General features: G+C 33.8%; 7 protein-coding genes across 13 annotated transcripts; 6 read left to right on the top strand and 1 right to left on the bottom strand.

Moving 5' to 3' along the window:
• Nucleotides 1-15,252: 15,252 nt before the first annotated feature.
• LOC130956427 (ultraviolet-B receptor UVR8-like) lies at nucleotides 15,253-20,941 on the top strand. Of its 2 annotated transcripts, none has more exons than XM_057883465.1 (10): nucleotides 15,253-15,549; nucleotides 15,628-15,738; nucleotides 15,996-16,056; nucleotides 16,382-16,500; nucleotides 16,852-16,937; nucleotides 17,084-17,285; nucleotides 18,383-18,436; nucleotides 18,942-19,055; nucleotides 20,283-20,360; nucleotides 20,551-20,941. In XM_057883465.1, exons 1-10 carry the CDS (start codon nucleotides 15,376-15,378, stop codon nucleotides 20,752-20,754), a joined length of 1,203 nt encoding a protein of 400 aa, XP_057739448.1. In that variant the 5' UTR covers nucleotides 15,253-15,375; the 3' UTR covers nucleotides 20,755-20,941. The 2 variants fall into 2 exon arrangements, with proteins under 2 accessions (XP_057739448.1, XP_057739449.1); XM_057883466.1 differs by having other exon boundaries at nucleotides 15,254-15,549; nucleotides 20,304-20,360.
• Nucleotides 20,942-23,219: 2,278 nt separating this feature from the next.
• On the top strand, nucleotides 23,220-27,383 carry LOC130958209 (RHOMBOID-like protein 9, chloroplastic). Of its 3 annotated transcripts, none has more exons than XM_057885185.1 (7): nucleotides 23,220-23,369; nucleotides 23,898-24,399; nucleotides 24,540-24,726; nucleotides 24,819-24,984; nucleotides 25,375-25,545; nucleotides 26,027-26,181; nucleotides 26,807-27,381. In XM_057885185.1, the coding sequence occupies exons 2-7, from the start codon at nucleotides 23,904-23,906 to the stop codon at nucleotides 27,054-27,056; spliced, it is 1,425 nt and encodes a 474-aa protein (XP_057741168.1). In that variant the 5' UTR covers nucleotides 23,220-23,369; nucleotides 23,898-23,903; the 3' UTR covers nucleotides 27,057-27,381. The 3 variants fall into 3 exon arrangements, with proteins under 3 accessions (XP_057741168.1, XP_057741169.1, XP_057741167.1); XM_057885186.1 differs by having other exon boundaries at nucleotides 23,340-23,362; nucleotides 26,807-27,382; XM_057885184.1 differs by having other exon boundaries at nucleotides 23,356-23,495; nucleotides 26,807-27,383.
• A 979-nt stretch (nucleotides 27,384-28,362) lies between these two features.
• On the top strand, nucleotides 28,363-30,223 carry LOC130956453 (F-box/kelch-repeat protein At3g06240-like). Its single transcript, XM_057883502.1, has 2 exons — nucleotides 28,363-28,545; nucleotides 28,999-30,223. Exon 2 carries the CDS (start codon nucleotides 29,025-29,027, stop codon nucleotides 30,096-30,098), a length of 1,074 nt encoding a protein of 357 aa, XP_057739485.1. The 5' UTR covers nucleotides 28,363-28,545; nucleotides 28,999-29,024; the 3' UTR covers nucleotides 30,099-30,223.
• A 9,667-nt stretch (nucleotides 30,224-39,890) lies between these two features.
• Nucleotides 39,891-45,550, top strand: LOC130955181 (uncharacterized). The gene is made up of 13 exons (XM_057881999.1): nucleotides 39,891-40,349; nucleotides 40,719-40,816; nucleotides 40,905-40,991; nucleotides 41,076-41,238; nucleotides 41,343-41,411; nucleotides 41,651-42,382; nucleotides 42,780-42,922; nucleotides 43,043-43,240; nucleotides 43,381-43,471; nucleotides 43,569-43,734; nucleotides 44,267-44,374; nucleotides 44,482-44,581; nucleotides 45,286-45,550. The coding sequence occupies exons 1-13, from the start codon at nucleotides 40,194-40,196 to the stop codon at nucleotides 45,299-45,301; spliced, it is 2,127 nt and encodes a 708-aa protein (XP_057737982.1). The 5' UTR covers nucleotides 39,891-40,193; the 3' UTR covers nucleotides 45,302-45,550.
• LOC130955182 (uncharacterized) lies at nucleotides 44,572-57,383 on the bottom strand. 2 transcript variants are annotated; one of them, XM_057882001.1, is made up of 5 exons: nucleotides 57,085-57,383; nucleotides 56,958-57,002; nucleotides 56,533-56,850; nucleotides 55,648-55,820; nucleotides 44,572-44,655 (listed from the first exon to the last, which is right to left on the bottom strand). In XM_057882001.1, exons 1-5 carry the CDS (start codon nucleotides 57,272-57,274, stop codon nucleotides 44,572-44,574), a joined length of 810 nt encoding a protein of 269 aa, XP_057737984.1. In that variant the 5' UTR covers nucleotides 57,275-57,383. The 2 variants fall into 2 exon arrangements, with proteins under 2 accessions (XP_057737984.1, XP_057737983.1); XM_057882000.1 differs by lacking the exon at nucleotides 44,572-44,655 and adding an exon at nucleotides 52,128-52,498.
• On the top strand, nucleotides 47,051-51,611 carry LOC130955183 (uncharacterized). Its single transcript, XM_057882002.1, has 9 exons — nucleotides 47,051-47,437; nucleotides 47,885-47,931; nucleotides 48,037-48,139; nucleotides 48,308-48,394; nucleotides 49,305-49,388; nucleotides 49,641-49,694; nucleotides 51,031-51,111; nucleotides 51,241-51,286; nucleotides 51,389-51,611. Exons 1-9 carry the CDS (start codon nucleotides 47,135-47,137, stop codon nucleotides 51,454-51,456), a joined length of 873 nt encoding a protein of 290 aa, XP_057737985.1. The 5' UTR covers nucleotides 47,051-47,134; the 3' UTR covers nucleotides 51,457-51,611.
• Nucleotides 57,384-59,438: 2,055 nt separating the features above from the next.
• On the top strand, nucleotides 59,439-63,475 carry LOC130956209 (vacuolar fusion protein CCZ1 homolog B-like). 3 transcript variants are annotated; one of them, XM_057883259.1, is made up of 10 exons: nucleotides 59,447-59,814; nucleotides 59,888-59,981; nucleotides 60,323-60,506; nucleotides 60,611-60,649; nucleotides 60,761-60,870; nucleotides 61,430-61,525; nucleotides 61,641-62,099; nucleotides 62,309-62,464; nucleotides 62,579-62,808; nucleotides 63,114-63,475. In XM_057883259.1, the coding sequence occupies exons 1-10, from the start codon at nucleotides 59,627-59,629 to the stop codon at nucleotides 63,142-63,144; spliced, it is 1,587 nt and encodes a 528-aa protein (XP_057739242.1). In that variant the 5' UTR covers nucleotides 59,447-59,626; the 3' UTR covers nucleotides 63,145-63,475. The 3 variants fall into 3 exon arrangements, with proteins under 3 accessions (XP_057739244.1, XP_057739242.1, XP_057739243.1); XM_057883261.1 differs by lacking the exon at nucleotides 62,579-62,808 and having other exon boundaries at nucleotides 59,439-59,814; XM_057883260.1 differs by lacking the exon at nucleotides 60,611-60,649 and having other exon boundaries at nucleotides 59,452-59,814.
• Nucleotides 63,476-65,356: the final 1,881 nt, after the last annotated feature.

Here is a 65,356-nt window from a genome sequence, read left to right as displayed (position 1 = left end):
TCGATTTAAAAATAATAATTTATTTAAAATAAACCAATTTTTTTTATCAAAATAACCAAATAATAACACATATCAGTAATTTAAAAATAACTTCATATATGAAATTAACTGCCGATGAATTTCCACCTTATCATAATCATAATAACCATAGAATACAATATAAATATCACACAAGTCACAATACTCCTAATTAAAGTAGTTTAATTTCTAATCAAGTTGGATTGGTTTAATAATTAGTTCACTAATTCGTGTAAGTAAGGATCCGAAGTTTGAATATTATCTTGTGTATGCAGCAATTTATTGACCAACCGTAAATCTTTAAATGGAATTTCAATCCACGACGGATTAGTCTTTTACCTGTCGGATTAGAGAATATCATAAAAAAAGTTTAATTTATAACGATTTTTGCAACGAGATTAGAGTAAACACCCAACCCAGTCCTTGTCTATTTTTACGAAGGACAAAGCAATCCTTGTCCAACAAAAAGAACACTTCGATCCTCAACCTTTTTATTTTGGGACAATACAATCTTTCTGTTAAAAAATTCGTTAAATAATAACAAAAGTTAGTTTTGTGGGAGGTTTTATTTGTATTTTGTGGGGTTTTAAACCTCTAGTTTGTTTTAAAAAATTTCTTTACCAATGATAATTAAGTGAAGAAAAATCATTGATGAAAATGATGCCGTAAAAAAGTAATTGTAGTACAAATACCTTTTAAAGAAAAAAAATAACATCGAGTAAAAAATGAAAGAAAAAAACTTTAATGTTGATAATATTGATATTGGTGATGATGACAGTACAGGAGATAATGATGATGATAAAGTAATAAAAATAATAGAGGTAAGAGTGATAATAATGAGGATGAAAAAACTAGTGATAATAATTAGTTATATTGTTGAAAAAAATTTGTAAAAGTTTAAAATCCTCCAATAAATATAAATAAAATCCTCACAAAATTAATTTTTGTTATTATTTAAAAAAATAAAAAAATTGTATTATTCCAAAATAAAAAAATTAAAAGCTAAAGTGTCTTTTTTTTTAAACAAAAATCATTTTATCTTTGGTAAAAATAGACAATAACTGAATTGGATATTTAATGATGAGATTATGATACACACTCGTCTCTCTCTTAATTAAATCCATCATTAGAAACTAATAGAGCTGTCACACCTTCAGGTATTTTATTTATTTATTTATTTATTTATTATACGCGCGGTTTTTTGTAGCTGTCTTAATGTCTCTGGTACTAGATGTTGTCTTGGTGCTTGGAGTAGTTATACTCTTCAGAGCGCGCTTTTGGCTTATTGCATAATGAGAAAGTAATCGGTCTACTGAAGAAAAAAAGGTTGCGTTGTTACTAAAAATGGAAAAGATAATTAAAAACATGAATAACATTAGTTTATCAACACAAAATACTTTTTGAACACGTTTTTTTATTGACTGAAAAATAATAACAAAATAAACAAAAAAATAAAAATAAAAAACTGCTTAAGAGCAAAGTAATTCCGCTTAATACTGTTTTTGAATTTTTTTAAGTCAATAAGAATTTTATTTGATGAGTATAAGTCTTTATTGTCGTCTTTATCATAATGTCTACCGTTTTATTTATATATATATTTTAAGATTAATTGGAGATCAACACACCATATTTAAGACATGATGTTCTAGATTTTTAACATGAAAAAATTAACAAAAATAGAGTTATCCTAAAAATTATTGACAAGAGTAAAGATATTCACACAATTTGTTTCACAAATAACATCTATTTGTCCCAAATTTCAAGCTAGAAGATATCCTCTCCAAATAACAAACAACTCTCCTTACAGAATATTACGACTCTCAATCGTTTCCAAACAACTCCGTTGTCAACTTCTATTACAATCTCTACTAACATAGGCAAAACCAACACGATCACCAATATCGGGATAACTTTTATCATAATTAATCTTAAAAGTACCAACCGAAAGAAAAATTCATGAGCCACTAATAATAGAGGGAATAGAAACTCATTGCAACACAAAAATATTCCGAAACTCATTTTCCAAGGACAAAGCCATACTAGTTATCTTATTCAGGGGCCAAAACTCGTGTGGATGAAAGATCTCATTATTCTTGAAACGCCAAATCCATCAAAGACCATAAAAGAATTTAAAAGGGCACTCTTTGCTATGAAGTAAGAATTAGTTCATCAAATTCAGAGGTTGATCATAAATCTCTAAAGTTTGCCAAACTAGCTGATGAGCTTTCGAACAATTTCGAATACAATGAACAACTGATTCCTAACCAAAAAACCACCGTGAACAGCTATCCGTCAGTGAGATGTCCCTCCTGAAATGAAAAGCAGCAATGAACAGAACCTTCCTAAGATAAAGTCAAGCCAAGAATTTATATTTTTCTGAAACAAGCTGGCGGTTCTCCTGGTACTCTCAACCAAACTTCTTCTTACTAAACTACAAGTAACTACTACGAGAGTGAGAGTCATAAACCTTAAACGTCGCACCAGACTAAAACCATCTTCCCACTGAACCTGTTTGCTCGTCTGAATTATAGAAAAAAATATTGTCTTGCAAAAACTGGTTTATAGGAGAATATTCTAAAGGTGCTACTGTCCAGATGATCAAAGATCTAAGTTCAGAGATTCAAATAAGATATATAAATATAATCCATCTCATGATAAAACTGTCCCTCTTTTTTCCTAATTTGAAAATAAAAAAATTCTAATTTAAATTCCAATACACTAGATAAAATTATTCTTTAAGAGATTCTAAATTTTACATATACTTTTTCAAATATAAGAATATTTGTCTCAAGGCCAATTGAAATAGTCTCTAAAATAAAAATAATATTTTTTATCTAACAGTTAAACTCATAACTTATTAGTTTCACATGCAAACAGGTGGCAATAATTCATTATTGTTTTCAAAACTTATCCGATCTTGTCTGGTGGTTTAAAGTTTCTCAATGAACCATATTTATAAATAATATATTATTATTTATTACAATAAAAAAATCAATGTTCATTTGAAATCTTGTAATGTAGCGTCTCTCTTAGTTGCATTTTTAATTTTACTGTATTGATTTTTTTCGTTCAGTAGATCAATATATTCTGATTGCATTTTTACAATATAACTAGAGCTTTGAATAAATTTTTTCTTATTTTTATTCAGTTCAGTGGATAGTGTAACTAGAGTTTTGAACTTGATTGTTACTCTGTTCAGTTCTTCTTTTGCATGGAGAAATACTATTCTTGATGATTGAAATTTTATGAAATACTATTCTTAATAATTGAAAGCTTATAATAATTTATTCACCACATGGATTGTGTTTGGTTCGGTTGGCTTGGTGATTCTCATTCACTTGATATTTAGTGTGTTTAGGGTTTAGGCTTTATTCTGATTACTTTTTTACAATATAACTAGGATTTTGAATTACATTTGTTCTTATTTTCATTCAATCCAGTGGATAGTGTAACTAGGTCTTTGAACTTAATTGTTAGTATATTCAGTTAACTTCTATTCCATGAAGAAATACTATTCTTAATAATTAAAAGCTTATTCACCACGTGGATTGTGTTTGGTTCGGTGGGCTTAGTGATTCTCATTCACTTGATATTTAGTGTGTTCAGGGTTTATGGGTTATTCTGATTGCATTTTTACAGTATAACTAGGGTTTTGAATCAAATTTGTTCTTATATTCATTTAGTTCAGTGGATAGTGTAACTAGGTCTTTGAACTTGATTGTTAGTCTATTCAGTTAACTTCTATTGCATGAAGATATACTATTCTTGATAATTTAAAGCTTATAATGATTTATTCACCACATGGATTGTGTTCGGTTCGGTGGGCTTGGTGATTCTCATTCACTTGATATTTAGTGTGTTTATGGTTTAGACTTTATTCTGACTGCATTTTTACAGTATCATTAGGGCTTTAAATCAAATTTGTTCTTATTTTTATTCACTTTAGTGAATAGTGTAACTAGGTCTTTGAACTTGAAGAAATACTATTCATAATAATTGAAAGTTTAAAATGATTTATTCACCACATGGATTGTGTTCAGTTTGGTGCGCTTGGTGATTCTCATTCACTTGATATTTAGTGTGTTCAGGGTTTAGGGGTTATTCTGATTGTATTTTTACAGTATAACTAAGACTTTGAATCAAATTTGTTCGTATATTCATTCAGTTAAGTGGATAGTGTAACTAGGTCTTTGAACTTGATTATTAGTCTATTTAATTAACTTCTATTGCATGAAGAAATACTATTCATAACAATTGAAAGTTTATAATGATTTATTTACCACATGGATCGTGTTCGGTTCGGTGGGCTTGGTGATTCTCATTCACTTTATATTTAGTGTGTTCAAGGTTTAGGCTTTATTCTTATTGCATTTTTACTGTATAACTAGGGCTTTTAATCAAATTTGTTCTTTTATTCATTTAGTTCAGTGGATAGTGTAACTAGGTCTTTGAACTTGATTGTTACTCTATTCAGTTAGCTTCTATTTCATGAAGAAATACTATTCTTCATAATTGAAAGCTTATAATGATTTATTCACCACATGATTTGTGTTCGATTAGGTAGGCTTAGTGATTCTCATTCACTTGATATTTAGTGTGTTTAGGGTTTAGGCTTTATTCTGATTGCATTTTTACAATATAACTAGGGTTTTGAATAAAATTTGTTCTTATTTTAATTCAGTTTAGTGGATAATGCATGTGAGTAGATAGTGGATAGTGTAACTAGTCTAGCTGATTCATTATTTATCATGTTTTATTCAGTGCATAAAGCGGGTTCGGTTCGGTGGAATGGGACATTTTAATTGATTTGATTAAGATATGCATGCTTGTGCTTTTCAGTGTATTGAGTGAAGTATTGACCAAATTTTTTTATTATAGCAAAACACAACAAGACAACGGTGACAAAAAAAGAGAAGCCACACTATAACGTAAGCACATTAAATATATTTATCCGGTTTCATTCAAATAATATCTCTTTTGTATTATAAATATATCCTCACATTCTGTTTCAAAACTTGCAGAAAACTCATGATTATTGATTGCAGATACCAAACAAAGGCAATAGCAACAGTGTTTAGGAATATGAATTAAGAAAAGAGAGATATATTTGAACAAATGGGATTTGGTGTCTTGAAACATGTCCCAGAAATGAATGTCTCTCACGCCCCGTTGAGAGAATTGATTGATTGCTTTGATGACTACAAGGGATGCTTGAAAACTCTCCAGGGGAACATTAAAATAACTCCTTGCAAGGTAGCAGCTGCACTAGGCATAAACAACGGCGGTAATACACTTTCTGCTTCTTGCTTATTTTTCGTTCATTGGTGTATAGAAAATTAAACTGAGCCTTTTTTACTGATTTTTTGCTATTAAAATATTGTAAGGAATCATTTTGATGACAAGGTTGATTATACCAAACTGAATCTAGAAGACAAGGTCTGTTATGGAGATGAGTGTTGAAGGAGAGGAGAACCGGCAAAAATTCAAAAGGACTTTTATCGTCTTCATACAAAAGTGCTTCATGCTGCTGACCATGGTAAGCGTGGCCTCCCCGATCCATAAGCCACCTATCTTTCATGTGGACAACATCCAAGAGTAGAATTGGGTGAAACACGTGCTCAACATCTTGATGAAAGGAATTGAAAACAAGAGAAAGGGAACAAAACTGTTTGTTGATGGCTGTGTTTTTGTTTTGATGCTGATATACATCCATAAAACTAAGTTCCTTCTTCTGTTCGGACTTGATACTCCCCCATCATCGTGGGTGGCCCATTGGACAAAGCAAATGATGCTTGACCGAATTTCGAAGGAAGCAAGTGACCCGTTGGTAAATTAAACAAAAAATTTCCCCTAAAATTTCATTTCAAATGCTTCTAAAATACTCTGCTAACTAAATAAACTTGTATTTTAGGTTATAATTAATTTATTTCTCCTACTTGCAATTGTTAGTGTGTTCATTTGAATATTTGTTCATTCAGAAACATTTTTCTTGATGATTAAATGTTTGTCACGTTTTATTCACCATATGAATCTTATTCGGTTCGGTGGGTCTGCTCCCTTTAGTTAACCAGATTGTTAGCGTGTTCAATTGAGTTCTTCTGCATGCAAAAATATGTTTTTGATCATTAAATAATTATCACGTTTTATGGTATTTTATTCAACACATTACTATCGTTCGATTCAGTGGGTTGCTAATGTTGATTTAGCTGCTTGTTACTATATTTCTCATTAAATAAATTTATTTTTTAGGGACTTCTGTGAAGAAAGAAAATAAAGAAGGAAGAAACAAAAATAAAGAAGTTAGATAAGAAAGAAAAAGGAGAGAAAGAAAAAAAAAGAAAATTGTTGATCTGGATTCTTCTTCGGAAGATGAAAGATTGTATTTGCTTAAAGTTGTTCTTATGCGCTTGTTCTTATGTATTGCAGAGAAAAAAAATTTGAAAAATTGGCACAAAGAAAAGAAAACAACCATAGAAGGTGGTTAAAAAATAAAGAAAAAAGAGAAAGCATGTGCTGACAGATTCAGAGGGCACAAGCAAATCTGAAAGCCAATAAGTATTGGGTGATGTTCATTTATATGATTGTATGATATTCATCTGGTTTAGTTTTGCATTTCCTTGCTGAAAATTGTTTATGTATGCTTGTTAAGTAAATTACAAATGTGATATTATTCAGTGGAGTTGCTCAAGTTGAGTTCTTTTTAATCCGGAAATATTTTTCTTTATGATTGAATGAGTATCACGTTTTGTTCGGCATATGAATTTCTTTCGATTCAGTGGAATCTGTCAGTTTTGTTCACTTGATTGTTAGTGTCTTTTTCTTGCTTATATTTTTCTCTGGTATAAATTCAATGTGTTTGTCTATGTTGCAGAGAAAAAGAAATTGACGAAACACCTATAGTAAAAAGAAAACAACCGCAAAGGGTGACAAAAACAAACCAAATCTGAAAAGGAGTAAGTTTCTCGAATCATATTTTCTTTTACTTTATTGATGCTTTCGTTTTAGGTTCCTTCAAACTTATTTTATGAACTTTCAAATCTGAACAAATAAAAGACAACGCTACAGAAAGAAGAAGACAAGCGTTGGAGACAATAAGAGAAAAGATATCAAAGAAGAGAAATGATGGAGCTCAAATAGCAAACGTTGCTCCAGATGAGTTTGACTTGACGGAGCCTTAAAATGATTTGTCTGAGATGTAAGATTCGGCTTCTTATACCGAGTTATTTTTCTTTCTTTGCTAACTATTGCTAGAACCTTTTCTAATTTCTCTGGATTCAATTACTAATATTTATTTATCTTGCTTAGACTGCTGACTGTACATCTCGGAAGCGAACCTCTCTTGCAGACTCAGGAAAGCTCCACATTGTCTGTAAATGCCCTAGACAATACCACATAAATTGATTCGTTGCACTCTTTACTTTTGGTTCGGTGGTTTCCAAACGTGAATTTAATGTGTTTCTAGACATATGCTTTTAATCTTGGTTTCTAATTTTAATTTGTTATCTTTTTTTATGAAAAATACCCCGAAAACCCCAGTAAAATATTTTAGAAAAAAAAATCCATCCAATAAAGACTTTTAAAAGTCCACCAATGTAAGTTAAAAATATTTATGTTACTCTTTTAGATATAGGTAATTAATTTTTATTTAATTAATCACACGAAAAACGTGTTTAAATGTCACTAGCGCTACACCTGATTCTGAGCTACAAGTCATTGACGTTCGGGAAGAAACTCGGTTTGAACCTTTGGAAATGTGAGTTTTTCAATGTTCAGATTTCCGTTTCTCAGAACAAATTCTAATTATTCAACATTAACTTCTTCCTTGTTTACATTTCTTAGAAATCCTCTTGCGTTGTCTCTTCCAAGTTCTCTTCAGGAAGAGTTGATCAAAGATGACTTTATCTATGTCCCTCCAGAAGTCAAACACAACAAACTTCTGATAATGAGTAAGTTTATAAATATTTATTCACCACATAAATTTTGTTTGGTTCGGTGGGCTTGGTAATTTTAAATCACTTGATAGCTAGTGTGTTTAGGGTTTAGGGTTATTCGGATTGCATGCAACAATGCTTTACTAGCTGTTTTATTATTTATTATGTTTTATTCAGTGCATCAATGGGGTTCGGTTCGGTGGGCTCAAAAAATAATTTTTATTATTTTTAATGGAATATTATCATAGTTTGGGATCATTATTGAACTGCTTCCTGTTTAATACAGCAACCTTTGGGAACCGCAACAGCAGCCCAGTGAAGAAGCACTGGCACAACAATCCGAACAACAAAAGCAGGCTACTGAGGAATCTTCAGCAAGAAATACGGATCCAAAACTTCCAATGAATGTGTAAGTTTTAATTAATATCATTTTTTATAATCTTATGGTCTAGCTGGTAATTAGAATTCTTTTTATTAGAAAAATCTACATCATTATTGAAATCTTTTCTGTTTAATGCAGCAACCCTCCCAAATAATAACAACAACAAGAAGCTCCGGTGGCACGACAATTAGAAGAAGAAGCAGAGCCTGAATTGTGAGTTTTATCATTGTTCACCACATTGTATCATTTCGGTTCGGTGGGCTCGGTAATTTTAAATCACTTGATAGCTAGTATGTTCAGGGTTTAGGGTTATTCTGATTGCATGCAGTAATGCTTTTCTAGCTGTTTTATTATTTATCATGTTTTATTCAGTGCATCAATAGAGTTCGGTTTGGTGGGCTCATAAAATACTTTTTATTATTTTTAATGGAATATAATAATAGTTTGGGATCATTATTGAACTGCTTCCTATTTTATGCAGCAGCCCTTTAAAACCGCAACATAAGCCCTATGAAAAAGCACCGCACAACAATCAGAATAACAAAAGCAGGATGTTGAGGAATCTTCACCACGGAATACGGAGCCAAAACCTCCAATGAATGTGTAAGTTTTAATTAATATCATTTTTTATAATCTCCTGGTCTAGCTGGTAATTAGAATTCTTTTTATTAGAAAAATCTGTATCATTATTGAAATCTTTTCTGTTTAATGCAGCAGCCTTCCCAACCAACAACAGCAACAAGAACCTCCAGTGGCACGACAATTAGAAGAAGAAGCACAGCCTGAATTGCAAGTTTTACCATTGTTCACCACATTGTATCATTTTGGTTCATTGAGTTGTTTGACATCTTTTTTGTTTAATATCATTGTTTAATATGTATATCATCTTTCAGTGTTGCTCATCCTAGGCAACAAAGGATAACATGCCTTCCTTTAGCCTCGGGATAAGTCCCCTAGCATCTCAAGTAACTCCCCCTCTCAACCAACTCAGCCCTCTGAGTTGACTGTTTCACAACTGGAAATCCTGGAAGAGGCGGTGGTAGATGATGGGGTAACGCCAGCATTGAAGTTTGCTAAAGCAACAACTGCCGAGCCAACCTTCATAACTGCTGAAGCTTTCAAAACTCTGGAGAAAAAGAAAATCACAAAGGAGTAGATCGAAAAGTGTTATCATTGGATGACACTTGTTAAACGGACCAAAGATAGTAGCAACGAATATGATGCCATATTTGTCTTGAAGCATGACACACTTTACGAGGGGGTTAGAGAACATTTCATGTCTCTAATGCCCAAAAAACAAGTGGAAAGCACGGTAAATTCTTTGCCAATTGCATTAATATTAATGATTTTTCTAAAGACTCTTATACATTATATCTCATAAATTTTCTTGCTACAGGTGGTGACCCTATATAGCATGATTCTTAACGAGATAATGTTGCTGGTATCAGGAACAAATATACATTGTGCTACAGGATATTGTGGTAAGCTAAATATCTTATTCACTATTGATTGGTGTTTATCACGTCTTATTCAAATCATAAATGGAGTTCTGTTCAGCGGACTTGTTGATGTTGATTCTGCACATGATTCATGTTCGGTTCGGTGGGAATGTTCATATTGATTCACTAGTCTGGTCACTTCTGATTTAACTGATGTTCGTTTTGCAGATGTTTATATTGGGAAACCATGGCGTGGAATACACTAATAAAAGGACAAATAAGGCTTACCGGTTCGATATCGAACAATATGCCCACCAACACCATTTCCTTGACAAAGGAAAACTGGCATCACATCCATTTGTAAGTATTCATTTCTAAAAAATCTTTGATAATTTTCTCGTTTGCTATTATTTCAACTGAAATATTCTATCATTTTCCCAAACTTCAGCTGTTTGTGCCGGTTTTTAACGGATGGCATTGGTGGTTGTGGATTGCCAATGTCAAGAAAAAGGCATTCTATGTCCTTGACCCTATCAATAAGGAGAAAAAAAATATATACCTGAATTGAGAGTAAAACTAAACAAATTTATTGTAAGTTATTTTGTTGTAAATGATTCAAATTATTCAGTACATGAGAGGAGTTCGGTTCACTATTGTTGCTTCTCTTTATTTACTTTTTGTGTCCCTTTCAGGGGTTAATAATTTTCCAGAAGAGGGTGTACGTTGGGGCGGATCCCTTAATGGAGGACGGAGAGGGAAAAGAAGTAGAGTATATCATGCTGAATGGTCAATGTACAAAGTAAGAATCTTTCTCTTCTATAGTGCTATTTTTAATGTGTTTTATTTTGTATACTATTAATGGTATTATACTCAATTATTGCTTAGCTATGATTGTGGCATATACATAATGAAATGGCTCGAAACAATTGATCCACAAAAGATCAAAAGCGGAAAAAGATATAAATATAAAGCTTGGATACAAGTAAGTACTTTCTAAATTAATAAAGTTCTTTCATTTCTTATTTCAGTTAGGTTCATTTCTTATGTAACTAATTCCTGTCAATTGAAATGTAGGAAGAGATTGATGACTTCAGGTACCAATATTGTCTGAATATTCTGTTGCATGAAATGAATAAAATCAGAGACTAAGTGATTCAGACATCTGAAGTAATAAGACTCTCAAAGTCATCTGCTGCCCTCTCCAGCCCTTATTGTAAATTCTCATATGAGAATTTAGATAGTAAATAGCATATATTATGATTGACTAGTTGTAATTAACAATATTTTATTTAACTTGTTTAAAAAAGCAAACAATGCTTCTTTCAATGTATATATGTCAATGTATATATCTAATCTTAATATCTAATGTATATATCTCAAATGTTAATGTATATATCTAATCTTAATATCAATGTATATATTTAATGTTAATATTTATATCTGTTGGAACTATCTGGCTGCTGTTTTGTTCCAGGTTTTCAGTGATTGTAATCAGTGTATTTACCAATACATTAGGAACACCAAAAACACAGTGAAATGAAATTAATACACCGGCCAAACCGAAAGTTGCAAAGACAGTACACAAATACAGAGAGCTAATTATAAAAAATATTTCTATCAGTATTCAGTTTTCAAAAACACCTGAACTCTCTAACATAGCACAATAAATTCACTATTCAATAAAGAAAAAAATGACTTTTGGAATAAAGAATTTCACAAATAAAATGACTATTCATTAAAGAGTAACAACATCAGAAATTAACCCTCCTATAACCTCGGTGAATCGAAATTTGTTCATGGGTGAAAAGAAATTTATATTAATAAAAACTAAAACTCGTATAATCCTCTCTTGGATAATTCATATCTGGTGCATTGTAAAGGCTGGAGCTTGAATGAATTGATGATCCGTCGTCTAAAAGGTTCAACTACAAAAGACACAATTAATTGTATATTAGCAAAATGCACAAATGTATTTTTTTCTAATCGAAAGCAAGTCAATTTCACCTCACTTGCAGCTGTCTTTTTCTTTTTCTTCATGGCATTTGAGATTTTTTTTCCATATTTGATCCAAGTCTGTTTTTAAACCGCCCTCTTGTTTTGACGCGTGGCGGGATTTGAAGGTTGTTCACGTCGCTCAACGTCACTTCTTCGTGGGATAACGAACTTTTTTCTTTGCTTTTCTCTTGATATTCTTGCATCTCAACGGTGACCTTGTCAAACACCCGGTGCATAATTCTGGTCAACTCCTCGAACTCGGATGCAAATTCACATATATTGTGTGATCGAAACACCAATTCGTCGAATCTCTTACTTTTCGGCTCTAGTAGAGACTCATCTTGGCTGCTCTTGATGTGTGTGTACCTCCTTTTTATATTCTAGCTCCAGCGTTCTAGTATGTATTTCGGTGCCACGTTATCCACTCGCTCGAAGCTTAGGGCGCTCAGGGAATAGTGGCACAATATGCCCCTTGACTCAAATAACAAGCATTGGCACTTTACCTCTCGTGATACCGCATCGTACGTGACCAAAAATTTGTTGAATGTTGAGTTGGCAACCTGCTCTACTACTTCGTATGTTGTGAAACCTAGGATGGAATGCATTGATCTTGTGATGCAGTTCACTTTTCCTTTGAATTGTGCTTGAACTTTCTTGAACTTCTTGTGGGTATACACGTGTTAAAATTGGGCCTCTATTGCTGATTTTGTTGCACACGATATCATGGTGTGAAAATCTGCAGCATCAAATTCTCTCTCTCTTTGCTCTCTGCTTGCTAGGCAATTGTTGTATTGCTTCACGAATTGTCTCAGGGAGCTATTGCATGTGATGAACTTGTTGAAAAATGAATGTATGCTCTTACTCTTTTATGTGCTTCTCATTCCGACCCAGAAGTGATGATCCAAGTAAACTGGAATCTATATATACCGATCCTCGTACAGCTCTGCATAATAAACCGAACCGATAAGGTGTGGTGAACCGAAACCAGTGCATGTTTTGAAAAAAAAAAGGTATGGGCATGAAAATAATTCGAATTAAAACCTCGATTACCTGAAAGCCACTTGTTCCCTCCGAGGTCGTACTTTGTGAGGAAATCGTTCCAGTTTCTGTCAAATGCGTCTTTTGTGTACGAGTTCCAAACAATATAGCTCATCTCTTGTTCAATTTCGTCGTGTCGCTTGTAGCCGTTTAGTTTGTGTGGGATCTTCTTCATGATGTGCCAAATGCACCACCGGTGAATTGTTGTTGGCATGCACAACTCAATTGCCCTTTGAATCGATGTGCATTGATCGGTAAGAATGCCTTTTGGTGTCTTTCCTCCCATGCAACGTAGCCAATACTCGAATAGCCATTTGAATGATTGGATGTCCTCATTTTTCATCAGTGCGCATCCGAGAAGTGTCGATTGGCTGTGGTGATTCACGCCCACAAAGGAACCTAAAACCAGATTATACCTGCATAAATAAGCGCACCCAGACCGTGATGAACCGAAAGTTGTACATGCACTAACCATGAAAATATATGTGACTGAACGGAACACCTGTTTGTGTTATAGGTGGTGTCGAATGAAACCACGTCTCCGAACTACTCAAATGCATCTCTGCTTCTTACAACGGCCCAGAATGCATGTTTAATGCAGTGATTGCCTTCAAGGTTGAGTTCAAAGAAGAAATTTTGGTTCTTTTCTTTCATTCTTATAAAGTACTTCCCAAATTCTTTGGTATCATCTTCTTCAGAAATATTCCAAACTTCCCTTGTGATGTAATTCCTCTCGTCTTTTTCTATAAAACTTAGTTCACGGTGGCTGCCAGCTACTGCCACAAATGATTGGTAAGTTTTGCTCAGTCTGATTCCAGCTTCCTCATTGGTTTCAATGGTGCGACGAACAAAAATGCTAAACTCCCTGTGTTATTTGAGCATCTCTGCCCGGTCTGGACAGCAAAGATGTGAGTGATTCAGAACAACTTTGGAAATTGTCCAAAGACCAATGTCCTTTATTATGTGTACGTAAATCCTGGCTGGACAGTTCAACTCGGTTGAAGGATTTGTCTTCAAAGTTGGAGATATCTTGGATTTCCACCTCCCCTCTCTGGTGCATATGATTAGTTGATTCTTAATCCTGTCTCCGTCCCGAGTCGTGTTCTTTATTTTGGTAGAAAAATTAGCAAATTTGAAATAATCTTTGTAGAACATTCAAGTTTCTTCTAGTGTCTTGAAAATCATCCTCACCTTTGGGACAAATTTTTCGTCCACAACACAGTTGGTCTGCATGGTGAACCGAAAATGTCATTACGGTGAAACAATTATTTATTACTCAATAAACAAAACATAATACATTATATATAGTCTTCTAATCTTTTTTATAAACTCCTTTCTACATACCAAGCCGAACACGTACTCATGGTGAAACAACTCTATAGTACTGAGTGAACGAGTACTGAATGAACGAAACATAATCCAGTGTGTTAAAATAAATTCAAACTCCTTTATGTTTACCGAACCGAACAGTTATTCACAATGAAAGAATTATATACTACTTAGTGAACGAAACATAATGCATTATACAAAAGCAAATTCGAAACACATTTGTCTACAATTTATATATTATCAATTCAATTCAATTCAATTCAAAGTCAAAAACACCTATGTCCATTGAATTCAATTTAAATAAAATTAACAATCACATTCTATTCAATTCAATTCAAAATTGAATAATCCAAACCTCATCAGCATTATTCGTTTCAGAAGAATAAACCATATCGTTCTCATTCAACTGATTTAAAGTTGAATCATTCATTGATTCCATTCAGAAGTGTAAATCGAAGAAGAAAACGAAGAAGAAGAAAGACGAAAAAGAAGAAAACGCGAACAGAAGAGAATGACGAAGCTTATTAGGTTGAAGAAGAAGAAGAACACGAGTAGAAAAGAAGAAGAAGAAGAACGAAAACGCGAGAAGAAAACAAGGTTTACGTTATATGACACGCGTGTATAATAAGGAGGGGGGAATGCGCGTGTCGAGGAAGTTACTTGAATAGTTTGGATGAAAAAATTACATGGTTGTAGAGCTTTTCTGATTTTTTATATAGTATAGTTTTAGTACTTTACGTTGTAATTTTTTACTATTATTATTATTTACTTATAATTTTTTGTTTAATTTACTTTACCTAATAGGATCAATAAATTATATTATAAAAAAATAAATAACAAAAATAATACACAAAAATTATAATTATAAAAGTGTATAATATCAAACAAATAGTTAACAAAAAAATAAAAATAAAAATAATAGAAAAAGAACTTATATAAATAGAAATCATAAGAATTCCATAAATAATATAATAACATGTATACAACGATAAAGTTGGTAGATAAATAGCTAAAAGTACATTAAAAAAACCCAAAAATTAAGAATTATTTTTATCCAAAATATGTTTGGAAACTCTAATCTAAACACACCCTTAAACCATGATAAGATCATATGCGCAATTTTCTAGAATGCAAACCCTCATTTTGCAATTTCTGCTAATTTGTGCAAATGTTGGATTAAACCCTACTACTACTCGTTACTCAGCACTGAAGACTGAAGAGTGCTTCAACATCAAGCATTCCAATGGATTCCAATTCCCACATCATTGCTTGGGGCTCTGGAGAAGACGGTCAATTAGGAATCGGCAACAACGAGGAGAAGGAGTGGGTCTGCGTCGTCAAAGCCCTCGACCACCAACGAGTCCGCTCCGTCGTCGCCGGCAGCAGAAACTCCCTCGCCATCTGCGACGACGGCAAGGTTTCCGCATTTCTCTTACTAACGCTCTTTCCTTTTCTGGCATTGAATCATTGTTATTTATTCTTTTGGGATTTGTAGTTGTTCACATGGGGTTGGAACCAAAGGGGAACACTTGGACACCCTCCTGAGACCAAGACCGAGAACATTCCTAGCCAGGTCAAGGCACTCGCCAATGTTAAAATTGTTCAGGTACCCTGCTGATTCTGCTTCTAGTGAAATGATGATAGCTTTAGTTAGTATTGATGCTTCTGTAATTTTGTTTTGCTGAGTTGTTTTTGTATTTGCCATGTATGAATTGAGATGATAGGTGAGAATGGATAGATGGTTTGGCATGTTTGACTAAATTGCTGTCTGACGTTCTCTACTAACATCTTCGGAGAGTAGTCACCATGAATTGATGACCAAGATATGGCGTTTTGGTTTAAATTTGTTTTCTTTCTTTGTAGGCTGCTATTGGTGGATGGCACTGTTTGGCTGTTGATGATCAAGGCAGAGCTTATGCATGGGGTATTTCTTACTAAGTTTTGATCTTTGCATTTGATCTTTTGGTTTTTCATACTTGCTTCATACAAGAAATGTATAGTGGATTGTGATTATGGCGATTATCTCAGATTTTGAATTGCAGAAAGAGGAAATGTTGTTTAAATGGTTGTAGGGTGTACTTGGATAGCATACCTCTGTTTCTCTCTGCATTATATTTTGCATTTTATTTCTTGTTTTTATTGTTTGTTCTTGTCTGTTTGTGACTTGGACGGATTTTCAGACAAAATTAAGGTGCGTAAATAGTTTAAAGCATGGGATAAATGTAAAGAGCAAATCCAATTGTTTTCAGGTGGAAATGAATATGGACAGTGTGGTGAAGAACCTGAGCGCAAGGATGACACTGGTAGACCTTTGAGGAGAGATATAGTGATCCCCCAACGTTGTGCTCATAAGCTTGTTGTTCGCCAGGTAACTCATTATGTTGATATGCAGTGCTAGAACAAGTGGTTTATAGCCTATCAGCTCACCTTATTTTCGATGGTATGATGGGTTTTATCTCTAGAAATATGAAAAATCTCGTTATTAATTTGTTTATTCTATACATTGTGCGCTATCACTCAATTTTAGCATAGGTGATCAAAATACCACCCTAGCGCATCTGATTGTTTTCTGTTGTGTGTCGATATAGTCCTCAAATTGTTGATTGTGTTGGAATTTCCACATTACTATCTTAATGAGAACAACCAAATAATCTGTGTATTTGGCATTTCAACTTATGTTATATCGCTATTTCGTGTTTTCTAATTGTATGAGATGTAGGTTGCTGCAGGAGGAACTCACTCAGTGGTACTTACACGTGAAGGTCATGTTTGGACATGGGGTCAACCATGGCCTCCTGGTGACATGTAAAAACTAGTTGAGCTTGAATGACTACTTTTATATTTTGTTTTAAGTATGAAACTGATTTACATATTAAACTCAATGTTTCTCTTAGATAATCAAATACTTTCTAATGACTGCTACCTTCTAAATATTTGTATTCGTCCTATAGAAAACAGATCTCAGTCCCTGTTCGGGTACAAGGTCTAGAAAATGTGAGGCACATTGCGGTCGGGGCATTTCATAATCTAGCTCTTCAAGAGGATGGAACTTTATGGGCATGGGGTAATAATGAATATGGACAACTTGGAACTGGAGATACCCAGCCAAGGTCACAACCTATTCCTGTCCAGGGGCTTTCTGGACTTAATCTGGTTGGTATCATTCTGTGAGACTATGTTGTTTATTCCAGTTTCTTTTATATCTTAAGGCTGGATAATAATTTTTTCTGTTACTACCCGACAGAGTTTATGCTTGAACTTGAATTTAAAAATCCAAGATGGTTTATGGAATTGTTCTATTAATTTTTGAAGTAAGAGACACTAGAATGCATTCTTGTAATGTCTGAGCAGAAGATAATAAACTAATCTTTAGAGGGTTGTATTCTCAGAAACTGTTATATCATCCGATAGCCTGCTCATTCTGTTTGGTTATTTTGATACATGTCTTCTTTTGTGTTGGTATTATATGTTCATGACAGTAAATTCCATTTGAAGATCTTTTTTTTCTGCTATGACAAGATGTATGAAAAAAAAAGAGGTTCTTTTGTGGTTTATTATTTTTCAGCTGTTTACTATGGACAAAATATGACCAAGAATTAACCAATATGGCATCAAACATAGTAATATAGGAACAAATGACAGCTCACCAATACCATATGGTTATGAATAATTAGCTGAGGTCAAGATTAAAGAGGGAAATGAGGATTTCATGGTTATAAACAAGTAAAACATATGACATATCAGTAGATCTATTGAGCACTAGCTTTGTTTACAAATAACTTCATTTTAATCTTAGATATCCAAGTTCATTTGAATGGTTAAATGCCAGTGGTATGACGACTTTGTTTAAGGATTAGTTGTTGAAAATTTGAACAGAATGCTTTAAAGAAAAGTCAAAATATAGAGACATAGCTGTGAAAAGTAAAATAATTAGATGTATCTTGTTAATGACGGCCAAAATTGATTGCCAATCTAGTGTTTGGAATTTTGGGGACAAGCCCATCATAGAAATAGCTCTCTCCACATTAATAACTGGACTTTACATCCCCCTTTTTAGTGGCTTCTGGTCTATTTTGATATATGTATATATATATATATATATAGGCCTGGACTCTTAAAGCAATCAAAGTATAATGTTGTAATGATTGAATGGTTTGATGAATATGAGTGTCATAGTTCTTATTTTTCTTTTTAAGGAGAAATAACTTCAACTTAATTTGATTTTTTTCTTAATCTGTTTGGAATTGTAGGTAGATATTGCAGCTGGTGGATGGCATTCTACTGCATTGACAGATGAGGGAGAGGTAGACATTACAGTTTATCTGAGTTCTAATATTTGAATATCAGTAAATCCTTCATAAAATATTTATACCTGTTTAACACTTTTTTAATTTGTTTGATGTTCCTCTTTCTTTTTCTAAAAATAGTAGCTATAGTAGGAATAAAAAATACACTATTTTTCTAAGGCTAATAAGGGGTAATCCTTCATCTTGAAACCTGAGTTACTTATCTGACATTTGTCAAAGGAACGTTTATTTGACAAGCTTATAGAATATCTTAATTGCAATATTACCAAACTATTGATAAATCATGTTGTGTGGTACTGTATTAGTTTATCCAGTCTTGATAAAACATAAATAGTCTCATAAAAGAATGGGTTGTAAGCAGTCGATGAAGATAACTGTATAACTGTATTTCTTAGAGTATGCATGGGATCAGAAATGCCAAAGATTTTGTATCATTGTTTTGAACTAGCTAGATTTTTCAGAGTTAGCTAAAAAGTTGTATGTATTCCTCTTTCCATTCCAGGTATATGGCTGGGGAAGGGGGGAACATGGCAGGCTTGGATTTGGTGATAGTGACAAGAGCAGTAAAATGCTACCCCAGAAGGTTCAACTTTTAGCCGGGGAAGATATAATTCAGGTACTATCTATGCAATCTGTATACCATGTTTTCTTTGGATTTCTTTTTCTGAAGGATGGGGAACTGATGGTGTCTAGGAAACAAAACTAACAACAATAGTCAAACGGTCACAATTACTCATTGATTCTGTATGTATAAAGATAGTCTATAGTCATACATGATACATCTTATTCCTTTACAATAGGCGGAAAGTAACCACCTGGTGGATGCTAACTCGGTGTAAAATCTCTATAAACTAGGAGAGAAAGCCTACCCCAACCCATAAAATTCAAATTGGATCAAATCACGGAATACAATTTACTCCATTAATTCCGAACTGTATTACTAGAACTCCCCTTAGAGCAATATCTAGTAACAAACTTTTAATCAGTCACAGACCCCACCTGTTCTGTATGTATGTGTATATGTGTGTATATATTCTTATTTGTTTATTTATTTATCTGATAATATTATTATTATTTGCAAAATAGGGATCTCTTTGTTCCTTTCTGGTAATAAAGAATTTGATTGACTGACCTCGTGGCTTTTTTAGTGGACTTTGTAATATGATGACTTGCCACACTTCCTTCAGTTTTCTACTTCGTTCCCGCACTTCTGTTTTCCTTGTAGCCGTCATTTGGTTGTTAGCTGGTTTACACAATTACACCCTAGATTCCTGTTTCGTTCAATAAGTACTTGGATTCCATTACTTCAGTGGGGCTACTTATACCTAAGAAGTACTTGAGTTTTCCTAGGTCCGTAACTTCAAATCCTTAGAAAGCAGCTTCTTTAGACTTATGATGACATTGTCATCATAAACTATGAACAATAGCATATATAGAGATAGGTCTACAGTTGTAAATAATCTATTTTTTAACAATAGAAGGAAAATAAACTCCTCTTGAAATCTGACATAGTATTAAATCGCTATAACCAGGAAAGAAAGGCTATTCTAATTTGTAGAAATCAAAGAGGATCAAATCCAGGAACATAATTTAATCCTGTACACCAGGAGTCGATTACCTACATAATTTGATTTTTGTGTATTTGTCCATCTGTTTGAATTTTGAGGCTGTAAATTTTTTATTTTGTTTGTAATATATAAACCTTTTGGAAAATGAATATGTTCTCTCTTACAACATGATTTCTGCCATGTGAATAGGAAACAAAAAGAACAAAATGGAATGATAGAAGCAGCTTTTAAAATTTTGATAAAAAGGATTAATCAAATTAAATAATTAGTTTTAGAAGTTTCTTGGTTTTGGTCAGGTGTCCTGTGGAGGTACTCATTCGGTTGCATTAACTCGGGATGGACGCATATTTTCGGTAAGTATTCTTTTAATACCATCTTAATTGTCTTTCCATGATTTGACAAATTGATAGTGTACCCAAATCACGGCTTCACTACCTTGATTGTAAACCTTATTTCTGTCGAAATTCAATTTCACTGGAAGATAATTATGCTACATTCGAAAGCTTAAGTCCTAATGTTAATGGGATTTAAACCTATTGGCAGTTTGGTAGAGGTGACCACGGCCGCCTTGGATATGGGAGGAAAGTTACTACCGGTCAGCCAATGGAGGTACCTATCAACATCCCTCCTCCTCATAGTTCCAATGACAATGTGACTGAGGGACAATGGATTGCGAAACTCGTTGCTTGTGGTGGCCGCCATACTTTGGCAATAGTGGATTGGGAAGTAGATGAATCTAGAGACTGATTTATAAATAAAATGGAAAAAAGGTTAGGCTACTGGCTGATTTGGAATTCAGGCTTTGGTTTTCATACACACACAATGAACAAATGGGAAGTCTTGGCATAAGCTAATTGAACTAAGTTTGGCACCCTATGCAATCGCTGTTTCCTCACTCTAATGCTGCAAATAAAATGTTTCAAGGCTTAAGTACCGATTTAGTCTCTAATGTTTGGGTCGAGTGTCAATTTCTTCTCAAAAAGTTTTAAGTGGATTCATGTTTTATTATTAAATTTTGGAGAGTTTTCTTCAAAGTTCAGGACAAAATTGACATTTGTCTCAAACTTTAAGGGAAAAAGAGTACTTCACCCATTGTTTTCTGTTTAAGACATACAAAGGAATCCTAAGTTTATTGCAAAAGTGGAGCCACATCAATAGTGAATCATGTGGATAGCAAGAAGTATGACATTCAAAACATTTTTATGCCCATATATAAGTTTGGATACAAATGTTAGTTTCTACGAGTTTTAGTATGGTGGTCAATAAATTGTACCCATTGTTGTGTCCGCTTATTTTTGTTGTTGCGTTTGTGAAAAATGGGGTTTTTTAGTGTATTGACACTTAAAAGAATGGGAGAGAGAGAGATGGGCGCAATGCAAGTATCACATCCTCATAATAGGGATATGGTGGTGCTCAACATGTTTGGTGAGTAATTTTTTTTTTGGATTTTTACGGTATTCGGTATTCTCCAGTTCGGTAGGTGGCCAATGACTAATTACTGGTAGGTGGCTAATGACTAATTTGTCGTGTATCTGAGTTCTATTTAAGAGTTTGTTATTAGCCAAATGTTGTTGTATGCATAAGGCGGAATTCAAACTCGGACTAACGATGTAGTTAGTTATGATTGTAGATGCCGCCCACAGAGAATTGGATTGAAAAAAATTTAATAAAAAACCTATCTGTTAAAGTATTGGAAAATTTTTAAGTGTATTGGTACACTGGTATTTCAGTAATTTTTAATTGTTGATTTTAACTATAAAAAATATATACAATATATATAATTAAGATCAACAATTAAAAATTACTAAAACACTAGTGTATTGGTTGGTATATTTGAAAACTTTCCTAAAATATTTAGCGTGATAAAACTAATAGTGCATAAAAAGTTATGCATAACTTACGCTTTATGTAAACCAATCGTTTTTATTTTAATGTTATATATACATTAAAAAAAAGTTATGCATAACTTACGCTTTATGTAAACCAATCGTTTTTATTTTAATGTTATATATACATAAAAATTAGCTTTCAAACTATTATCTATATAGAATACATATTAAAAATAAATTAAATAATATATATTTATATATAAATATAGTAAATGGTAGTTGATTTTGTGTTTACATAATATTTATTTTACAAAAATAAGTGAAGGTTTATATGTAGTTATCTTTACACGAAGTTGTTAGTTAAAAATTATTTTATAATTTAACATATTTAATTAAATTATCATTTAACAATTCTCAAATAACAAATTTACATAAAGATAGCTGCATGTGTGTAGGTAGGGGTGTTCAAATTCAAACTGGTCTAAATTAAACTGCTTATCCAATCTAATCTAAACTGAAAATCAATTAAAACCGACTAATTCAGATCTAAACTGAAAATCAATTAAAACCGACTAATTCAGATTTGATTAGATTCTATTTTTTTCAAACCGTTGGATCGGATTAGATTTCGGATTTACTTTTCATGATCGATCCGATCTAATCCAAACTGCAGAATGTGTTATAGTATTATTATTTTATTATTATATTTACAATTATACTTATAACATATTCAATTTGTTATATATTTTTATATTATTCATGTATTATTATTATTTAATAAATATTTTATATTCAAAATGTTATTTATTTATTTATTTTAACTAACTTATAATTTTATTTCTATTGTTATGTTATTATTGTCTTTTTAAGATATTATTGAGATTTGTTATATCATTATTGATTATTTAAAATTTGATGTTGAGACTTGTTATATGTATTTATTTTTTTATACTTTTTAATTTACAAAACTGCAAATCCATTCAATCCAAACCGTTTAAAATTGAATCGGATCAGATTATTTTAAAAAAATTATCCAATTCAAATTATATCATAAGTAAAACATAGTGTTCGAATCGGATGAGTTTTTTTACTCAAAATCAATCCAAACCGCACCGCCCACATCCCTATGTGATTGTGAGTTATACATTAGTGGTTTTTTGTTTGTTGTTTATTTTGAAAGCGAAAGCCAGAGGAGAATGAGGCAGAAGAGCATGCAACGTGTTAAGATTGATTAGAGTGGGTCCAACCGAATCCCATTGCATGCATTTATTGGTCCACACATTCTACATATCTCAGCTTGTACCACATGAATGGCTAACCAGAGATAAGGTTGCACCTACATACACTACTAATCTATACAAAGTCAATCTCTCTTTTGTTCATTTTCCTTTGTCAATCAAACATCATGATCATCAGGGATTCATTTGCAATTAATGCAAGTACCAAGTTGCATTTTTCATTTACAAATTACAACCTTGTATATATAGAGCAAAGGTTAGAGCCTCTCCTCAACACCTTAGACTCAGGTAGCTGGTAGGTCCAATATTTCATTCATTTGTTTCTTTCAGCTTCTTTGTGTAACCAAACTTCCATAAAGATTCACTGAGTGGATCAACCTATTGATTTGGATTTCAATTTTTGAATTTCATGTTTCCTAAAGTGAGAAGCTACATTTTTTCTTTTTTTAATATTTTAATTTAGTTTTTTATCACTCACCATTTTAGTTTTCTGGTTTACAAGTAATAAAAGCATGATATATTTGATTATATTCTGCTGCTTCTGTTGGAAACTCCCTTTGGTGAAGAGTATATATACTTTAGGAAGAGTTTCAGATATTCCCAGTGTTGATCTTATTTATATATGAATTTTCGGCATTTTTGGAATACCTGAAAATTTTCCGGTACTTTAAGGCACAGTTTTCTTTTGGAATTAATATGAATAACTTGGATTCTTCTTTAACTTAGATTTTTTCTTTTGTTTTGCTGTTTTCTAATGTTGTGATGATCATGTCTTTATATGTTTCTTATACTTTTCTTAACAGATTTTTCTTTTACCTTTCAGGTTTTCATGGCTGCATTTCCTATAGGTTATAAAACACCATACAAGGACCAAAACCTATTGAGGCAAAGGGCAATAAAACACAATGACAAAAGGTTCATGAATCACCATGTCAATATGCTAAGATCCTCTTCAATTCCTGGTCAAGTTAGCAATGTCTATACAAAATGCATTGCTCATGGCAGAGGAGCTTTGCATAGGGCCGCCACGGAAGAAATACTCGCGGCCGGTGGTAGTCTAGATTGTCACCTAAGCATCATTCAGAGATGTCATTCGAATTTGAAGAGAAGAAACCTTTTCAAAGTTCTGTTTTCAGCAGAGTCTGGCTCCATTGAGAAACAACTAAGATCATTGGATTCTTACTTTGGAAAACTCCATGAGCAAACAAAGTTGCATACTTTTGATTCGTTGAATAAAGTGGCGCCGGTTCATAATAGAGATAGCGAAACCAGACCTAAAAATGGACTAGAGTCTCTTGATGAGTATCTTAGCAAATTGAACAATGGTAACTCTTCTTGGTCATGTAAATGGTTAAATTTTTTGTCAATTTAGAAACCATCAAGTTTGAAATAAGTTTCAAAGTTTGAAAACATGATATATGTTATTGTTGCATTTGATTAGTTACTGCAAAATTGTCATCTGCAGAAGTAAACCAAGAATTTCTCTTACCATCAAGTTATGATGAGAATCTTGGTGAAGAGAATTTAGTTCAGAAACCAAAGTTTAGGAAACCAAATACTTATGTGGATATAAGAAGAATCAAAGGCATAGGTGATTCAAGGTCTACTATGGATCCACTGCAGAATGATGAAACCTCTAGTCTTTACCTAATGTAAGTTTCATAGAGTCATAATTCAAGTTTACATGGTTACTTTTCTCTATAACAATCTTTTGTTCTTATGTTTTTTGTTTTCTTGGATGCAGTGGTATATTGGTTTCTGTAAACATTGCAGTGTTTCTGTTTGAAATAGCAAGTCCTATAAGAAAACCAGATTTCGAGCTGTTTTCGCTTCCGCTGCTATACGGAGCAAAGATAAACCATTTGATCATGATTGGAGAATGGTGGAGGCTTGTAACACCAATGTTTCTGGTACAAGATTGAGAATTGGGTCTGTGTTTCCATTCCACATATATGCATCAATACATCACACTCATTCATTCATCATCATTTAGGATAATCACAACATTTGGAATATGTCTTTGTTTCCAAGTTGTAATTGTTAACTAAAATGCAACTATTTTTGTTTAGCTTAGGACAACAAAGTTAATGAAAAGATTCCTACATGGAAAGAAAATAAGAAATGAGTCATTTACTCATTGCTTTATGATTATCATGAAAAGATTATGAACTGTATGGGGGTTAACAAAATGCATCATAACAAGAACTTGATAAAAAAATCAAGAAAGATTTTGCTAAATTATCCTTCATTGTGAATGTGTTTCTTATACCCTATTCTTTGTAATCTTCATCAAAATGCAGCATGCAGGAATATTTCACATGACTCTCAGTTGCTGGGCCATTGTAACTTTCGGACCGCAAGTATGCAAAGGATACGGTTCATTTACTTTTTTCTTGATCTACATACTTGGTGGAATATCTGGCAACATGATAAGCTTTCTTCATACTGCGGATCCAACAGTTGGTGGCACAGTAAGTATCATTCTATGATTGACAAATCTAAGCCATTGTCATTTTTTGTTCCACAACTTTGGCTAAGTTAGAGTTTTATCTTTCTTAGCTACCAAGTAAGTTTATGTACTTGCTACTTATTGCCTCTATGTTTGTGTTAAACTCACGTGCAGTTGTCTACATGTGAAGTTGATATTTGAGAACCGTTAGATGATTTGACAAGTATGACTAAGTCATCGTCTAACGACTCTCAATTATCAAATTCACATGAATACATCTGCATGCGAGTCTTCACCGTCGCAGACACAACTTCCAACATAAAACTTGTTCAAACATAGAAGGAAATATGAGTTAATGTAAAATGGGTTTCTTAAAATGTAGTCTTGTGCTTCTGCATATGATTTTGTGTTGTTGAACTAAACTTATGATATGCATATTTGTTTCATTTTTTTGTTTCTCTTTTGGTGTTTTCAACTTATCTTCATCTTCAACTTGTACTCAGGGACCTGTATTTGCAATAATTGGTGCTTGGCTCATGTATCAAATTCAAAACAGAGATGTCATTGCAAATGATGCTTCAGACAACATGTTCCGGAAGGCAATAATTGTGACTACTCTTGGTTTCATATTATGCAACCTTGGTCCAATTGATGAATGGTATGGTTTATATTATATAGAGAAACAGTAATGCTAGGAGACCAACTTTTTTCAGCCAACACGAGTTAATTTTTTTAAAATTATTTTATTCAGTTTCGTTAAGAAATTAACTAAGAGTGAAGCCAACTTCAACCAACTAGTTGAAAAACAGGTCTGTTACAAAAATAACAAACAACTTTTCACTATATTGTAGTTGACCTCCTAGACTTACGGTATTTTACTTATCTTAAATTTTTAGATTTTAAATCATAAATTTTTAATTCTTAATCCTAAATTATAAACTTAAATACTAAAATTAACTGATGTTAACTAACTAAAAGTTTGTTCCTGTACTTTCTCTTAGGGAATATAGGTCATGTGAATTATAAGGAAATAAAGTTTTGATAACTCAAGAATATGCATACAAACTCAAAAATATTGAATGGAAGAAGTATATTGAGGCAAAATGAGATTATACTTGCAAAATGCATACATTATAAACTATAATTGATTCTCTTTTTTACTTAAAGGCTTCATAAGTGAGACAAATTTTCCAACTTTGTCCTTATAGAAAATTTATAATTCTAACACTACCCTCCTCTTGATAACATGAGTTTAGTATTCAATGGGTTTGATTGGTTTGTAGGACACACCTTGGAGCAGCTTTGACAGGCATGGCATTTGGGTTTCTAACAAGCCCAAGTGTTGAGCTTAATGATGCATCATCAGGAGGAAGTGGAGGACAAGAGGAAGGGCTCAAACTTGTTAGAAAACATGGTGATTCTTGCAAGTCACTGATTGTATTCACCATATTCATCATTGCATTAAGCTCTCTCCTTTTCTTTATGGAGCCCCCACTCAATGCACTTGCAGCTGAAGACTTGGAATGCATGTAGTTGATGCAGCTTTCTATACTCCATCATGTTCACACTCTAGAAATCCATTTGAAACTGCTAGACATGTACATTGTAAAAAACAGTGAGTGAGAACAGAAATTATATTTCAATAGTCTAAAGTTTTGAAACTTTGAGAAGAAGAAACGAATATATATATATATATATATATATATATATATATATATATATTTTGTAAACAAAGTTTTTGTGGGTAAGCTCACCATAGTTTGAAAGGAGTCTTTACAACAGCATGAAAGACTTGAATTCGTATCTTGGCATCTTTATGGACAGAAGTGGATCTAGAAATTCCAACTTTGGGAGCAAAATTTAAGTTGAAATTTTTAAATGAGTTAATATTCAATTTGACTCTGAAATTTGAGGTCGAATTTAAATTGACATCTAAAATTATAATTGACTCAATTTAGACTCAAAAATTTACAATAGTAATTTGCATTAGTTCCTAATCTGATCTTTGTTAACGACGTGCTAAATTTGCGCGTGAACTTGCATAAGTTCCATGTAACTGAGATTTATTAGAGCTCTTAAAAACTTGACTAGTTTCTCAACATTTATGTGAAGACGATAATAATAATTTAATTTCAATTTGGAGATCTGGGAACAGCAGACAAGTTTTTAGGAGTTCTAATAAATCTTGATCACCGAATTGATATACTGTTAACAGATATTATATTAGAGATTAATATTAGTTACGATTATAAATTTAAGAGTCTAATTTAGATTAATTAAAATTTCAAAAACAATTTAAGTCTTAACCTCAAATTTTAGGAGTAAATTTGAGTACTAACTCATTTTATGTTTCCTTGTTTTAAATATTATGTATAAGAGGAAATTATGTTGTGTTTTAACACCAGTAGAAAGGAGATATTAATATGGTAATTATAATTCTGTTATAGGTTTGATTATTATATTATAAAATATTTTATTATTCTAATAATTGATTATTTTACCGAAAAATATATAAAATAATATATATAAATACATGGTAAATGACTTTTTGATTTTACGAAAGATTTTTATATAACACTATTGTCATATATTTCTTTTGGTGGAGAAATATCTTTATATGGAAGAGGATATATAGAAGTTGAGAATAATTTGGGAAAACAAACATATAAAAGAAAATAATATTACCAATTAGAGAATAGTAATATTTTCCTCCTTAAGAAATAATTTATAAAAAACGAAGATTGATACCAATATTAGATTAAAATTTATCTAATAAAACAGTGACAGGTTTGTTGTTTTGTGTACTTTTTTGAAGCTTGCAAGTACAACCAAACGTCACACCCGCTTCCAAACGGCCAAACGCAAAACCAAACCTCATAAATTTTGGCAGCTCTTCACACTCACTTCCCTTCAAAAATCTCATCTTTCTTCACTCTATAAATCCAAAAGTTCAGCTCTCAATTTTCTCATTACTCTCAAACTGCGTTTCCACATACATACACACACTTCTGTGTAGTAGCAGGTTCGTTTCTTCCTTCTTCTGTAATTTAGCATAATTAGTGCCTTTCTCTTTGTAATTGAGCTTAAGCTTAGTGTCTTTTTAGCAAATTGCTATAGGGGGCTTTGATCGTGTCTGTAATTTGTATCATTTCGTGAAAAGATCTTAAAATAAACTTGTCTTTTGTTTCGAATAGTCAGCTCATTCGGCTTAATAAAGGGTTGGGGGGTTCGAATCCTTGTGCATCTAACAATCCATTAGCTAGTAGACTTTTAAATGGAGTTCAGATCTAAATGGAGCTCAGATCTGCAATGGATTAGTCGTTGGCTTCTTGAGCTGAAAAACACCGTGGACAACAAAAATACAAAATTACTATTTGCACACCAAAATCAGTTAACATATATTTAAACTGTTAACTGCTTCTGGTAATTAATTTTAGTGTATAGAACATGATTTTGTGTATTTTCGTGAATGTAGCTTCAATTCAGAACGGTGCCATCGAGATGACGAAGAGAATCAATTACAAAAATGACCTTCCAAATGAGTTGATAATGGAAATCCTTACGAGGCTTCCTGTTAAATCTCTCATGCGATTCAAGTGCGTGTCTAAGTCATGGTTTGCCATAATCTCCAATGACAGCTTTGCGAAATCACACTTCGAACGCTCTGCTTCGTCAAGCCACAGAATTCTCTGCCATGGAGACGGTGAACTTAGATCCATTGATCCAGATCTGTTGTTCCATAAAGATCCTCATACAATCAAGCTCTCTATTCCGTATTCCTTATCCGCTTATGTCAGAATTCAAGGTTCTTGCAGAGGTTTCATAATGCTGCAGGAATTTCCTGATCTCGTCATATGGAATCCATCAACAGGCGTAAACAAAAGAATTTCATATGATCACTTATCGCCAGGTAATCTTGAATCTGGAATAATATTAGATTCATTTATGTTTGGTTTCGGATACGATGCTAGGAGAGATGACTACTTGGCAATTATTGTGTGGTGTGATGTTAATGGGAGAAGATTCTTGGAGTATTTCTCCATGAGAATCAATAAATGGGAGAGAGTTGAGATTGCGCTGCCGCGGCCTAGCATGGATGCTGCTGCATCATTATCATCACCTGGATACTACTTAAATGGTGCTATTCACTGGGACACTTCAAGCGATTCCATTCTGGCCTTTGATATGATTGAAAGAGAGTTTTTCGAGATTCCGTTGCCGGAACCATTGGGAAAAGAATTCATGTCTTGTTGTTTGGAGTTACTGGGAGGATTTCTGTGCTTGTGTGTTTGGAGAGAGAGCAAGAAAACTGAGATATGGGTGATGAAGGAATATGGAGTGGCATCGTCATGGACGGTGTATAGGATCCCTGAAAGCAACTTTGATCCTTTATACTTTACTAAAAGTGATGAAATTATTGGATTCCCTAGCCTTGGAGGGTTAGCAAAATATGATGAGAAAGGAGAGCTAAGAGAGTGTATGGAAAATTGGAATTATGAGTATCATTTCTGGATGTATTTGGAGAGTCTACTATCACTCCCTAGCAGCTCTGGCATAGCATGGAAGGAAGAATGAAAAACAATGTAGAAACATGAAGTAATGTCTGTTTATGTTACATTGTTATCATGCTTATTTGTTATTACCATTTTATATATATCTTATTAATCTTGGTTCTTGCATTGGGATGGAGATACATTCTTGTGACATTGAAGTTAGAGTATATACTCAAATAGCTTCTAAGAAATTTTGCGTTGAATGTTTTTGTCTTTAAAATTTTTTTTATTATATTCAAGTTCTTGAATTTTATAAAAGTAAGATACATAAGTTTTTACTGTAGTTTGACTCGTTATTTTTAAGATAAATTCATAAACCAAAGGCAACACAATATTACACTAAAGTCAAAAAAAAAATTACGTGCATGTCTCTAACCATATTTTTATATAAATCAAATTTATCGATTTACAAATTCTAGTACTAAATCGAATGAAGATGATTCGAATTAGTACGAAACCTTATAAATCGAATTTACGTAGAGGTGAAATTTGACTTTTAAGTAAATCGACGCTATCAGTTTAGATTTAGCCTTGTTGTGTTCGTAACCTAATAAATTGAATTAAAACAATTCGATTTAGAGTTCCCTAGTAAATTAATTTTAATAAAATTGATTTATAAAGAATTATTACTAGTAGTAAATCAAAGCCAATAGGGTCGATTTAGCATGCATTCACGTATATATATATATATATATATATATATATATATATATATATATATATATATATATATATATATATCTAACTAAATTAATTCGATTTACTATGACCTTAACATATATAAAAGGGAGCTGAACGTGTATTCTTCATCAAAGTGGGACTCATAATGACTAGTGATGACAGCTTTTTAGTTTTGGTTCAGTATAGAGGGTTGATTAAGAAAAAAATGCGATCTGGGATAAAATTTACTTATAAGGATCTGTTGAATGTTTTCTTCAAGCCTTCTACGAGTTTCATCAAGTTTCATAATACTATAATCCAAAAACTAGGCTGCATTGCATGAAATGTGTGGACAAGTTATTCTATAGAATTCCGATTCTATGTTGCGAGATGGTGTGAAGTACGATTCTTTTGTCATAGACAGTGGCGAAGATATGCAAGTTATGTTTTATTGTCGTTGTCAGTTTTTCGAGGTGAGGACCCTTGAGCTATTGACCAAGCTTGTTGATGTGGTCTGTAGTTCAGGAGGTTCAAATCGGAATCATCAATCTTCAACAATACCAGCCAGCTCTAGTTCAAACTTCACTTTTGTCCCAGTTAGGAGGGGAGCGAAGGAAGGCCTCGGATGCTGAGTCTCAGGCTGCCGTGCTCCTTGCCGAGGTTGGCACCCTAAAGGCCGAGGTGGAGGCCTTGAAGGTCGAGGTTGAGGGACTGAGGAAGGAGAGGGTGGAGCTGTTGGCTGATGTGAAAGATGTGATCTCGGCGATCGAGGAGACCATGAAGGCTCAGGCTCAGGTTCTTGCACCGGAAGCTGATGTGTTCGTGATGGGGGCGTTCAAGACGGTCCGAGATGGCCTCATCGTCGACCTTGCTGCTTCTCTCTAGTTGTATTTTGGTTTGTTGTGCCGGTTTGAAGACTTGTAATTTTTTCTTTGTTTAGAATTTTGGCCGTTTGGCCATGTTTTGTGACTTAGATACTTAAGGTTTTGAATGATTGTGTTTTGGGCCGTTCGAGCCGTTTACCCTTTTAAGCCGTTTGGTCGACTCGGGTGTTGATACTAATTAAGGATTTGTGTTTGTGCCGTCCGGGCCTTTTTATTTTTAAGTCGTTTGTTTTGGCTTTGTTTAATGTTCAAGTTGTTTGGACCGTTAGTCATTTGAGGTCTGTACGTGGACTGTTAAGGTTCCTTGTTTAGGTTGTACAATCGTATACTCGTAGATATCCGTGTGTTTGGGCCTCGGGGGTGATCGGTCCCCGGTGGTGGCCATGCGTTTTTGCCGTTTTAGGAAGGGCAATAGGGTAAAAAAGATAAAAGAAAAAACACTTAAACGAAAAAGCATTGAAAATGAAAATGAAACTTTCTTAAGAGATTGGGCCTCGTTAAAACCCTCCGACGTGGAGGGGGGAAGAGTGCCCGACACTAACACCTAAATGAAATAAAATAAAGAGACATGTTTTTAGAGGTATGGGGTGGGCCTACGCATAGTATCGTCGTAAGTTGGCGGCATTTCAGGTTCTCGAGATCTCGGTTCCATTAAGTTGTTCCAGCTTGTAGGCTCCTTTCCCAACTACCGCCTTGATTCTGTACGGGCCTTCCCAATTAGGGGTGAGCTTTCTTTCTCCAGGAGTGGGAGCGTCAATGTCGTTTCGTCGTAGGACGAGATCATCAGGTATGAATTCTCCGTCGGATTATGCTGCGGTTGTACCTTAGGCTGATTATTTGCCTCAACGCTAGCTCCCGCAGGTGGGCTACATTCCGTATTTCGTCTGTGAGATCTCACTCTGCTTCTTCGTCGTTGCCCCCGATGGTTCTCCTTGGACTAGGGTCCCCAAGCTCTACTGGAATGATAGCTTCTAGGCTGTAAGTTAGCCAGAATGGGGTTTCTCCCGTAGAAGATTGGGGGGGTAGTTCGGTATGACCAAAGGACGGATCCTAGTTTGTCGATCTAGAGTCCTTTGGCTTCGTGAGCCGTTTCTTAAGTCCCTTTACGATTACCTTGTTAGCCGATTCTACCTGTCCGTTTGTTTGAGGGTGTTCTACCGAGCTGAAGCGATGGGATATATGGAGTCTCTCAAGGAATTCTCTGAATTGCTTGTCAGTGAATTGGGTTCCGTTATCTGAGATTACGACCTCGGGTATCCCGAACCAGATTACTATGTGTTTCCAGAAGAACTTTCGGCACTGGGTTGTCGTGATGGAGGCCAAGGGTTCACTCTCTATCCATTTGATGTAGTAGTCAATGGCGACGATGAGGTACCGAAGCTGGCCAGAAACCATGGGAAAGGGGATGACGAGGTCGATGCCCCATGTCCCGAAGGGTCGGTCTGCCGTTATAGTGCTAAGCTGGTGTGGTGTGGCTCGGTGGAAGTCGGAGTGTATCTGGCATTTATTACAGCTTTTGATCAATTGCATGAAGTCCTTGATGATCGAGGGACAGAAGTATTCGGCTCCGATAACTTTCTGGGCCAGGGCTTTGCCTCCGATGTGGTGGCCACAACAGCCATCGTGGACTTCGCAAAGTATGTATTATGTGTTCTCGGGCTCGACGCACTTGAGTAGGGGTTGCGAGAGTCCGCGTTTGTATAATTGTCCCGCTATTGTTGTGTAGTTAGCGGCTTCTCGTTTTATCTGTTTTGCTTCTTTAGGGTCTTCGGGCAAGACTCCGATGAGGAGGTATTAGAGGATAGGGGAGGTCCATGAGTTATGGTTGGAGATCGGGAGGTTGACATCGGTTGTGGCTGACACGGAAGGTGTCCTGACGATCTCCTGGATTAGTGACCGGTTCCCTTTGCCTGGTTTGGTGCTGGCTAGCTTTGAGAGTAGATCCGCCCTTACGTTTCATTCCCTGGGGACGTGTTGGATGGTTACGTGATCAAATTCTTTTGTTAACTTCTTTACCTTTGTTAAATATTGTTGCAATAGGGGATCCCTTGTCTAGTAGTCTCCGTTAACTTGGGAGTTAACTACCTGGGAGTCGCTACAAACGTCCAGGACCTTTGCACTGACCTCCTTGGCTAGCATTAGTCTGACCAGGAGGGTTTCGTATTCGGCTTGGTTGTTGGAAATTGGGATCACGTATCGGACGGATTGTTCGATGACCATTTCGTTCTGATTTTCAAGTATTACTCCTGCTCCTTCGGAGTTGGTATTGGACGAGCCGTCCATGTGTAATTTCCAAGTTTCTGTGGTGGGGTTGCCCGGAGTCATCTCAATGACGAAGTTTGTCATCGCTTGCACTTTGATTGCATTTAGAGGTTCGAACTCGATCTGAAATTGGGATAACTCTACAGACCATGCCTGCATTCTTCTCGCTAGGTTAGGCTTTTGCAGGACCTGCCTGACCACCTGGTCGATTCGGACTGTGATGGTGTGGGCCTAGAAATACTGCCGCAGGCGTTGGGAGGCCATGAGGAGTGCGAAAGCGAGTTTCTCAAATCGAGAGTAGCGTGCCTCCGTGTCTTGGAGGACTTTGCTTATAAAGTAGATGGGTCGTTGGGCCTTATGTTCATCTTCTCGGACGAGTGCTACTGCCAAGGCTTCTTCTGTGATGGATAGGTATAGGTAGAGGACTTTCCCTGTTTGGGGTTTGGAGAGGATAGGGGGTTCCACCAGCACTCTTTTAAAGTGTTGGAACGCTTCTTCGCATTCCTTTTCCCATTTGAATGGGGTCCCTTTTTTCATGAGCTTAAGAAGGGGATTGCCTTTTGGGCCGACGCACCGAGGAAGAGGGAGAGGGCGGTTAGTCGGCCGGTTAGTTTTTTGGATGTCTTTAAGGTTTTTGGGACTGTCCATCCCAAGGACGGCTCTGCATTTTTCGGGGTTCGCCTCCACCCCGCGCTGGGTGATCATGAACCCTAGGAATTTCCCAGCTTTCATTCCGAAGTCGCACTTTGTCGGATTAAGGCGCATTTGGTGTCTCCTCAAAATGTTCATCACGAGTTTGAGGTCACCGATGAATTGTTCGCCGGATTGGGTATTGGCGAGCATGCCATCTATGTAAACTTCTAGCTTGGTTCCGGATAGACCCTGGAATATTTTGTTGACGAGCCTCTAGTAAGTGGCTCCAGCATTTTTAAGGCCAAAGGGCATGACCGTGTAATAGTGCGTGCTGTTGAGAGTGATGAAAGCCATCTTGTCTTTGTCAAGTTGATGCATGGGTATTTGGTTATACCCGGAGTAGTCATCCATGAAGCCGAGGTACTGGTGGCCGAACGCGGCGTCGACGAGCCCGTTGATGTTTGGTAGGGGAAGGGCGTCTTTTAGACAAGCTTTGTTCAAGTCCGTGTAATCGATGCACATCCGCCATTTCCCGTTTGCTTTCTTGACTAACATGACGTTGGCCAGCCAGGTCGTGTAGGGTAGTTCCCAGATAAAGCTCGCTTCGAAAAGGGATTTAACCTGTTTCTTGACCTCAGCTGCTCGGTCTGGTGACATTTTTCGTCTTCTTTGGGTCACGGGCTTGGCTTTGGGGTCCACAGCTAGTCGATGAGACATTAGGTCGACATTTATGCCCGACATATCGGCGGAAATGAATGCGAACAAATCTCTACTCCGCTTTAAGAGACTTATGAGATCCTCCTTGAGGTCGCATGGAAGGTTTCTGTTGATGACGGTGTACTCCTTGTTAGTTTGCTCTAATTGCATTTTCTCCATGTCCCCCTCCGACTCCGGTCTAGGCTGACCGTCTTGTCGGGCGTCCAGGTTGGCCAGGAAGATGCCAGCTGCATCGCGGGATCTTTTTCAGAGGGCTAAGCTGGTGTTGTTGCATTCTACTGTGATTTCTCGGTCCCCGTGGATTGTTCTGACGAAGCCGTCTTCGGCTATGAACTTTATGAGTAAGAATTTGGTAAAGATGACGGTGGATAGGTCATTAATTGTTTTTCTTCCGAGGGTAACGTTATAGGCCGTGGAATCTTTGAGGACTACAAACTCGGATAGGACTGTCTTCCTCTGGCTTCCGATTCCTATGGTGAGCGAGAGGACGATGGAACCGTCCGGTTTGAGGAAGTTGTACCCGAGTCCGGTTATCCCGTTGCGGTGTGTTTGTAAGTTTTCATTCTTGAGCCCAAACTTGTCGAAGGCTCCTCTGAAGAGGATGTTAGAGTCTGCCCCGATGTCGACGAGTATTCTTCTAACTAGTCTTGTTCCAATTTTTGCTGAGATGACAAACAGGGCGTTTTTCGCCGAGCTGCCGTGTTAGCAATCCTTGGGGGAGAACGTTATTGCATCGGTGGTGATGATGGCCGGGGCTTGGTTTTTGACCATCAGAACTTTAAGGTCCTTTTTTAGCACTGATTTTGACTTCCCTGGTGTATCATTGCCCGTGATGATGTTCACGACTATGGTCGGGTCTGTTTCTGGGCTTTTCCGGGGGGCTTGTCTTTGCGTCCTTTGCGCTCTGGTGATCTGTCTCTTTTGGTGTGTTTCGGTTCTCTGATGATCTTGGCGAACTCGGGGAGCTTGCCATCTCGTATAGCTTGCTCCAGGGCGTCCTTTAATTCGAAGCAGTCTTGTGTTCTGTACCCGTATCCTCGGTGGTAGTCGCAATACAGGCTCTTATTGCTGCTTGCTCTTTCTTTAAGCTATCGAACCTTTGGAAGGATACCCTGGTCTACTATTTGGTGGTAGATTTCGGTGATGGGTGCTGGCAAATGAGTGTAAGTTGAGAATTTTCCAACTCTGGGGGTCGGTTCACACTTGCCGGTTTGGGATGTTCCTTTTGGTTTTTTCTTGGTGCAGAATTGTGTCGAGGTGCTGTGTTGCCGTTCTGCCGTTTATTGGCGACCACGAATTAGCTTACCTCTTTGTCATTTATGTATTCCTTGCCGACGCTTTGAATCTCGTGCATGGTCTAAACTGCCTTGGTGGTGAGGTGCTTCCAGAAGTCCTCGTTCATAAGTCCATTAGTCAGGCAGAGGCTCGCGATTGAGTCCGTGAGTCCGTCGACTGTTAGGCATTCGTCATTGAATCTGTCCAGGTATTTCCTTGTAGATTCGTCTTGTCTTTGGGTAACTCCTAACAAGCTGATGGGATGTTTGGCTTAGGTAATTCTAGTGGTGAATTGGGCCATAAATTTCCTCGAGATATCGTGGAAGTTGGTTATGGACCCATTTGGGAGGGCGTTGAACCATTTGATCGCCAGTCCCGCCAGAGTTATTGGGAAGGCTCTGCATCGGACCTCGTCTTCGGCCCCTTCCAGGTTCATCCTGGCGTCAAAGGCCGTGAGGTGTTCCTGAAGATCCTTGGTTCCGTCGTACTTCATATCCGTGGGCTTGTCGAAGCCCTTGGGTAGTTTTGCTCTTAGGATTCTTTCCGTGAAGGGGGTGGCTCCTATTATCACGTGCTCGTTTCTTGTGCGTTTGGCTTCCCGGTGGCGTTGGTCGTCATCTGTGTCGTGTCGGTGTCCTGGGTCGCGAGAGACGCTGCGATCATGCCTTTTGCTGTGTCGCCGCTCAGGTGACCTGTCGTGTCTAGTATCGCAATGGAATCAGTTTTTGGAAGTTGCGACTCAGCCTTCGAGGTCCTGCATTCAGAGGTAGAGGTCTTGGATTATCTAGACCGCTTTTTCCCTAGGCCATCGGGGGTTCGGACTTTGGGCTGTCGGCGGTGGTTTGGTCGTTGCTGGGGTGGGCTTGGTTGGCAAATGGCGCTGGTTACTTTGCGATGATTGGGTGGGGTAGCCTCCCGACATTCGGGATTTTGTGTGCGTGAGTTACGAGGGCTTGGGGGTTGCTCTTCAGGGTTATCCGCCATTCCGTCGTGATATTGCAAGTCTCCACAGACAGCACCAATATACTAGAGGGCTCCGGTACGGGTTAAGAGATGGATCGGAAACTTGCGGGTCGTGACGGATGCCAGATTATCTGATTGGAGCAATGGGGGGTGATACCTGCAAAGACACTCAAACGCTCAAGTCAGAATGAATCTAAGAGGTATAAGGTGTGTAGAGTGAATTACGTACCTGAGGAAGTCTGAGGCCCCCTTTTATAGGTGAAGGTAGCTTATCTTATCTTATCTTGTTTGAGTAAGATAAGGGAAGTATTCGAATTTGAATGTTGGTTAGGAGATCCAACAGACCGATTTTTGGGCCTTCTAGAAGAGGAAAATGATCCCACCCAGGAGTTCGGCTTCGGAGGCATTTTGGGTTTGGGGTATCCAAGGATCGATCCGCAACAAAAGGCTTTTGATACATAAAACAAAGATATATGGCGAGATAGAGTCTTCTTGACGAATATCCCTAAAAGGAGTAAATTCATCAAATTCCTCCCCATTCTATAGGACTTGCATCCTTGTCATAGAAATACAAGATGTAATAAGATTGGTAACATGCATAGGGAGACCAGCATCATCAAGAGTCTCGTACACAAAACTTCACATCATTTTGCCATACGTTTTTTCTAAATCTATTTTAATAGCCATTCATCTTTTCGGTCCCATCTTATTTCTTATGAATGCACTAATTTCAATTCTATTTTTTCACATGCCGTTTAAATATAAGTACTTTTGTAAAATATTTTTAATATTTTAGTTTTTATTATATACTTTTTTTCTATAATAATTTAACATTAATAAATTTTGTAATATATAAATATGTTATTTAAAAAATTGTATGATTGATTAAACATATATTTTGTTTGTCAAAAAATACGTATATTTTTAACAAGAAATCAAGAAATCAAGAATCAAAACACACATTTTTTTATTTTCGGGTTTTTATGAAATACATGTTTTGTAGACTAAAAAAATATGTTTCTTAATCGTATAATTTTTTTTATTAAATAACATTATCAATATTACAAGGTATAATTGAAACCGGTTGTGTATAAATAAACTTGATGAAATATGTTGGAGATGACAATGAGAGTATTTAAAGTGCTTTCACGTTAACTCCAAAATGACAGTTTGAGGTACTTGTAAGGGACACTGATACCTATGCCAGCAAAAATTTAAGTTAATTTATGTGAGGATTGAGTTGAGAAAATACTTGAATTTCTTGAAATTTTTATAGGAAGAGATTATAACTTAGTTATTTGAATTGATGATCTTGTCTAAAGTGAATGTGTGGTTTCTTCTCTTGTTGCGTTGAAAGTTATCTCACGTCGCGCAATTATTAGTATTAAATTTGGGTGTAACACAAAGTATTTGAGTGTATTATTTAAAAATTTTTGGTATATATATGCTGATAAGTTCTGCATAATTCAAAACTCTTCTTCTCCCTTCTCCTCATCTTCTGCTGCTTCTTCTCATTCTTTTTCATCATCATCATCTTCTTTTTTTTCTTATTTTACTCTTTTAACAAGAATAAAAAAAATCAAACAAAGAAGAAGAAAAAACATATAATGCTGCAAAATTATTTGAAAGAGGATGAACTTACATTCATTCAACTAAAAGAAAGAAAGAAATAAGAAAAAAAAAAGAAGAAGAAAAATACAGCATTAGATGAAACATTTTTTTGTATTTGCATTAAATGAGTGTAACATGAAGATATTTGGATGTAACACGAAGATATTTGAGTGTATTATTTAAGAATTTTCGGTGTATGTGCGCTGATAAGTTCTGCATAATTCAAAACTCTTCCTCTTTCTCTTCCTCATCTTCTACTGCTTCTTCTTTTTTTCATCATCATCACTATTTTCTTCCTTTTTTTTTATATACCTTTTTCTTTTTATTTTACCTTCTCAAGTTTCTTCTTGTTTTATTCTTTTAACAAGAATAAAAACAAAAAAATCAAATAAAGAAAAAGAAGACATAATGCTGCAAAATTACTTGAAAAAAAGAATTTGTATTCATTCAACTAAAAAAAAAAAAATGAAAAAAAGAAGAAAAAAATGTAGCATTAAAAGAAACATTTTTCTATATTTGCAGCAAATTTTAGTATAACAGGAAGATATTTAGGTGTAACACAAAAATATTCGAATATATTATTTAAGAATTTTTTATATATGTATACAGATAAGTTCTGCATTATTCAAAACTCTTTTTCTTCCTTCTCTTCATATTCTGCTACTTTTTTTTTTTTACTTTCTTGTTTCATATTATCATAATTTTTTTTAAAAAGACAAAATTAAAAAAAAAATACATAATGTTATAAAATCAATAGAAAGCTTCGTTCTCTTCAAATTTTTCCTTTTATCACTTTACCAATTCCTTCCCATCTGAATAGCGTGATCCCTTGAGATGGGACCTTCACGAAAGTTGAAAATTCCACATTCGTCCCTAAAATCTCCGAATTCATTTTCAAAACCTCCCCTCCCGCCACCCCACCATTGAAGGAGGGAAAAGATGGAGTTCCAAACATGCTTCAATTTTCTTTTCATCTTTTAATATTCTCCATTCTCCACTTTCTTCGCATGCTGTAATAACAACACAAACCCCAAGAACTTCAAACTCCACACACACACTCACACACTCCATTTTTCAGAGTGCTAAGTTCAACTTCCAAACACACACCAACCATGGCAATTGAGCTTGATTCTCATCAAGAGCTGAACCACGGTGCCGGTACCAAGGTCAACGCAACTTCACAGAAAGCGAAGCGTACAAAGGCGCCGGGAATTCGTGTTGTTGGGAGCAGAATCTACGACTCTGCAAATGGCATAACTTGCCATCAGGTACATCTTTTCTAGCTATAATTTTTCATCCCTCAACAGCGAAGAAGCTCAAATCTGAAGGTGTATACTGTGTAATGTGTTAGAGAATTTGTGTTACTGAAACTTTGCGAAGTGCTTTATTTTATTAGCTGGGATTTAATCGTTTAATTTGTAAGATTTAAAATAAATAAATAAAGATAACAGATCTTAGATGCTACTTGCTAGTCTTTTTCAATGTCTTATAATGGGAGTTAGATGTTGGTGGTTCACTCAGAACTCCAAAATAATTACAATAAAAGTAATAAATAAATACATAAGAAGAAGAAGAAGAAGAAATTGTCTGTTGACTTGTTTTTTGGTTATTTAATGTTAATTTTGCAATGTTGATAGTGCCGGCAAAAGACAAGGGACTTTGCTGCTATGTGCAAGAATTTGAGAAAGGGAAAGCCTTGTGTCATCAAATTTTGCCACAAGTGCCTCTTAAACAGGTTAGGTTCAGTGAACCAAAAAAACACATAAATTAGGAGTACAAATAGAGAGGTAGAGTAATGGATATCTTTGGTTGTGTTAAATTAGATATGGAGAGAAGGCAGAAGATGTGATGCAACAAGAAGAATGGATCTGTCCCAAGTGCAAGGGTTCTTGCAATTGCAGTCTCTGCAGGCAAGTAGTTTTTGTCTTCAAGTTTTCCTTCTGTTTTTGTGTTTTTACTGTTTCACTGATATTGAATGAGGAGTGATCTTGTAGGAAAAAGCGTGGCGAACAACCCACCGGCCAGATGGTGAAGGTGGCCAAGGCATCTGGCTATAATTCTGTATCTGATATGCTTAGAGTGAATACTCCTGAAACTTTGGAAGTCCTCAAGCTCAAAACTAATGTTTCTCCTAAAAAGAATTCTGCTTTGAAAAAGGTTTAATCATTTTTCTTTCTGCCCTTTATACCACCTATCATATATTTGGCAAAAAAATAGAGAGAACTAAAGTCACGTATTTGTGCTGGTTGATGATATGACAGGATGCTGTGATTAATGGGGTACTTGTAAGCAATGTTGTTACTAATACAAAGGCAATTGCATCAGACAAGGTTAGCAGATGAGTTATGTTATGTGTATCAATTTGACATAAGATAATGTGTTGACTCGCAAGTTATTCACCATTATACAAGATTTTAATGAGTATGCGCTCTATTAAGATCTTGCTTAATGGTGGATGCGTTGTGCTTCGGGATGTGTCGTATGACAAATGAGTACAAACGCATATCTCTTGGCAGATAGGTTTTACCTTTTGAATTTGCTTGGTGTTTGTGTTTGTTACTTCTTGCAGGAGCTTGTAATTGATATATCAGGTGAACCTGAAAAGGAAAATTCATTGGATGGAAACAAAGCTTCAAAGCTCAACTCTCTCAAAGCTCAGAAGACATCACCTGAGAAGTCTAGGAAGATGAAGCGTGAAGGATTAAAGGAAATATCTAATGGCAAAACCATTGATGATGCTGGCAAAAAAAGGAGCTCAAAAAGGCTTAAAGTCTGTCATGAAGCTAACGGTGGCATCAAGGGTTTCAATGATGTGTCTGCAAAGGAAATCAAAGTAAATGCGAATAAAGGCATCATTCATGACAAAAAAGATGTGAAAGAGAAAAAACATGAATCTAAAAAGGAAATGAAGGTAGATATCAATCACAGCTTAAGTTGTGGAGAGAAGAATTGCCCTGAGGTGAGGGGTGCACATGATTTCTTCCCTCCTAGCACTTTGGCTTCAAATAATGTGTCCTTCAATCATAATCAACCTAAAGCAAAAGAAGATATGCATGCAAAAGTCTTGAAAGGAGCTGCAGTGACTGCCTATGATCATAATGCTGTCAATTCCCAAGCTGAAGGGATAGCAAAGACTCCAAAGGATGGAGCATATCCTTTCAACAAGAAGATAGAAAAGATTCAGGTTGAAGTTCTTTTGCCAGCTGGTGACGAGTTAAAGGATATATCAGACGTTGAGTTCCAACCTGAAGATGTTGGCAATGCCTTGCAGTTTTTAGAGTTTTGTCGATCATTTCGAAAGGTATACTATTATGTTATATGTCAGTAAAGACTAAAGACAAAGCATGTGGTTTTTATGTCGAGTTTCTCTTAAATCTTTGTTACTGTTGCCTGATGTAGTTGGCTAGCTGAAAATGTATTACTGGTAAATTGTTTTAATGCTTTATATCATAGTCCAACTTTGAGAAATATTTTCTGTTAATTAATATCATGCAATTCAAAAATCAAATGTGATATTTACTTTTAAGTTGATCATTTAATTAGTGATCACATTTTCCTTCCTTGTAATACTTTAAATTCTACATACAATGGTGTTACCATTGCAGAAATAACACTTATTTTTACAGTGTAGCTGCACTCATTCAATGTTGCTTTTTGAGTTTCAGCTGTTTTTCATATTTCTTCTTGTTTATTATTAGGTCCTTGATGTCAAGAAAGGAGAAGCTGAAGCAATATTACGAGAATTAGTGCGAAAGCAAAATCTGCGGCGGACACAGAACACCTTGGTTGTTCAGTTCCATATTAGATTGCTGACTCTGATACTTGTTGATTCAGGAGTCAAGTATGATGCTATCATTTAGCTTCTCCCCTTCCCCCCCCCCCCCCCCCCCCCCCCTTTTTTTTTCCTTAGGTTTGAAGATCTCTTAATTTGATTTTTCCTTCTGGGATCACTTCTCTGCAGTTCTCCGCCCTTAACTACTGCCAGTGGAAATAATTCATGGTTGAAAGCTCTGGAGGATTTAATCTCTGAATCCAAACTTGCGCTTGAAGGGTTTCCATTGGATTGCTTCAAGGAAGGAATTGGTGGATATCATGAATTAGATTTATCCAAAAAGCTCAGTTTATTGAATTTTCTGTGTGATGAAGCTTTATGCACAGAGTAAGCAACTCAGTTTAATTGGAAATTTTTTCAAAGAGCCTAATGATCCTTATGGTTCATTCTCTTAATAGTTTTCTACTTTTACTCGCTTTGTTTCTAGTCTTCATTTTGCTTAAAGTGGTTTGAAACATAATGTGCAGGAAACTGAGGAGTTATATTGATGAGCAAAATGTAAGATTTGCTGAAGAAAAGAAAGAAGCAAAATCTAAGATTGCTGCAGCTAAGGAAAAGGTAACTAACTACTTGAAACTTGATTGTTATATGTTCTTTGTATCTGGATGAGTGCTTCTGTTACTTTGTGTATACGAATTAATATATGCTTCAACAGGAAAAAGGACTAAAGCAGAAGTTACAAGATAAGCTGGCTAATGCTATTGTGAAAGACGGTGCTCTCCTTTCAATTGCTGAGCATCAAGCTATTATGTCAAAGATAAAAAGTCAAGCAGCTGAAGCTCATGCTGAAGTGATTGAGGCAATGGGCCTAATTCCGAAAGGTTTGTTCTTACATATTAGAGTTCACACTCATCAAACTATATAGCACAAGCTACAATTTTGGCCTCAAAGATTTAGTATTGATGTAATGGCCTACGAAAACAGAAATGAAGCTTAGCCCCTTAAATATTATCTGAGTCTACAAAATGCACTTTTTTTAATATAAATGACAAACAACTGATGCATTCAATTCACTTTTTGTGAGAATATTTGGATAATAATTTAATCGATATATAAAAAAAGTGAAATTCAACCTCTATACTCCTTTTTCATTTTTATTTTGAATTTTTGGTCATTGTTTAAAAGTATTGCAAAAAAAGTGCATGTAGTGTAAAATCACAATATAAAAAGTGAAAAAATATCTTATTTTTCTATACATAATGGCATTTAGAGTATGTTTCTCTATATTTAGTACATGGGTCAAAATAATAATTTACTCAACTGTGATTACCTTTCTTTTTTTTATTTTTTTTTTGTTAGTTCTTGTTGTAGTGGTTGATTTTTTTCTTTAATAACCTTTTCATTTTTTAACAGGCAAACAACATTCTGATGCAATGAGAATAGAGCCTGTGTTTTCAGATGGTAATCAGACATTTTGGAAACTAGAAAGTTATAATGGTGACTATGCTCTTTTGTTACAAGGTAATGCAATGAATCAGCCCTTTTTTTCATTCTTTATTGTGGTGAATTCCATTATGAGTTGAGCTCTACTGCTCTAGCAAGTTTTCTAAAAGAAAGCAAAAACACAGATATCAAAATGGACAACGAAACTGGTGCGACATCCGATGAAAGATGGTTTGTCTATGGTCTCGAGAAGAAGGATGAGATTGATAAGTACATTACCTCAAGGTGAACACTTTTTTATTGATCCAGATAGGTTGTTCTTGTGCTTTTTGTTTTGATACTTCACATTGAAGAATTATCTGCACCTTATATTAGTGAACATGTTTATGAATGCAACAAGTTTTTTTTAGTAATATTGCAATATTATCTACCCTAATATTGATGCTCAAATAATGTAACTATTCGAGTTCTTAATAATAAAATGCATAAGAGCAAACATTTCATTAACATGAAGAACTAACCTTCATTTGCATGAAAAATAAACATCTGTATGCGTATAAAACTTTCACTGCATATCTTCCATCCATTGATGACTCCATCAATGGTCCCAATATCATGTCTTTAACACCAAAAACGGGTAATGAGCTTTGTCTAATTTTAATAATTTAAATTTAAAAATTGATTATTTTAATTAATTGAAAATTTAATTTTAATAATTAATTTAACCTTTTGTTTAGATCGTTGTTTATATATATATATTTTTTTGTGACTAAACGTTGTTTATATTGTTTAACATTTATATTGTTCACTTATACTTTTTTATATTCAAAATTTGTAATGCAGTATATATATACAAATACATAATAGTTAGTTGATAGTTAATTTTTAGTACGTATATGTTAATAGTGTTTAGATACTTTAAGACTCTTAAAAGTTGGTGATAGTTGATGTTAGAAATTAATACCAATTTCTTGTATTCATTGAAGCAGGAAGCTAAGAGGATAACGAAGGTTTCTTCCGTAGCTGGGTCCGTATTTTTGTAATGAATTGAGCGACTAAAAATGTTTCATTGTAATTACAATTTAATAGATTAATTTGAGGTAGGGTTAGTGTCTATAGGACCATAACCCTTGTGGCCTTATCTATGTATTCTGTAGGGATCACTGGGGCAAATGCAGATACACTTTATTGGAAAGTGAATTGTCTCCAACAATCAACATTTTAAAATAGTTGAATCTAGTTCGTGGTGTTTTCATAGAATCTCATATCTTAATGCATGTTTTGAGGATGATATTCAAAAGATGGATGTGGAATCCTTGGTGGGGAAAATTAAACTTGATCCTTAATTCAATATTTAATCTGATAAAACAGAAGATAATTTAGTTTTTAATAAGAGTTTTTATGGATTGTATCAGTACTTTTAAAAGTTAACGAGTTTTACCTTTATTTTCGGTGACTATGATTTCTACTTGATTTAATCGAAAAAAAAAGAAAGTAATACCCAAAAAACATGAAGTTATTTATTACCCAATCGATGATGATAATAGATAAATTTACAAATGAAAAATCTGTATTCTATTTTTAACCAAAGCCAAACACATTACTCCTAGAAAAGAAAATATTGTTTCTACTGAACACATTGTCTTGAGGGTAAGAAATAAAAAAAAAAGATTTTCTATTCACTTGTTTTTATTTATTTGTTTATTGAATAATTGTATAAAGTGATGATTTCCTAAAATTGATTTATATTTTATAATGTCAATTTCATTTATTAAAAGTGTCTTTTTCTTATCATTTTATATAACTTTTTTTTATTTAATAAAATTAGGTGATTAAATCTTTTTTTTTAAATAAGTCTCACTTATGGTATTTTTTTTTTCATCATCATCCTCTTTTTTTTTAATATATTTTTTTTATTTGTTCTCCCTCTTCTTTTTGCTCTTCATCTTCTTTTATCATCATCTTCTTCTCATTCTCCCTACTGAACACACTCTGTCTTGGGAGTAAGAAATAAAAAAAAAATTTTCTATTCACTTGTTTTTATTTATTTGTTTATTGAATAATTGTATAAAGTGATGATTTCCTAAAATTGATTTATATTTTATAATGTCAATTTCATTTATTAAAAGTGTCTTCTTCTTATCATTTTATACAACTTTTTTTATTTAATAAAATTAGGTGATTAAATCTTTTTTTTTTAAATAAGTCTCACTTATGGTATTTTTTTTTTCATCATCATCCTCTTCTTTTTTAATATATTTTTTTTATTTGTTTTCTCTCTTCTTTTTGCTCTTCATCTTCTTTTATCATCATCTTCTCATTCTCCTATATATATATATATATAAAGTAAAATTATTAAACACGACAATTTTAATGCACAACACAAATATTTTGGTGTTGAGTACATTGATATTGAGTTAACAAAAATAACATAGCACAGAAAATTTATACTATATCAATAAATTTGTATTAATGTAAAAATTTGTGTACTCTTCAAACAAAAATTTCTATACTAAAAAAGCACAAAAAAAAACAATGACTAAAAATTACAAAAATACCCATTCATATAATATTATCACTCATTCGTTTTTATTCGTACAGTAATTATAAAAAATAATTATTTTTATTTATATAATAACTTATAATTAAATATACATTTTAAAATTTTTGAAAGGGACAATTTAAAATTAAATTTATATATATCCAAAAAAAATATATTATTATTATTTTCTGAAAGATAATGAGGACACGTGATCCAAATTTTGGCGGTTGAGGAGCAACGACCACTCTTTCGCTAAGATTCCGTAGGGCGCTCAAAATTCACAAACAAATCCGAAAATGAGAATAGCAGGTGGAGCCACGGTGTGCTCCGGACACCGCTACCCCTCACTTCCGTACTCAACTCGGTCACGACCGGCTTCGACTCAATCGCAACTCATATGGCATAGGAGAAATAGTAGTCACACCAATGGAAGTGCTAAGGTTTTTTTGAAAGCCAACGAGAGAAAGTTAGTGTTGCTGAGTCCTCTCAGAGCTGCTGAATCGGATTCTTCGACCACACAAACCGCTTTGTCAGTTGAAATTCCCAATAACAATTACAATAAAACCCTCATTTCGGATGATGGCTTCTCCCTTTCTAAGGTCTCTTTCTATTCGCTATCAGAAGTTTATGCAAATTTAAGCACTAATTTAGAATACAAGTCGGTCTGTGCTTTTATTTTCTGTTTTAGTTTCAGGAATTTTTGTTTTTATAATTCTACTAAGAAAATGGTGTGGAAATAGTGAAAATAATTAGTGAGTTTGGTTTATATTTTTATTTTCTATTTTTATTTTGATATTTTGCTTTTGTGATTTTGTAAAGAAAATAGCATATGAAAACATAAAATACTGCAAATAGGAAAAAAACCTAAGGTGTTATTTAAGTTTGTTTATTTATTATTTATTATTTCAGTGATTGTTGATGCAATTTGAGTCATTATTAGTTCATGGAAATCTAGCACTAATTTGGGAATAGAAATCCTATAGTACGGGCTAACTAACCAGTATTTTGCAATTACTGGCGTTATTTATGTAGTTTAATGGTTGCAGGTTTCATTTGGAGTGGTTGGTCTAGGTGTTGGACTCTCCCTCTTGTCGTGAGTTCTATTTTAATTTTACTTTCTCAAATTCTTCGTTTGAAATTGCAACATGTATGAAGTGCTTTGATTCTTATATTAGCCTTTTGGTTTTGAATTTTACAGCTATGGTTTTGGAGCATATTTTAATGTTCTACCTGGATCTGAATGGTCTGCTATAATGTTAACGTATGGCTTCCCACTTGCAATTATTGGCATGGCACTTAAGGTGATAAAAGTCTTATAAATGTGATTAGTGTTGTATGATGGACATTCATAATAACTAAGCTGTATAAAAGATAATCATGCTGAGAGTCCCACATCCTAATGCTCTTTGAACATTATTTATTTTCTTCTTACTTTTACAATTGGACCTTTTTTTGCATATTTGCTACAGTATGCAGAACTCAAGCCAGTTCCATGCCTCACATATTCTGATGCTCAAAGCTTGAGTGAAAAATGTGCAACTCCAATTCTTAAACAGGTAATCTCAATATTCTTTATTGCTATGTAATCTTCCTTGTCATATATGTTTCTATTCTTTTCAGGTTGTTGTAACTGGGAAAATATACTCTTTATATTTCTGATTCATGTGATTGTCTGCTGATTCCATTAATACAACAACAATAATTTTCCGTGTCCCACTATAACGGACGACTAGCTATAGTGTCCTATTGTAAATGATTATAGACTAACCATTACATTGATTCCATTTAATTTTTGTATTCCTAACTCTCCCCTCGCAACTGATTTACCCGAGAGCAATCAAGATTATGTGATTGAAGAAAGCAAATAAATTGATATTTAAGTTTTGATCATTTATATATCACAGTTTAAATTTCTAATTTGGAATTCTTTCTTTATTAAATTCTGTAATTCTTTAGGTACTTTCATTTCAATTTAAATTGTCAACGGTTATCATCATGTTAATTAGCTAACATAGAGAACACATTTACAAGCATCAGCTAGCAAAATGATCAATTTGAGGATTTATGATTTAACTCAAGTCAACTTGTTTATTAATTGTGCCTGTTAGGTTTCACATTGTTTTTATATTTAACCAGAATTCATATGGGAAACCCAATCTTTGTAATACAGAGTTGATTAACTTACATCCGTGATACATGTCAAAAATTTGATAATACCTACACAAATATTGTGCATCTGTTAAGGAAATTCAGGTTATTAAAGAAATCGTAAATTTTAAGAAATCATGATCAAATCTTACATTGTTTTCAAATTAATATTGTCATTTCATTTTCATCTATTAAGTAATTTACTCGTATACTCAATGTTTCTCTATTCATTCATACGTACTCATTGCAAGTATATCACAATCTAGATGATTTAAAATATTATATTAATGTGCTGCTAACCTTCTTGTGCCGTCTTAGGTAAAGAGCGATGTCACTAGATTTCGTTATGGGGATGAACAACATTTGGACGAGGCATTGAAACGGATATTCCAATATGGTCAAGTATGTTATTTTAATTAGTGTGTTATCTTTTTGTACATAATCTTTTCTTCGATTTCATATTTGACAGAATAGAAAGTAGATTTTTACTTTTCTTCCATGTATTTGAAATGGACATAAATCAACACTTGATCTAGGAAAACTTTTGACATCATTAGCTAATAATGAGCTTTTTCACCCATTTCTCTTTCTGCTTGTGCAACCTGATGTATTTTTGTTCAGTTTTGAGATAATTTTATTTGTTTTATTTATCAGGGAGGCGGAATACCAAGAAGGAGCGCACCCGTTCTACAAATGATCCGTGAAGAAGTATGCATTTCAATTTTCGTTAATGCAATATCAGTACTATCATTTAAGTTTACTTCTGCATTTTTCTCGTCTGACTTATTAAATGGTGCAAAAATTTCAAAAGAGGAAATAACAATGCAGGTCTCATTGAACTGCTTTAAATATTCTGATTTTTCTGTTATGTTCTCGTTCTATTACTATTTATATAATTTTAAGATTATATATTATTTGAATGCTTTCAATGTCATGGACTCTGACCACAATTTAAGTTATAACATTAATCGGATATCAGAGTATTGAAGGAAGCCAGGTAGGAAAGAAAGAAAAGAAAAAAAGATAAAAGGAAAAAGAATAAAATAGAGAAAAAAAGTATGTGGTTCTTTAATTTGAGGCAAGTGCATTTGTGAATGAATTGTGATTTGATGAACATGCATGCTATATATTGTTGTCTTTGCATCTTTTGTCATATTCTTATTATTCTGTTGTTTTTCTAATCTTCACACACCTAAGAAGATCAAGGAGAAGCTATTTCCTTTATATATATATATATATATATATATATATATATATATATATGGTGTGAGGCTCAGAGTAAAATACTCTTCCCTGCGAAATTTCTCACTTCTCACCAAACAAAACCCTAATATCCCCCTCCCCATTTAAAATTGAAAGGAAATAGTTTATTTTCATTTCTTTGATGCCGATCAGAGATGCCGCCTAAGTAGCAATCTAAAGCTGATTTAGCGAAGAAGCAGAAGATCGTAGATGACAAAACCTTCGGTCTCAAGAACAAGAACAAGATTAATAATTACATACAAATGAGAACTAAACGTATTGAAAATGTTAAAACGAATGTTTTAAAAGATTCTTCTATATTTTACATCTAGTTGGGTTTATTATTCACCATCATATATTATATTATTTTGTTTCTCATATAAATCCAATATGTATATATATTAAGATAAAAATATTTCGTAGACAACTTGTTAATAATTAAAATAATGCTAATTAGAATGTTTTATTCGCATGATACAATTTATTCAGTTTTCCTGGGAGTTGCAATATCTTGCTTGTAACCATCTGAATTACAAACGTGCTCAATACCTGTGTTGTCTTTGAGCACTTTGAGATGCACCTAACACCATTTTTCTTGCCTCAATCTTTGTAGGCTCTTTGCAATTCATTCCTGAGTTAACTCTAAGTGTATTAAGATTGGCCTATAGAAAAGTCTATTTCACTCCACGTCTATATGAGTTGATTGTAACTCCTTAATACAACTCAATTTTGATTTAAAGATGATTGGTATTGTGCTATCTTTTCCACATGTCATTCATTCTTTTTTTTTTATGACTTATAGGTCACTGATGATGGTAAATACAGTTTGGTGTTGGTTTTTGAGGCCAAGGCTCTACAGTTGTCAGATTTTGAACAGAGACAGGTATAAAAAATTGACTGAATCTCTTTTCAAATGTAATGTGCATTTCTTATTGTCTACAGTTCTAAGATATTATAAAATCTGGATTTTTAATACTGAGTACATGTGCTAATTCTTCCAACATTTGTTTAGGCTAAATTTGCATCATTTTTTGGGCCAGGAATTACAGCTGAAGTTGGTGAGTATTATAGTTCAGAAAACTAAGTTTATTTGCCAATATTTACTAATTAAAAATCAAGGAACATGAATGAGTACATTCTGACATAATTTCTGGATGCAGGTAAGGGTGAAAAAGATTTATACGAGGTTCGTCTTATCTCCAATACAGACCCCAAATCATCTTCATGAAGATCTTGATCTTTATTCTACTCTTCTATCTTATTTGTTTTAGATAAGTCACAAGACTTGGTCCTTTGAATGGTGTAAAAGTATTAGATTCAAATGTATTCAATCATTGTAAATTATTTTAACATATATTCATAAGAAAAGAATTGCAATTCAAAGATGAGCATAGCCCATGTGATAGATTATTAATTTTGAAATGAAAAATCTTATTAGGCCTGCTATTTATAGATAGTTAGTTAGAAGTGGTTAGTTATAATAGTCAGTGACAGCTGTCTCCATGTTATAGCTAGCCATGTGATTAGTTAGAGTTAGTTACATTTACTTTTATGTGAAACCAAACTAATCCACCAACAACCGCAAATTTTTTGGTTCAATTCCTACTAGTTGCACATCAGTTGGACTGTTCCTCAAGCAAGTAGTCTATCTTATTTTTGTTCAAGAATAAAATCTTACTAATTGTCTAGTTCATCTTCGACATTATATTTAGATTTAATGAAATATGATGAATTTAAAAAATATGTTTATAAATATATGATTATTTTAGAATATATTAATATTTTATTGATTTAGATTTAGTTTTTTAACCCTGTTCACAACAGAGTAAAGTCAATCTATATAAACTTCTTATTAAGTAGAAGGAGTGGGGTAAAAGAAGATACTAACAGACTTCAAAATATACAAATCATCACTTGTTTGCATTCGCACAGAAAATCCTGAAAAAATATACCACCATGGTAATAAGTTGCGAAAATTGCGGAAGAAAGTGAGAGAACAAAGAAATTATTGGCATCTCATCATCCTAATGTAGTTGCCACTTATTCTTTTAAGATATTTTCAAACTCTTTCTTTAGCAACCTTTAAAATGTATGAAAGATGTAGTATTCTTTCTGCGTCTTTCATTATTCTCTCTATGCCTCTTATTATGCTTCATCCATGAAAAACACCCACTTCGCCTGCAAAGTTGCACATCTCTCTTCATATACTCATTCTTTCTTCTTTCTGATTCTTTTATTGCTTCCCATGTTTCTTTACCTTGCATTTCTACCTGCACGTGCAGTTGTATTATACACATTAATTACAGGTTTGGTATCAGGTCTCTCTCTATATATATTTGGTATTCTTTGTCATCATTTAATCAACCTTTTTGAATCAAGTATTATTTTGGTATATAATAAGTTTGATAGTTTGATTCAAGTTATTATATGCAATAGTACTTTATAGTTATATTATTTGTAAATTGTAATTAATAAAATGTTTATAAACCTCTAACTTCCAATTAAAATTCCATTGTTAGACGGACCAAACTAAGATCTAATATTGATAAAATAAGTGAATGTACTGAACACAAAAGATTTACATACTCCAAAATCGTTTCTCTGTCTTTATGAGTCACATTTTTAATTTATTTATCATTTTACAATTATATTTTACAAAATAATATTTTACAAAATAATATATAAGTCATCGATTATTATGTTATGTGACGTATTTTAACTTTATTTTATATTAACTTACTTTTTCATATCATTTTAGTTATGTGACACGTATAATTTATATGGATGTTATTAAGTACTTATATCATTATATGGTTTTGTGGGATCCTATAATCTGAGGTACAATCTTGCGTGTTTTATGTTTTTAGTATTACCTTTCTGAATCCTGCATTGATGAGTTTGGAAAACTCTTATTTAATTTTGATGATGAACAAACATTATTGAAATATTCAAATACAAAATTATTAATTTAATCCTAATTCATATATGTTTAATTAATAATTTTGTTGTGCAGATTTTATGATGGGCCGAAAAATGTGTTTCTGACTTAAGCCCAATAATTAGCCTTGTTGCATGCTTTATACTATGAGGCTGAAATTTTATATTAATGGGCCAGAATAAATATTAATGTTGCAAGCCCAACCAAATGCTTTCTTGTTTGCTTCCTATGCTTGATCCGCTACACAACTCATCAGGAAAGTAAATGTTAACCAATTGGGCCAGCTTTAATCTCAACACTACAAGCCCAAGTCTCACAAGTGGTGAATGCTTCCAACGGAACCAAGTATTAACCATGTGATGGATTTCAAAATCTATTACATTGTTAATTAATGCATGGGGAACATGAGAGAGAAAAATTCAGCTGAAGTGATTGATGGTTATTATGACTTACACGCCACTCTATGTTAGGGAAGTAAAAGCAAGCTATGCCTAATTAATTTGTTTAACCTCTTTGCATTGCTTTTCTTCAGATTCTTTTCATTCTCTCTCATCTCTTTCTTCTTCTCTATTCGGTCCTTGTCCAGGAAACAATGGAACAAATGTTCTTCAACACCGAAAGGAAGATGTTGCATGCGCCTAAGACCATCAAGCTAATGATGGCAAGAAAACATACCAAAAGAAAGATGAGCTGTGGCTGAGATTACTACCAAATGTGGTTAGATTTGGTGAGGTAATCTTGAGCCTTTCATGCTCAAAAAGGGAAGTTGAAGATTCGGCCAAGAGGGAGATTCTTGAAGCATGGCTTGTCTTCGATTCTGATCAACCACCACAGGGAGTAGCTAGAGTGGCGAAGTGATGGTTGAAGGCAGAGATTGAAGCAGATGAAGTCATTATCATCATGAGGCATCAAGGGCCAGAAATCCATCTTGGAGAGGAAGCCAAGGATGGAGAGCCCGGATTGATGAAGGGTGATGATCAAGAAAGGACTAGAGGTAATTGCATGTTGGTTAATGCATGGTTATCTCTTATCTCTCTGAGTGGCCGAACCGGTTCTGTGTTTGTTGAAGGAGGAAGAAAGTTGGTTCGGTTTTGGCTTCAAGTGTGGAGGCTTTCCTCTTCTTTAAAAAGGGGGAACAACCACTGTTTGAAGCAAGGAGAAAATTTGAGAGTGCAAGGCACAGAGTTCTCAGAGCTACCTGAGCTAACAGATTTCTCTTCTCCTTCAATGTTTTCTGTTTAGTATTTTTCTGTTTAATTTTGTCATGTCTTGAGTCTCATGGTAAAAGGCAAACAGTGAGGTTTGTAATGAAAAAGCCATAAGAGCGGAAAAAGGCAGAGAGTGCAAAATTAAAAGAAAAAGCCATAGATGTCTTAGAGTTCCTTTGTTCATCTATGTTGTGTATCATGATTCTGTGGGAATCCCCTTGTAAGTTGGGTTAGCACTTTACAAGTTGTAATCAGATTGATTATAGTGAAATTCCATCATGTTTGTGATGGAGACTGGATGTAGGCTGCACTGCACTTAGCAGCCGAACCAGGATACATCTTGGTGCAATCTTCTTCTCTTTCTACTCCATTTCTGTTTTCAACTACACAGGAGAAAAAGCCAGAATTATCTCGTGCCAAGTGACGAGACAAAACAAAAAGTCTCGTGGCAAGGGACGAGACAAAACCAAGTTGCTCGTGTCCAATGACGAGCAAAAACAGAAAGATCTCTTCTGAAGGTCAGCAAGTGGTAGCTTCAAAAAGGGGGCTAAGATTCAACCCCCCTTCTCTTAGCCACTGAAACCATCATGCATAAAATCTTAATTATTTTTGCTACCAAAAGAATGAAGGATGAGTCAACTTATCGCTATCAAACTTTAGTACTACTACTTTTGATGTCAAGAGGGTCTTATTTTAACTATGTACATACATTTTCAAAAAAAAAAATATTAAATCATTTTATTTTAGGTGAATTAAATTAATTATATATTACTATTTTTATTAAATAAATCTTTTTTTAGATGACTTTTTTTGTTTAACAAAAATATATATGTATTCAAATCAAATACTATATTTTTGTGTTTAAATACATGTATTATTTTAATTTTTTTTAATACATATTTTATATGAATGACTAATTTTTTATTTAGTAGCTGATTATATATATATATATATATCATGATTGCTCATTTAATAAGATTACTAATAAGAAAATAATATTACCTAACTTTTCAAACAAACACTTATTTAAAATCAAACCTGATTTTTCTTTTTTTTATATATATATTAATCTGAAAGTATGAATATTATTTAAGGACAAAAGTAGTGGACATAAGACACCACAATGTTTTGGACCACTTGTCCCTTCACTTGATGGAGTTCATTAATAATGAAAAGAAGAATGAAATCTATGCCTACCACACTAGATTGGTAATCTTAATTGATATATAAAAATAGATTCGACTAACTTATTTGAAACCAAAATAACACATACCTCTTCTTTAGATTTGTTTATGGCAATTGAATTAGGTGAATCTTCATAGTATGGCTTTGTTGATCTCTCTGGAATGCATGATGTTAGAGCACTATTGCCACTGCTTGTACTAAGATAAGGAGTTGTATTTTGAGTACCATCAGCCTCTATTGTCATTTCCTCTTTCTTAATTTCTGTATAAATAATAAATAATCATAATAAAGTAAATTATTCTACTATTACTGAATTATAATGGATAAATTGTTATTTTTTTTTATCTGATTAGTCTTCGATTATAACCAAATTATAATGGATGGATCATGTACCTAAAAATATAGGTCACATAGAAGAGCCACGTTATGGTAATAGGAAAATATTATCACATTCTTAGAAAATTTACATTAAAAACATTTTTTTTAATAGATTTTTAACATAAAATTACTAAACAATAAAAATAACAACAAACAACGACGAGAAAGTCTTGTTTCATTATCTAAGATCAGTTACATGAGTTAACCTTATCTGTATTATATGAAATTATTTACATGAAGATCTCTTCAAATTACTTCCAGTGTAAAATTAATATACTCAACAAAAAAAAAATCTAATTTTCACTTTGTTTACAACTAGTATTTTTTTAAAAGATATTACTAAAATTAACCGTATTATGTGTATACAAAAAATCAGTCACCCATATACAAATAGTTATTTTGGTGTACACAAAACATTTTTTACTAAAATGATACAATTCTAGAAAGAAAAGAATTATATTAAAAGCTGTGAAATGATAAATGATGTTGAATAAAGATTTTAAAGAAATGACTTGTTTTGAACTGTGTCAGTGTCACCAAGTAAAAGTAAAAATACTATAAAGAACTTGTTTCCAATAAATGTATATATGTGAACCTGGATTTGGAAACTGAAGAGCTACATCATCATCATCTTCTTCTTCTTGTATATTACTGTAGATTGAAGGCTTTGTTTGGATTTGTCTTGAAGAATAAACTAGAGGATCAGACACTACTCTAATAGTAGTGTTTATTGTTGATGATGGTTTTCTGAATGATCTTCCACTAAGAGATTTTGCTGATAAGCATTCCATTGGTACCTCCCCTGAAATTGGGTTGCATATATATTTCTCTGCTTCACTCCACTTTGAATTCAATGCAAACCCATCTGGGGATAAGCATTCCCAGCTACTTCTACAGTACCTTGTTTGCAATGCTGCAATGAGGGACCACCATTATGCAATTTATTTTTTTGGAAGAATTTTCAACAAAATATTGTAAAATACTAAACCTGAAGGTCACGGGTTCAAGTCGTGGAATCACCTTTAAGAGCGGTATTGAAAGAATAAATTGAAGGATCTATTTCATCTGAAACAACATATTTGGAAGTAATAAAGATTAGGAACTTGAATTGAATTAAAATAAATCAAAGGATGGTTCTAAATACTACCTTTAAATGAGTATCCAGGTGAGGAAGCAGTGCTAGAAATGGTTGTGTTTGATCTAAAAGACCTTGTTGTTGTTGTTGTTGTTATGTCTTCTCTAATGTTTCTTATATATGATGCTGAGTACCTTCTAGGGTTGGTGTTATTGAACTCAGAATCATCTTGTTTTCTGGAACTGTAGGGTGAGGCTTGCATTTCAACTGTGTAGAATTGAATTGAATTTTTGTTCTAAGGTTGTGTATGGTTTTATTTGCAGAGGTTTGATACTTCGATGAATATAGAGGCTTTAATTATTTCAGGGGAAGAATAATAAATAGGTGGTATGTGTTATTAAGGCTAAGAGTGCCTAAGTAGATATATTGGTCTTTTTCACCTCAGATATGCCTCTGTCTACAACTATTTTTGTTGTTTACAGTAAAGATCTTATTCTTACAAATAGAATTTAATTTTGATGTAATGATTTAAAAAAATAATGTACCTCAGATATGACTTTTTAATTGATACGCATGGATGAGTTTACAAAACAATAATGTACCTTAAAAAAATTGCTGAGAGTAGTTGTTAATAAAATTTCATTATCTAATGAAGATTCGGTTGTTGGTTTTATTTAAGGAAGGAAAAGTATATGGGATGTTCATTTTACTAGTGTACGGATGGTTATTTTAATATTAAAATTTAGAAGGTTAATTTGAAAGTGTAATGTGTTTTTATTTGATTGGTGGTTGTTCATATTGTTTAACAAAGTCATTGTCTCTCTAGCATTTCCCGTGTGCGGATGATTATCCTAATATTAAGATTTAGATGGATAATTTGGGAGTGTAGTGCGTTTTTACTTTATTGAGTCAATTTTAAAACTTATTGTTTACAAAAACCATTTTCTATCTAGCAAAGTTCTTTACTTTTAGAGTTAAAAGTTGAAACCGACTCGATTTAAAGTTTTTAAGTTGTCTAAGAACTTAGAATGACAAATATAATAGTTAATAAGTTGGCAAAATTATAAAAACAAATGTTTTATTTGGTATATTTTTTCGTTTATCAATAATTCTTTTAATAAAATCTCTTTATTGATCAAATAACAAATAGTGTGCTAATTTATTTTAGTTTAAAAATTATATTATATAGGCGTACATTTATAGACTTATGCTCCAATTGCTTGTATCAAGCAAGGATTGTCGTTAGAATTTGTGGCAAGATGAAAATGAGAGGCTGACATTTATGTGGATTATGAACATACCCTCTCTTATCTTTTTTTTTTACCCTTAATATAATTCTTTATTTATTTAAACTAAGGGACAAAATTTGGTAGTGGTCTTACCTTACTATCATATTATGTGAGTTGTGAAATTTATTTCACTTGTTCAAACGGAAGTCACACCAGCTCACCAAATCATTGATTTTTTGCTATGAAATACTTACTCTTGGTAACTAATCCAGGAAAGGATTAATTATTTGGTTCATGTAGTCTTACAGAATTTATTATAAGAATTTAACTTTGATGCAGTGTTAATGTGTATTTAGTGATATAACGTTATATTAGTAAAAATAATTAATTTTTATATTAACCGTGTGAATGATCATTCAAGAAAATAATTATAATTGTACGACTGTATAAGACATTTTATATTATTAGTGCATCAAAATTAAATTCTTATTATAATTTAAAAATGATAATTTATTTTTTCTATTGAATAAAATTTTTAATTAAATTTTTTAGTAGTTAATTTTAGAAAAAAAAGCAGTTAAAATAGTTGCTTATCAAGTATTTTATAATTAATCATATATTAAATATAAAAATTGAATATTTCAAGAACAGTTTGATTTTCAAACAAAAAATAGTTAACATAATTTAAATTAAAATTTTTATCTAATATAAAAATTTAATTACTAATTTTTAAAGAAAAAAATCATAAACAGCGTCTGACAATTATTTCAAAAGACAACGAAACTTTTAATAAAAAAAACTCAACTCAATTCCTGAATTTTACTTTTGTGGGATTAATTAGTCTTATGCCAAAAAAAAATTAATGTTAATTTTTATTAACATAAGGACTAATCAATTATAAAAAAAATCAGAAATAATTGTAGTACTTTCAAAATAATTATTGGAACCGATTAGATATTCATTTAATTTTTAAACTATTGGAAGCTTTCACTTACTGTCTTTCTCTTTTATTCGTGCGCATCTATGTAAACGTGTTTAAAACTTTAAATTAAATTGTTGAATGATTATTAAAACTTTTATCAGCAACTGTGATTTATCTGACACTTTGTCGTGAGAAATTTTTGATTGTCTATAATATTTTTCAATTTGATAAATTAAAGCTTAATTCGTCACAAATATGAATTTCATTTAAGAATTTGGAGAAGAATTGTAGCAAAGATTAGTAGCTTTATGAAATTTTTAGTATATAGAATTGAAATGAGCAATTGCATTGGTAAATGATAGGGTTTAGAGTAAAATGGAATGTGGATTAGCATAATGATGAAGGAAGCAAAGTAGAAAAGCATATAAATAAGAAGGAAATCAAAGAGCGAGTAATAATCATAATGAGAATGGGGCTGTCTTCTGCAGCTACAGAAAATGAATGTGTAGAGCTATGCATTTTCGATTTGCGGAGAGGCCAACACGAAGGCCAAGAACTCGACAAGATCCTCTTCTTCTTCCCCGCTGGCCTCCCCTTCTCCAAGCAACTCTCCGTCGTTGGCCTCAGCGAAGGCCTCATCACTTTCACCAGGTTCATCCTCGATTTCTTCTTATTACTCTTTGATTTAGAACCTTCTCGATTCTGATTCCATGATTTCTTCTAGGATTTTCTCTCCTGAGGCTGCGTGCGAGGTCATTGAAGCTGAACGACATTCTCACATCTTCTACGAGGCCGAACCCGATATATGGATGGTTATGGTCTGTTTTTCCTTAACCCTAATTTTCTGTTTCTACCTTTTCCTTTGTTCATGTTAGGACGAGAACTTACCGTATTATTGTTTGAGAAATAATTTTGTACGTCCTCGTAACTTCCATTAGAAGGTTTGGGAGAGCTTGTTGATTTGAGTTCTAAGCGCTATCTTAGAAATATTTACATGTTTTCTGAGCACAGTTAATGCATGATCACGCCGCGTTTACTCTGATCTTGAATTTTGTTTAATTTTTAGGCATTTTTAAATAAAAGATGAGTGATATAAATGTTCTTAGAGCATGCATTAAGTGTTTGCAATTTCTTGTGATGTGAAGTTTTTGCCTTGTAGGTGGTTGAGAAAAGCAATGATTCAGAACCTATATGGAGAGATGATGCGTTGAGGAAAGTTCTTAAAGAAATCCACTCACTTTTTGTGATGTTTCATGGAACTATAAGGGCACTGCTGGAGAAAGAACCTGGTGGAGGACTAATAAGGCGTCATCTGTATTCCTTTGTCATGGATTATCTAAGGGGTATGAGTCATCATATTAGTGCAAAATCGATATATCATGATTATCCTTTAGTTTGAGTTGAGATTCAAAATATTTCATTGTAAGTCATAACTCATAATTGTCAGCATGTAAAAAGCGGCCTCCATGGAATAATTGCTGCTGCGGTAATGGTGAAGTTGCTGTATCAAATGATTTCATTTGGATCTGTGCTGCCTGACACATGCTGAAGTAGCTGTCTCTCATACCTTATTTATCAATTTTCTCTTGTGAGGCAGATTATCTTGTGGGGAAAAAGCTGCTTTTACCGTCGTTCCGTGATTGCCTAAAGGAACAAGGAACTGTGCAGATGTTGACAATAGGCCGTGAGGCTGCAATTGAGGTTCAGGTAAGTTTTAAGTTGCGAATTGTGACGTGAGAAGGTCTAGGAAATTTATGTAAAAGTATGATATGATGATAGATCCTCGGATTATCTCTTTGGTCGATTCTAAGTTTTATATACAAAGTAGACTGTAGCCCAGTCTGATTTCTCTAAGTTGACTTTGCAATGCTGTCTTTGGGTTTCATCAAGTCCATACAATACGAGTGATTTGTTACAATGAACAAAATTGTTTGTGCAAAAGATGATGTGGTTATCTGATCCTTTTTTTGCGCATTCCTTTGTTCTTTCTTCCAAATGCAAGTGTAGCTCTTGAAATGAATGCAACACATGGTTTGATAAATTTTATTATTCTGCATTGTCATAAATTTATTTTCTTGTGATTATCCTTACTGCTTCTGTTAGATGTTCCCCTTTTGTTCTGTGAGGGCGTTGTTGATTTTGATAATTTACATTTGGTATATGTGTTAGCATATTTTAATCCCATGCTTCGGATCATATCCACATAAGATGGTGACTATATTGCAGTTGTTCACGCTGTTTTATTGATGTCATCCTTTTTTGCCAGTCTCTTGTCAGGGTGCTTGAATCTTCCGCTGGAAACATGCCCTGCTACTCTCTCATTTTATTTCAGGACCTGCTGGTGTCGACAACACTATCACCTGTATGGTTTTAATCATCAAGTACAATACTGTTTTTCAATGATGGAATAGTTTTGGGCAAATTAGTGGTCCTTCATGAAGTTTCTGATTAACCCTGACTATTGACTCATTTGTCAGGATGACACCATCAATTTGTTTACATATGCTGTGCTAAGGTTGACTCCACAAGCTCTATCTGTTGGTGTAAGTTCCTGGTCCTACCTACGAAAAGGCAATACTGCATCCAGTGTTGCCATTGAGTCTAACATAGCCATTCCAAGCTCTGCATCTGAAAGTTTCTATGGTTCATCTGAAGTATCCCCTACCGAAGATAGCCAGTATCATGTGGTGAGGCCCTTACAAAGTGAAAAGTGGTCCAAAGGAAAAGATGGTTATCTTGTCACGGATTTATGGGGCGCAGAGGTTGGTACATGGGTGTTTGCCACACCAACAGTTTGGCTTCGACAGACTGGTGAGAGAATGTATCTGTGTGCTTATCAGCATAGAAACCTTACGTTGTTGCTTCTTATTCCTGTATCCTCTATAGCCAATGGGGAACAAGGAGTGTCAGCGGTGAAGCAGCAAGTTCTTGAACAGGTTAGTACTTTTTCTATTATATTGAATATCTTGTTTCCTAATAAATTCTGAGGAAACCTTTAAAATATGTCACATTGTTTAATAAGAATTAGTGCTTTAAAGAAACAAATGAGGTTAAGTTTTATCCATCAACAAGTTATACTTTATGAAAGGTGGATCTTTAGGAGGTCTAATGCAAGCCTCATCTTTTTCTTTGTTGAATACATCAGGCATCACTTAAGATATTGAAAGTTGAAGAGAAACTATCGAAAGGATGGGGTGGTGAGAATGCATATCATGTCAGTGGGTACCGATATTTATTAGTGGATGGTGATAGAAACGTGTCCAGGGCTACTCCACCAACAAAAGTTGCAACCTTAACTAAGGTATGATACTGGCATCAAGATGTGTTATGTATTTGATATGCATTTTATACATTTGCCAGCAAACTCATTAACTTAGAAAATGTAAAACTTGTTTCGTTTACGCACTTGGTTCAGGAATCCTTACTTGCTATGAATAAGCTTAGGAAAGAGGTTGAGTTGGAGAAGAGTAGAGCAAAGCTAGATAATGTTGGTTGTGAAAAAGATATGGAGGTGTGCATTAGAGCAAAAAACAACGCTTGGGTTATCTCTCGAATCACTAGAGGGAGGGAGCTTTACATGGTTCTAGAAAAAGCCAATGAAACCCTTCTATATGCTACAGATGCTGTTGAGAAGTTTAGCAACAAGTATATTTTCTTACATATTCTTATTAGTGCATTCCTCTGTTTAAATTATTATTCAATATCATCATCATTATAATGAAAATATCACAACAAAAGGGTAAAACATAACTATAAGTTAAAGTTGATCAGATTTCAAGTCAAGAACTTATATTTATCTAGAAATGCATACTTACTCAAAAGGTATTTCAACATTTCCGTAATTAGTTCTTTTAACATTCAAAGCTACATACTTGAACTTTTATTGACTTTTACTGAACTGACCGAAAAAATGTAATTGTAAGTAATATATTTTATGTTACTTCTTGTAGATATTGTGATGGAACTTTTTCGCTGGACTAAAGAGACAGGATGTGCAGATTGAGTGAGTAGTAGCATTAGCATTAGCGTTCTTTTGACCATCCCCAATAAGTCGGGTACTTTCTTAGTCTTGAAATTTCCTTGTAGTAAGTTGAAGAAAGAATCTACCGAATGTATATCTCTCTGTATATTAAGTGTAATGTATACTGTTCGAGGGTGAGATCCATTAATGGTGCCCTGCATCTTGAATTCTAGACTGTAAAAAGGTGAGAGGAAAGCTCTGTTGTTCTGCTCTTTCTATCTCCTTCTTTGTAGTAAATAATCATGTAAACGCTGATTATTTACTATATAATCAACATACTTTTTTTTTTCATTTTCCATTTTTTATTTGGAAGTGGTAAAACTATTTTAGGAGCCAGGTACCAGAATTTTGACTCATCCCAACAACTTTGAGCTTGATCCCAAGTGTACTGCATGCCACTCAGAATCACTGTCTTAAGTGATATTTACTATTTGGATTGGAATATAATAATGAAGAGGGAATACTCGTGTTCTCTATTGTAATACTCAAGCTTTTGTTTCTTACCTTTTAAACTTGTTAAATGCTCATTAGATATTAGTTTGAGTAAACGTAAGCAAAAAAAGCACAAAAATTAAAGGCTTATGTTATGACAAAAGTATAGATAAAATAATACTATGTTTTGAAGAATCAACAATGCTATATTAGGTTGTTAATAACACCTACTCTAGACTGTAGTACAAAATTAAAAGTTTTTTTTATTCGTTGTTTATGTGGTTCGTTAACATAGCCTTTTTCTTGAGGAATAAAGATATTCATAGAGAAAACGTAGAAGAACGAGGTAAATATGGAGGTAATCATTACGGATAACACAAAGGAACCTGTGTCAATTAACTATGGGATGTCCATTAATCTACCGACACACGCCAGCTTCTTGTAAGTCACTAAATCATATTGAAGAAAGAAGAAACGATTGGATACAAAAATGCTATATCCATGTCAAAAATTGGTCATCAAATTAGCTATTATATATTTATATATAAATTTATGTATTGTTTAAGTTATTTTTATTATGCATTTATATTTTAATATAGAGTAAGGTATCATTTTTGTTCTTAACATTTGGGGTAAATTCTATTTGTGTCCCTAACATTTAAATCGTCTTATTTGTATCCTAACGTTTGTAAAAGTGATTCAATGTTATCCTGCCGTCAATTACACATCATGAACGCTTTAGTTTGAGTTTTAAAAATCTCTTCTTGAAGTTAGAATACAAATGTTTAGGATAGAATCGATGATCCACTCCGAAAAATAGCTCATCAAAAGTTGAAACTAATTCCTACAACATTTACATAATTTACTTTTCTAGGGACATAATTGAATCTAAACACAAATAGTGGGTATAATATTAAAATCGAACACATTCAAGTGAGACCTAATTGAGAATGAATGTATCCAAGTGAGAATAATTAAAAAATATAATCTGATTTGTTAGTATAATTGATAGTAGAATAACATTGAATCACTTTTATAAATGTTAGGGATACAAATAGGACGATTTAAACGTTAGGGATAGGACTTACCCAAACGTTGGGGACAAAAACGATATTTTACTCTTAAATATATATTTTTTGCATGTATTTTGTATTTGTATATATATTATATATTTTTAAAAAGTATTTTGGAAAAGAAAATAAGATTTAAGAAAGATATGACAACAGCTACAAATACAAATATACAATAGGTATGACAATAGCCTCTCTAATTCAACTGTAGTAAAGTTTCTTTCGAACTTTCCAAATTTGATCTATTGAGTCTCATTGTAAATTTGTAAGATAGTGAAATAAAATCCCAGTTGAGGGTAAATTGATCTGGATTGTTACTGTTGCTTTTCCAGGATAAGGTTCTATCAAATCTAGGATTGGAAAATGTGCAAAATAGCAACGTAGTGGCTGGTGATGCTAGGTTGTTTTCACTTTTCTGTGTGAGCTGGGCGTCAAGTGGAGACTAAAATTGAGTGGATGTCGCTTGTCAGAAGGGTAGGAATGAATAACTGGTGAAGAAAGTGTTGGAATCACAATGTTTTTGTTGTTGCACACGTGTTTGGTTTAGTCTAAAGAGAAAAAATGCACGGGACATGGAAGACAAAAACAAGTTTGACTACGAAGACAAACATTAAAACTAAAATTTTTAACCCCAACAAGGACGGACAACTGAGACACTGGGAAATAAATT

The sequence above is a fragment of the Arachis stenosperma genome, chromosome 10, assembly GCF_014773155.1.
Source record: "Arachis stenosperma cultivar V10309 chromosome 10, arast.V10309.gnm1.PFL2, whole genome shotgun sequence".
NCBI classification, from domain to species: Eukaryota; Viridiplantae; Streptophyta; class Magnoliopsida; order Fabales; family Fabaceae; genus Arachis; species Arachis stenosperma.
The sequence above is the reverse complement of the archived record's forward strand: the minus strand, read 5'-3'. Positions and strand labels throughout refer to the sequence as shown.

Bases quoted from the DNA above. Each gene is read 5' to 3' on its own strand.
- LOC130956427 (XM_057883465.1), top strand. From the start codon at position 15,376: ATGGATTCCAATTCCCACATCATTGCTTGGGGCTCTGGAGAAGACGGT. The intron at 15,550-15,627 runs GTTTCCGCATTT...TGGGATTTGTAG, and splicing joins CCATCTGCGACGACGGCAAG to TTGTTCACATGGGGTTGGAA. The intron at 18,437-18,941 runs GTAGACATTACA...TTTCCATTCCAG, and splicing joins CATTGACAGATGAGGGAGAG to GTATATGGCTGGGGAAGGGG.
- LOC130958209 (XM_057885184.1), top strand. The intron at 24,985-25,374 runs GTACAAGATTGA...ATCAAAATGCAG, and splicing joins TTGTAACACCAATGTTTCTG to CATGCAGGAATATTTCACAT. The intron at 25,546-26,026 runs GTAAGTATCATT...ACTTGTACTCAG, and splicing joins ATCCAACAGTTGGTGGCACA to GGACCTGTATTTGCAATAAT.
- LOC130956453 (XM_057883502.1), top strand. From the start codon at position 29,025: ATGACGAAGAGAATCAATTACAAAAATGACCTTCCAAATGAGTTGATA.
- LOC130955181 (XM_057881999.1), top strand. From the start codon at position 40,194: ATGGCAATTGAGCTTGATTCTCATCAAGAGCTGAACCACGGTGCCGGT. The intron at 42,923-43,042 runs GTATGATGCTAT...ACTTCTCTGCAG, and splicing joins CTTGTTGATTCAGGAGTCAA to TTCTCCGCCCTTAACTACTG. The intron at 44,375-44,481 runs GTAATGCAATGA...GCAAAAACACAG, and splicing joins CTATGCTCTTTTGTTACAAG to ATATCAAAATGGACAACGAA.
- LOC130955183 (XM_057882002.1), top strand. From the start codon at position 47,135: ATGAGAATAGCAGGTGGAGCCACGGTGTGCTCCGGACACCGCTACCCC. The intron at 48,395-49,304 runs GTAATCTCAATA...GTGCCGTCTTAG, and splicing joins CAACTCCAATTCTTAAACAG to GTAAAGAGCGATGTCACTAG. The intron at 49,389-49,640 runs GTATGTTATTTT...TTTATTTATCAG, and splicing joins GGATATTCCAATATGGTCAA to GGAGGCGGAATACCAAGAAG.
- LOC130955182 (XM_057882000.1), bottom strand. From the start codon at position 57,274: ATGCAAGCCTCACCCTACAGTTCCAGAAAACAAGATGATTCTGAGTTC. The intron at 57,003-57,084 runs GTAGTATTTAGA...ATGTTGTTTCAG, and splicing joins ACCTGGATACTCATTTAAAG to ATGAAATAGATCCTTCAATT. The intron at 56,851-56,957 runs GTGATTCCACGA...CCCTCATTGCAG, and splicing joins TTTCAATACCGCTCTTAAAG to CATTGCAAACAAGGTACTGT.
- LOC130956209 (XM_057883259.1), top strand. From the start codon at position 59,627: ATGAGAATGGGGCTGTCTTCTGCAGCTACAGAAAATGAATGTGTAGAG. The intron at 60,507-60,610 runs GTATGAGTCATC...CATAATTGTCAG, and splicing joins TGTCATGGATTATCTAAGGG to CATGTAAAAAGCGGCCTCCA. The intron at 60,650-60,760 runs GTAATGGTGAAG...CTTGTGAGGCAG, and splicing joins ATGGAATAATTGCTGCTGCG to ATTATCTTGTGGGGAAAAAG.